This window comes from Salvia splendens, chromosome 3, assembly GCF_004379255.2.
Source record: "Salvia splendens isolate huo1 chromosome 3, SspV2, whole genome shotgun sequence".
NCBI lineage: Eukaryota > Viridiplantae > Streptophyta > Magnoliopsida > Lamiales > Lamiaceae > Salvia > Salvia splendens.
In genome coordinates, this window is record NC_056034.1 from 44,528,456 (window position 1) to 44,584,053 (window position 55,598).

A 55,598-nucleotide genomic window follows, 5' to 3' on the forward strand; every position below is an offset into this window, starting at 1 on the left:
TCCTTGATTGGCCATAAAGGAGAAAATGGACCACCTTACCTAGTATGAATCCATTATGTATATTTTTATAAAATACGTTTATGTATACCTGTATTTATACTCACAGGTATTGAAGTCAAATAAGTATTTTGACAGAGAGAGAGAGAGAAGACACGCACAAAACAGTGAGTTGTGCTACTAATTAAGTAGATATAGAGAGTAATTAACACTAACAAAAAGCTACTCATTCTCCTCAATTAAATGGCTTAGTATTTAATACAATGCGACAAATACGGCACAAAAAGAAATTAATAGAATCAAATCTTGGATCTCATGCTGTAAATAATAAATATCAACGCAATACAAAATAAAGAAGAGTAGCAATTGACTAATTGCTTCTTGGTAACACACATTTTTATACATTAATCTATTTCTAATATTATTGTTACAACCTCAGAAAAATACAAAAAAATCAACAGTAATCACTAGAGAAAAAGAGCCTATACCTCGAACACTACACTAATAATACGCTCCTCTAACACTAATCACAACTCTTGAACAGATTTATAACAAACAAAATTAGAAACATGCCACGTGTCGCTCATGGATTGAGCACTGCGATGCGAATGCTCTAATCCAAGAGGAAGAGGAAGAGGAAGAGGAAGAGGAAGAGGAGACGAGTAAAATGGTCAAAACTCTTGAAAGGGAAATTTCAAGGAAAAAAAGAAAAAAACACACACAATTAATGGAAAAAAAGATGGGGATTTTTTTTAATTAGCAATGATGATTCCATAAGAGACCTTGAAAATTTGCAGACATGAAATCATCAATCACCATTGAATGATGATCATCAGCTCCCAAGAGAAGCCCACAATCATCTAAGCTATGTATCAATGGCGGATTGATGTAGAAATCCCATTCACACAGCCGCGGCAGCTCCACGATCTCCCCGAGGAGGTCTGCGGCCTCCTCGGGCGACGCGGCGTCCTCTTCGGAAAAGGACGAGGAGGACGTCGTCGTCGTGGCGGGCGACGCCGCGGCCGCTGCCTCGCCGCCGCCCAGATGGAGCATCTGGGCGGCCTTGGCGGCCGCCTCCTGCACGTCCCGCGGCGAGCAGGTCGCGGGGCGGGGCAGGAGGGCGGAAATCGCGGGGAAGTTGAGGATGGCGCCGCCGCCCTTGATGGCCAGGGCGGCCACGTCGTGGGCGCGCGCCGCCATCTCGGCGGTGGCGAAGGTCCCGAGCCAGATCCTCGACTTCTTCTTCGGCTCGCGGATCTCCGACACCCACTTCCCCCACGCCCGCATTCGCACTCCTCTGTATACCGGATGAGCGCTGCCGCTTCCTCCGCTGCTGCTTTTGCTTCTCTTTTGGGCGGCGCCGCCGTCTTTGGCGGCATCGCGGGGCCTCTTTAGGTGGTTTTTGGGGGTGGAGGAGCCGCTGCACTCGGACTCTGAGTTATGCAGCTCAGCCATGGAAGGCATGGTAATGATCACAATGAAGGTTTAGATTTAGAGCTACTATATATACACCTATATATATAAGTGTGTGTGATGTGTGGTGAAGGGAGTGTTGGAATTTATATGGGTTTATTTTTCTCTTTTTGGTTGTGTGCGTGTGTGTACAGTGTGTGTATCGTTTGGTGGGAGGGAGATGGGTGCCGCTAAGTGACGACAAAGATAGTTTAATTGGTAAGACGCTTCTTCTCTCGTTCCTTAACCGCAAGTACAAGTGAAAAGTCACAAGGGGCTCGAGCCCCAAATAAACTATGAGAGATGGTGCAAAGGCATTTTAATTGGTAAAACGTTTCATATGTCATTAACAACGCGTACAAATAAAAGTCGCAAGGGGCTCGAGCCCCCACAAGATTAATTTTCTAATTTTTCTTATAATTATTGTGCAAAATCATAGGGAAATTTTATTTTCAACATCCATCATTACGGAAATTGGAAATTGAATTTAGACTGTGCGTTCGAATCGATACGATTACAGGTTACAGGGTAAATGGGGAAGTATTATTGTATTAATTTTAAAAACAAGAATGCGGCAGGCAGCAAGCTGTTTATCTTTTTCATTTTTTTTCTTTTATGTTTTCCGCTTTTTAGATTTTATTTATATTTTTTGATTTTATTCAGTGGTGTTGAATATGAGAATATATGGAGGCCCAACTCCACCGACCGAGGGTTTGAAGTTTGAACAACCACCATTTATTAATGACATTCACAGAATCAAAATGCACAATTATTGAATATTTCTATAAGGTTTTTATATTTTACTTATATTTATTTGAAGATGGAAGTTAATTTGCACAGATCTCAATTTCAATTCTAGATATGTAATTTTGCCGCATTATTATATGTATGATTATTAATTCATTTGCATTTCAGATACATGGTGAATCGCAACTTAATTGTTAAAAACATTTCATTTTCTAACTAATAAGTAATCAATCCCAGTCATTATAGGTTTATAGCTATGTCGTAAATGGAGAATTATTAGCAACCAATTTTTTGAAAAAACAAAAAATACAATTCCTAGTTATCGTTTGCTTACAATAGCGGATTTAGAAAATTGAACACGTAGAGTCGAACATAAGAAAAAAAATTATCGAAAAACATACACGATGTAGTGTCTGTCATTGACAATGGGGCGGACAAAGCATAAAAGTGAACCCCAACTATGGATTTGGTCAACCCTCGAAGGGATAAGATATATCTGTCGTATTGTAGAATCGACGCCAGCTCTAAATGCAGAATTTAATTGAATTTTCCTACTCTTAAGAGCCAGCAGTGAATTTGCTCTCAAAATCCACCTGATCTGTCATTGATGGGATTGTGACAAGTTAATTAAAAAGGTGGTTTTGAATTAAGGGCTAAATTGTTAGTACATTAGTAACTAGTAAGTCTAAATCACTAAATGTCTAAACCAACGAACCTCAACAATGAATTATAATTAAATTAATATTAACGGCGTATAGCCATAGCCAGCTGGTTTTATGCACAGCAGCACAAGTACATAGGTATGAATTTTGCATTATCTATCTTTTTATCTCAATTATTTTTCCAAATTAGTAGCTTCGAGGAACTTGTGTGGTTATTTAATTATTTGTTGTATACGATTAATTAAAATAGTGGGATCCTTTTGAAATATTTAAAAAGGGAAAAAAGAAAAGTCGGAAATCCGGTGCTCAAAAATAATTGTGGGACATGTAACACTATTGTATGAGTAAAAGCTTTTGTATGTAGGTGTATAACCTTAAATCAGAGCTTAGGGCATTGAAAGAAGGGCTCATACCATTTTACAATGACCTTCATTAGGATGAAAATATTTTAATTACTTTTATTCGCTGACCATCATTTATTAATAATTTAATAGTCTGACCTAAATTGATGGTTCTTAAAAAAAAATTATGTCAATGTGTATATGTTAAATTATGTCCCCCAGTATATGTTAGGTTCTCCAAATTCTATCTGAGTGACTTTATTAATATGATTCCTGTTGTTTGGGTATGTTATATATTAATGAGCTCAATAAGATAAAGAAATAAAACTATTGTCAGTGTACATGGTAGATATTAATGACTACCAATTAATTAAATTGCAGACCAAGCAGATCTATCACATTTAAGGGTTTAGGAATTGATGATAATCCAATTTAATTACCACACAATAAAACTTTATTACTCTACCTGCTCACTGTGTTTCTCTCAACCCTTAATTATCTGTACAATTTTGATGGCAATGTTATAGTGTCACAACTATGGCGTAGGTTATATATTTAATACATTGAGGGATCCGTCATTAGGGCGTCATTAACCCGGCCCGGTTTTAGGCCCCAAGTCTCATCCACGTCATCATTCCCCAAATTTGAGTCTCAGGCCCCAACTGCTCTAACCCCACAGGTCACAATCCGGGCCGCAACTAATAATTGACATTATTCACAACTTCAACGTATTTGACTCGTAAATGCAATACGTTGAACAATTCAAACCGGGAAAATAAATTGTTCATTCGAAAAAAGAAATTACAAATCCTAGAAAAAAAAATACAAATGCCAAAAAACTAAAAATTATAACATAAAAATGCAAAAAAAACTAAAATTATAACATAAAAATGCAAAAAAATGCAAAAAAATTAAAAATTAGAAAATTGGATCCGCCGCCCCTCTTCTTCATCTTCCGCCCCTCTTCTTCATCTTCCTCCCTCTTCTTCCTCTTCCAAATGCAAAAGAAATCAGAAAATTGGGCTCCATCTCCCTCTTCTTCCTCTTCCTCCCTCTTCTCCCTCTTCCAATTTTTGGCAAAAATTGCAGCTCCGTCACCGCCCTGAACCATCCAACACGAGCCCTGGGACCCCGGGACCGTCCCCAGGCCGCAAATCCTCCCCCTCCAACGCGCGTCTCGGGCTAGGACTTGCTATTTGCTGCCCGGCCCCTTGCGTTAATGATGCTCTTAGGATTCTAAACTATTTAATTTGTTTTGAAATTATAATTTTATTTTTCAAAGTCATGATATTTACAATTTTTCCTTAAGACTTGGAGTTGCTATGACCACTTTTCTATGGTAGTTGAGAATGATGGATAATGCGAAGAAGCGGGCTTCCATTTTGCTTATGTTTTATTGTTATTATGTAGTGATTTTGAATAGTCTGTGATGGTTGGGCGAATTTTTGATGGTAGTAAATGCAAGTAATGAATATAGATCACGACACAAGGAATTACGTGGTTCGATTTACTGAGGTAAATCTACGTCCACGGGAAGAAAGGAGGGCAAGATTGTATTGCTTGATCTGGTTTACCAGCTTACAAATACAGACTTGCTATATGATATTTTTGATGTCTAGAGACCTCCTTCTCTATCTGGTCTAAGTTCTATTTATACATTGAACTAAGATCGTGGCTTGCATCACCACTAACTAGGTCGTGGCTTGCATCACCACTAACTAGGTAGTGGATGTCGTGGAGGTCATGAGATCCTGCATGGGTCCACTATCTCTTTGTTTGGTCCGCTATCCTGCATGAGATCCTGCATGAGTTGACACCACTAAATAGATCGTGTAGTGGAGGTCGTGGAGGTTCTGCATGAGTCCACTATCTCCCAGTTCGGTCGAATACTGAGACCGAACTTCTGAACTATTGCCGAGCAGCTTTTGCCGATCTGAGAGTAGAGCTTGATTGGTCGGCTTTTACCGAGCTGTAGGCTGGGGCCGAACTCTTTGGTAATGCCGAACTGATTGGTCGGCTTTTACCGAGCTGTAGGCTGGGGCCGAACTCTTTGGTATTGCCGAGCTGATACTCTTCCTTGGGCTTTGGGCTGATGGGCCGTCACTGCTATTGGGCTTGTTTAGTACGTACCCCATCAGTCTGTTTGTTTTTGTGTATAGGTTAGTTTCGTTATATTTGTTTTGAATTGATTTTGTACTATTTTATACTCGCCATTTCATGAACGAGCATTTCTACAACGCTGAGAAAAAAAGTCATGATTTGTTTAGGAGTGTTATCAAGTATGATAAGTCACTTAAGTAACAAATAATATATATATATAGAGAGAGTTGTGATCAATGTCGAACCAATTTTAAAGACCGAACTAGAGACCAAATCTGGGCCATTAGATCTAGTTTTTTTGATAAGATGTGCTGCTGTGTAAATTTTTCGGTCTTCATTACAAGCGCATTTTACTTCATTGTATAGGTTTATTACTTCATTCCGTACGTAATACTTTGAAACTACAACATGTTTTTACTTTCTTCCAGTATGTTTTGAAATGATTCAACATATGTTTCATTTGAATTCATTGATCTGAGTTTTTACTTTATTTACATTAAAAAATGCAATTTATTCAAGTGCGTTGATTACTTCATTCAGAAACGTTATTACTTCATTGGATAAGGTTTTTACTTCATTCCAGTAGGACTTTCAATGCTTTTACACATACTTCATTCCAATAATTTATTACATCATCCCATGTGTTTATTACACCATATCAGCGTTGTGGCGGTGGTGATAGAAATTGTAGAGAGAAAGAACGGCACGAGACGGCGAAACCGCATTTACGTCAATAGAAATCTCATTTCACTTCATGTTAATGGTAAATAGCATCACATTCCATTAACTCATTTAACTCTCATTTTATTATAAACTAGTATATAAAATTAACACTCACACTCTACTTATTTTTTCAACTCACAATTCTTAAAATTTGTACTAGGAAAAGTAAGCCTCGTAAAACTGGTCGAATAGGGCATCAAACTTGATTCATAAGCAGTAAATTTTATTCATAACATTTATTATTTTCATTTATAAATTATGAGTGTATAATAAAGAAAATCCCATGCATGCAAATTTGTCGCGATTAGATTGGTGAATTAACTCCATCCACAAATATGCTTGCAAGCATCTTGGCGGGGTTGGGGCCGAATAACTCCCACAGGCCACACTCACATTCACAACAACACTATATAACGCGGATTCAGGTGCGATCAAGGTCGACCCACCTCACAGTCAGCCCACAAGGGCGGAAAAACTCCATCAAAATCAACGTTTGCAGTTGTTGTTGACCCCACAGTGCGATACCCTTCATTTTCATTCACCGTATGCTATTTATTTTGCTAGCGACGACTACCGCACTGTCTCTGCCTCTCTATGCCGATGTTGACCTTCTCCAATGTGTCCGACTTAGAAATATTGTGTGTTTGAGAGAGAGAGAGGGAGGGGCGTTAATTTCAATATATACAGTAGGCCTATTTAATTGAAATCTTCGTCGTATTTCATACTTATTAAATGTTGGAGTATATTTAATTTTAATTTTTCCGTTCCAAGTATTTGAATTGGAGGCTTTTGTTAGGTGCTATGAAACTGAGTTCAAAGTGATTGAAGAGCAAAATCTAATGGAAGAGAGTATGTGTTTGTCTACTTTAGTTAGTATATACTGTTTTTGCAACTTATTAATTATTCATAATTGATGTGCTCGAAATAGCAATATATACCTAAGTTGTTTGAACAATTGGAGAAACTATGTGCCACCTAAGCTAAAAAAACCAACCAATTAAGCTACAAGATTAATTTTTTGAGATTTTTTGCATGAGTGCGTGACTCAGTAAATAATTAAATTACTAGATTACATAAAGTGATATATGAATATTTAACTCTTGTAGGTACCATTAAAAAATAGGATGTGAATGATCATTTGTATGAGAAAGTGTTTGCATGATTGTTAAATATTCGTTATCCTAACTAAAAAAGGGATGAAACTGAGTTATCCTTTGAAGTGGAGCTTTAGTGATTTCCACTAATATTTAAGTCAAAATTTTGGTTTAAAAGGGTAAGGAAAGTATAAAGGATTCCCTATGTCTAGATATATAGTTTGAGAATTTTGCACTGCGATTCCATTGTTACCCCTCAATCATTGGAACCTTTATGAATATAAAGAAAAATTGTTTGTTGGAATTTTAATATGTTGTCTTTGATAAGTTGATTGATATGAAGTGGAGAAATCATCTTCAAAGTGACAATGTTACAGAGAATCGTTTGTTTCTCGATCGCTTTGCATGTATTGTTGTTAGGAATGAGATAATATTGGCATAAACTGCTAATTTGGCCATTTTTTGGCTTTTGCCTTTTGTACTACACCAAAGTATATTGAGTTATGGGATCACTTTGTAATTGAGTAACAGAATAGAGCAATTGTGTAATCGAGACAAACAGAAACGTAAAGAGACACAGAATCTACGTGGTTCACCAACATTGTGTTAGCTACGTCCATGGGCAGAAACGGAGTTTGTTATGACAGAATAGAGCAATTGTGTAATCGAGACAATTGATTTATTCTGTCACAACAATAACCTTTATCATAACTTCAAATTCCCCTATAGCCAAATATAAAGAAATCATGCAAAACAATATTTAATTTGCACAATAATCTCATAATTAACATATATAGTCGTCAAACAATTATATTCGATGACATTATAATTTTCCCACATCTTTATAAGGAAAAACCCCCAATTTAAACACCATTCTAACTCCCTAAGCCTTGAATAAATTTTATACTTGAAAAAATTAATCAAATTAAACTTGATAATCATATGTTAAACTCGCCCCAATTTACTAAATGTAGGCTTATTTAATTTTCACTATTGTTGAGAATTTGCACACTTTTCACATTTCCCACAATAATTAGGGGTAAAAGAGGAAAATTTCCCAACTTTGTAAGTGTACAATTTTAGTCACACGGGGTAGGAGCTCTGCCTCAATCCTTTGAAGTTTTGGTTCACTTCCTGTTCTTCGTCGGCCAATGATACGAGCATTATTTAGTTAGTTAAATTAGAGATTTGCGTATCTTTTCCATATCTTTGTTTATTTGCGTATCTTTTCCATATCTTTGTTTTCTTGTTAAGTAAGTTAGTTATTAGCATTATAAATAGGAGTTATTGTAATCATTTGAGAAAATCAATCAAGAATATCAATATTATCATTCATTCTCTTCTCCAAGTAAGAAAACCGTCGTGCTCGACGGGCACTCGCCCGCGACAAACATTTATCGATCGACGATAACTTACTTAACAAGAAAACAAAGATATGGAAAAGATACGCAAATAAACAAAGATGTGGAAAAGATACGCAAATCTCTAATTTAACTAACTAAATAATGCTCGTATCAACTCCCCCACGGTTGAAATTCACCTTGTCCTCAAGGTGTGAACTACGACACAATGAAGAGAGTCGAAAACATCAGAAACAAAATCTGGTGCTGTGCGCGGAACATCTTCCGTCGGGCAGCGGCGCAACTTCGGTTCGAGATGGTGGGAAGGCATAACTAGTTGCTGTGCGCGGGTGGATTCTCGTCGGACAGCGACGTAGCTATGATTCGATCGGTGTGGCTAGTTGTTGTGCGCGGTGGATTCCTGTCGGGCAGCGACATAGCTGTGATTCGATCGGCGTGTTGGAAGGTGAGATCGCGATGAAAGCACCAAATTTGATAGGATAAACCTCCTATCGGGCTGATCGGCGTCCGTAGATCGGCGATCGATAAATGTTTGTCGCGGCCAAGTGCCCGTCGAGCACGACGGTTTTCTCACTTGGAGAAGAGAATGAACGATAATATTGATATTCTTGATTGATTTTCTCAAATGATTACAATAACTCCTATTTATAATGCTAATAACTAACTTATTTAACAAGAAAACAAAGATATGGAAAAGATACGCAAATAAACAAAGATGTGGAAAAGATACGCAAATCTCTAATTTAACTAACTAAATAATGCTCGTATCAGCCAACCACTGTCAGTAACGATCGTCTGTATTCCGATGCCGAGAAAAATCTTCTTCACTGTGTCCAACTTCACGAATTATATATGCTCAATCATGAAGTACATGGTAGCAATTAATAATGCAAAATATCTGCACAACGATCACTGATATGATGGTTGGTAAAATGTTGGGTACAGTATATTAATGGTGATGATAATTGGGGGAGGGAATGGCCATGTATTTGTATGGTTGATATTTTTATAATGTGATCGAATATTTAAAGAAGGCAGCTCATTTTAATTAATGTTGCTCCCAACATCCGTATAATAAAAAGGGACCCAACCCCTTCTGAACCGTAACTCACTTCTCTCGAATCACTTAGCAACTTCGACATGTCCCATTTCGATCTTAACTAGCTGCAATGGGCCCCACTCATTAACTCTACTTATTTTACTAGTGTTAATTAAGAAATAACTAATCTACTATCACATTAGTCGTTATATAATTTCTCATCATAGTAGTACGTGTATATATCATGTCTATTGTGGCGGACGCAGAATTTTATTTTAACATGGGTTACGTATATTTGAAAATTCGAGCTTGAAATTTTGAGAGATTTATTTCATATGTTTTGCTCTGATGATATGAACTTTTGCACAACGATTCGTACAAAATACTGAAAATCCGACAATGTTTTGTTTAGTTTGATGAATGGGGTTGGTGGGCGTGTGTTGATAGTGCTGATTATTTGCTTTAATGTTCTTGCGTTAGTCACGAATTACTTCTATTATGCAGGGGCGAAGCTAGAAAATTGTACGAGAGGGGAAAAAATATAAATATATACAAATAAATAAATAAACATAAATCAATAAAGATAATAAAATATACTTCCTCCGTTACAATTAAGTTGAGTCACTTCTTTTCTACACTCATTTAAAAAAATTGTAATAAATCGCAACAGCCATTTCCACTTAATTCATTTTTCTTTTGTATTCCATAACTTTCTTCTCATTTTCCTCTACAAGTTCCAAAGCAAAAGAGACTCATGTTTGGCTTTTCAATACTCAAATGACTTTTGGTTTTCTCTCAAAAAATAACTAAGTTTTATGAAATACATTTAAAGTACATATTTGACTTCGTTTTTTTTCAAATGGGACAACAAAGGTTTTCTATTAAAATATTAGAGGGGGAAAGTTAATAATAACACACATATTATATTATGATAATATATTATATATATCAATGTATAAATGAAAATTTGAGGTGGGGGCAATTTGCACATTGTAATGGTGTTGGACATAACGATGCGATACATAATCAATTTATGATTAGTTAAATCTCTAACTAATCAGTCCCATGCGATACATAATCAATTTATATGTTTATTTTTAATATTCATGATTACTTCCATGATTTTTTCCTAAGATAGTTCATATTAGTTTATGGTATTCTTTATAATATTAATTAATTTTAATATATTAGATATTGTAAGCACCTTCCGGGCCCATTGAATTTTTAATTTATAAAATCAGATCTATTTTATTTATATCTAATAAGTTAAACAGACTAAAATAATTCTAGGTTTTAATTTTGTGCAACTTGAAATATGATGATCCCATAATTATTTATGAAGTGTAATGAATTATAACGGTAATAAAATTGGTAGTCAGCACCCATTATATTTTAGTATAAAACAGTATTTTTTTTATCCAAAAAACAATTCCTTTCAATCTGCAAGTACCCGAACAAAATCTTTGGAAGTTAATTCTATCAGTGTGCTGTTATTATTTAATACATGTATTTAATGAATATCTTTTGTAATGCCAAAATTACCCTTTTTCATCACATTATTTTATTTTTGCAAGCACGAAAATAAGAAACTTGAATATGTTACATGTGTAAGAATTGTGGAGTACATAGTAGTTGTCACAACGGCTTTGACATAATGATTCCACAAAGGTACTCAGATAGTCAGACCTGATTTTATTATTATCATCTTATTGTTTGGTTATTATTTTGGTCGACATCGATCATACAAAAATTTACGTACACCTCTCCTGGACAAACTGATTTTCATTAATTTTTCATTTCATTTTGTCGGGAGAATAAGAAAATGAGAGATTAAATTTGAAATTAATAACAAAAATTTAGATTATATATTAAGATTTTTTTCGATTATATAAGTGCATAGCTAAATGCGGCGAGCATAATAACAAAAACGATTAATTGAAATCAACATATAAACCTAAATATGACATATTTAAATCTCACAAAGCATAAAAATAGTTACTATAGATTAAAATATTTAGATGCAATGCTTGGTTAGTATTCCCTCCGTCCTGCAATAGGAGTCCTATTTAGTTATGACGCGAGTTCTAAGAAAAGTAGATTGAATAAGTTAGTGGAATATTGGTCCAACTTATATAGTATATTAGTTGTATAATAAAATGTGAGTGTAATAAGTTGGTGGAATGTGAGGCCTACTTACCATTTATGGTAAAAGTAAAATATGATTATTATTGTGGGACAGACCGAAATGACAAAACATGACTTATTGTGAGACGGAGGGAGTACTTTCTTTCTTAAGAGCATCTCCAGTGGGCGGACATCCCACTAGGACATCCACTAGGACATCCCAAAAACACCTCCTGCCACGTCACTAGGACTTCCCATCCCACTGCCACGTCACTAGGACATCCCCTCCTATGTCCGCCCTTCCCACTAGGACATCCCGCAATAAAAAAAATCACAATAATTTAATTACGTAAAAATGGAAATATAATTTTGACACGGAATACGGGAAAGCAAAATACGGGCAAAAATACATATTCATAAAACATAAAAAAAACATAGTTAGAAAAAAAAGCAAAATACATAGTCATTCAAAAAAAGAAAAATACATAATCCAATGGGCCCGGCTCACTCCGCGCTGTCCTCGTCGCCCGTGCCGCCCCCGTCACCCGTGCCGTCACCCGTGCCGTCACCGTCGCCCGTGCCGCCCCCTCCGCTAAGCTCGGCGCCATCATCTCCAATGGGGGGCATCCCCAAATCGCGCCGACATCCATCGATGACATCCTTCAGCATCCTCTTGTACAGCGGATCGGTCGTGCTATGCCACCTATGCATGGTCCGGACCAAGCTTGTCGTTAACTGCGCGCGGGCGAGGCGGTCGATATCTTCTTGGGGAGCAGGGGCCTCCGATTCAACCTCGAACGACCCGCTACCGCTGCTGGTTCCCCTAGCCCTCCGTTGCGCAGCCTTTTGCCCAACCGGGCGACGACGACGGCGAGAGTCTGATAGCGGTAGCGGGGACACTTCATCGGCTTCCGGGAGCTCGTGCGAACCAGCACTGCTGTTGTATTCACCGGAAGCGTTGATCTTCGTCCGCTTCGCCCAGCCCGATTCGACTCCCCCACAAAACTTTGGGGAATCCTTCACCACGAGAAAGGCCTCCCACTGGTCGAATTGTTTGAATTTCAAGGCTCTGTCAGGGTACTGAGAAAAGGCACGGTTCCGGACATCCTCCTCGGACATACCGCTGCTTGCCTGGCGGAGGTTGTTTTGGTAGAGGCCAGCAAATCGACTAAGCTTAGGCCTCAACCGCTCCCACTGTTTCCGGCACTGTTCGGGAAGGCGACGCTTCGCACTAGCCGGTTTGTGTGTGTGGTAGGCTTCAGCGATCCGATGCCATAGTCTGTCAATATGCTGGTTGGCACCGACATAGGGATCCTCGACAATTGCAATCCAAGCCTTCGCAAGCGCGACGTTTTCCCACTGGCTCCAGATCGTCCTCTTTCCCGTCTCCTCATCCTCCTCCTCTGCCACCGTTCGTGAGGAAGACCCTGGGGCTTTCCCCTTGCCCTTGCCACGTCCCTTCCCCCTGCCCCCGCTCATATCATCGGGCGTCTGCCTGACTGGAGATATCCCCAACTCCTCAAAAGAGAAAGTGTCTATGCCGGTGAACTGAGTATCCGGAACATAAGTGGAAGGGGTATCAGTAGACTGCATATCCACAACCGGCCGATAGACATCGTCCGCTAGTGGTTCAGGGCCCCTGCCACCACCTCCCACATGCATCATCCCCGGCATCATCCCCGGCATCATCCCCGCCATCATCCCACCCATCTGTCCCATCATATTTGGGGTCATGCCCCCCATCCCCATCCCCGGCATCATCATATTTGGGGTCATGCCCCCCATCCCGGCTGCCCTGGGCATCATACCACCCATACCGCCCATCTGTCCCATCCAATTGTACATATAAGGGGACATCATCCCACCCATCCCACCCATCTGTCCCATTCCCGGTACTGTTGTCGCATTTCCGCTGGCGTTTCCCTCCAGGTCGATGGGAAACGCCGGAGTCTGCGACTCGCTCGTGGCCGGGGAGTTCCTATCGTTCTCCATTAAAAGTAGAAATGAAATTTGTAGTAAAAGAAGAGAGAAACTTGTTAACAACAAGTGGTGCAAATGAAATGAAGTTCAACGAGCCGTATAGTTTAAAAAAAATAAAAAAATTTCGGACGTCCGAGCGGGACGTCCGACTCTTGCCACAGTGGCGGACGTCCGCCCGCCCGTCGCAGGGACGTCCGAGGACACCCGACGTCCTCACGGGACGTCCGTATCCGACCCCAAACGCCACAATGGCGGACGTCCGGGTCGCCCGTCGCGACGTCCGACCGGATGTCCGACCGGACGTCCGCCACTGGAGATGCTCTAAGTATGAAAATGGATAGATCAAGAAATAGAAAGTGATTCATTGTTAGCACAATATACATATGTTGTGAACATATTTAGAAAACAAAGTGGATAAAGTTGTTGAAATTGCACTAATTTCCAATAGGCGTTATGAACCACGTTTTACTGAATATACAAATATTAATGACAATTATAAATCACACAAAGACTATATTTACTTTTCTCAATGTATCCTTCTTTAACACATACCAAAACACTAGGACTTGTTATCAACTCATAACAATGAAATCAACTGTAAATCCCAAAATGTCGAAATCATGCTGAATACATGTTTGAACTAAATTATTTGACAATGATGTAGCACTATGAACAGCCACTGTTTGTCATAGAAGTACAATTTTTTGTCCCAAAAATTAATCTCTAGTTCTGTTTGGTAATTGATGAAATAAATTTATGTTTGTCCGAATTGGGTAGTGATATTTTTTACTGCCTTTTTAGGGGTAGAGAAAAAAATTACTTTGGTCTTCTTTGCTTAAGTTTGGCTCGGGTTGTTGAACTATTCGATTACATGTAACTTTTTGTAACTAATATATAATTTTCGATAATTCTATGTAACAAAAACAAATTCACTCATAGACGAGTATCCATTCAACTCAAAGGTAAGATTTAATTCTTAAAATATAAGAATACACAATAATCGTTATCGTTTTAAAATTTTGTATCAAAACATTTATATCAAGCGTTACATTAAAATATAAAAAAGTGAGAATTACTAGTATAACTTTCAAATATTGAATTAAAATAAAGTTTCATATACTCTTCAAAAATATCTTATTGTACACTAATTTTCTAAAGTTTAGAAAAAAAAATACAATAACGCGTTCTAACGCATTTATTCTCGAGTTAACCATATGGAGCTAGGACCATTTTCAGACAAACCCAATCGGGTTGTGAGCTACAAAATTTAGGGTCATTTGGTTGGGATTATTTCGATATTAATCTTATAGATTGTGGATATATTCTTGTTAGCTTGTAGATTACGTGCTGAACTGACATCCTAAATCCGCGATGAGACTGTAGCTTGCACTTCACTATCGAACCATACAATATGACAGATAGATATTACACAAAATCAAACATACGAAGTGGGTAATAATTTGAATTGGATATCTTGATGTAGCCATTTTACTTGTGGCTTTTGTGTAAATTAGAAAGCTATAGACCATAGTCATTTAATGACTGGGGCCAATGGGCCAACTATTATAGTACTACTGGGCTTGACTATTGTGCTATTTATGGCCCATCAAATTCTATGACAGTACAACTTTGGCCCAAGTAATCCAAATTGCACAATTTAAATTTCTCCATAATGATTATGATCATAGGCATAGCTGTTGGGATGGCGACTGTTCTCTAAGAACATCGGCAACACGGTGTTAGGAGCGCGTTCCGTTGGAACGAGATGGCGGCAAGCCGTATTGCAAAGAGAGGTGGCATGAGGCGGGGCCGTATATTAAGGGAAAGATCATGAGTCGCTTTGATTGATTTGTATATAGACAGTTGTGTTGATTTAAATGTAAAATGAATGGCTAACTTAGTAGTAGGAGTTGCTTTGATCGATAGCCGAAAGTAGTGACTCAATGCTCCCTTCCCTTCCTCTCATGCCATTTTCATTTTCTTTTGGTTTGTTTCATTTTTCTTCTATTCGTTTTTTACTTCTCATTAGGCCATCCACAATGGGGCGGACGATAGCGCGCCCGATACTATCGTCCACCACTGTGGCTCCGCGGACGACGGATGATGCGTCGTCCGCGCCCGACGCTTAGTCCGCGGACGATAGGGCATCGTCCGCGTCATCATCCGCCCACCGTGGGAGGCGCGGACGATGCAACGCATTTTTGTTTTTTTTTTAATTTTTTAAATTCGAAATTTGTCTATTTAAACCTCGATTGTCATTCCATTTTTCATACGAACATTTCTCGCATCAGTTCTCTCATCTCTCGCATCTCTCCAAATCTCACAAGCCAAAATGAACCACGACGCCGACCGGAGTTCCTCGGCGGACGGTAGTCCGACCTTGACTCGAGCCTTAAATGCAGCCGTGCACGACGCAATGGCGGAATGCTTAGCCATAATTCAACGCGAGGAGGAGGCGGCGGCGGAGCAAATCCCCAGGCCTATTCGACGTCGGAAGTATGTCCGACGCGATCACGCCGCAGCTCACGAACGTCTATTTGCAGACTATTTTGCCAAGCAACCACGGTGGGACCCGACTGTTTTCCGCGGTCGGTTTAGAATGCCACGTTACCTTTTTCTCAGCATTGTCCAGACGTTGCAGTCACGTGATGAATACTTCCAGTATCGGGAAGATGGCATCGGCAGACCCGGGTTTACGCTGTTGCAAAAGTGCAAAGTTGCACTCAGGCAGTTGGCCTACGGTACCAGCACTGACATTTTCGACGAGTACCTCCACGTCAGGGATACAACAGGCCGCGAGTACCTGAAGAGATTTTGTAGGGGAGTTGTCGAAGCCTACAACGACACATATTTGCGAAAGCCGACGGCTGTAGATTGCCAGGGCCTAATGAGAATGCACGAGACGGCGCACGACTTTCTTGGGATGCTAGGGAGCATCGACTGTATGCACTGGGAGTGGAAGATTGTTCGGCGGCGTGGAGAGGCCAATTTACTAGTGGATACAAGGGCAGCCACCCGACGATGATCCTCGAAGCCGTCGCTGACTATCGGTTCTGGATCTGGCATGCTTACTTTGGTGTAGCCGAGTCGAACAATGACATCAATGTCCTCAACTCATCCACCCTCTTCACCGAGCAATACAACGGCAATGGCCCGGCCATTGAGTTCACTGCCAACAGGCGCCAATACCACATGGGGTACTACTTGGTCGATGGCATACACCCACGGTGGCCTATTTTTCTGAAGACGATCAGCTGCCCAATTGGTGATAAGAGAGTTTTCTTTGCGCAAAAGCAGGAGGCGGCGCGCAAGGATGTGGACCGGACATTTGGTGTGCTCCAATCTCGATGGGCAATAGTGAAAGGGCAGGGGCGTCTCTGGTTCAAGAAAATCCTCGCCGATGTCATGTATGCGTGCATAATCTTGCACAGCATGATAGTCGAACATGAAGGTGGGAGCATCACTGATTGGACCGATGACGAAATTGCATCCAACTCCTCCAGCACGGCGACCGCGCCCCCCACTCGAGGATTACCGACGAGCTTCAATGAGGTTCTATCTAGACATGCCTCAATGCGCAACCAACACGACCATGCGCACCTCATGAATGACATGATTGAAGAAGTATGGGCCCGTAACCGTCGTAGCTGAGTTTGCATTTTTTTTGTAATCCGTATTGTAATGTATTAATTTTGTAAATGAAATGAAGGTTTTCCCAATTTTTGTAGTTATTTAAATATTCAAATAGAAGGAAATGCTTAGGGCGCGTCTTAGGGCGCCCCACTGCAGGTGGAAGAGCAGGAGGATGAAATGCTGACGTGGCGGTGCATAGGGCGAGCTTTAGGGCGTGCCTTAGTGCGCCCTGCTGTGGATGGCCTCAGTATATGAATTTAACCGGGATATGAATCAAACTAAATTCAATATTTTAATTGAGTTAATTTTGAATGTCAATTTAATTATGAATTGAATTTTAAATCTTAACATATCTAATTTAAATATGAATTTAATTACTATATATAACTATACACAACTGTAAGGTAGCATATTTAATCAAAGGGCAAATTTTGCCTATCAAATTATCTATGTCTAATTAAATAAAGTAACATTTAATTTGTTTCATCACAAGGTTTCTTATATAGATCATGAGCGGTATCCGAAAATCGAATATCAAACCATACAGATTAAAATTTGAAATTCAGTGTGGCTCGATTTAATTTTCAAAAACCATACCTAAATTAGAATATAATTTATAGTAGTGTTACTATTTAATTATATATTTATTTAAATTTCGTTCAATAGATTTTAGAATGGTTTAGATTTTAGAATGGTTTTCATATGGCACCCAAATGTTACAAGCCTACGTTCAAATAATTTGCAAGTTGAAAGCCCATCAACAACAACAATAATAATGATTATTAAAGTGTAAATAGTAGTAGTACATAAAATTGATTTTGCGCACAGATCTAAAATTTGGGAGTGAACTAAATGATTATTGTAATTCTTTCATAAATTTAATATCATCAAACTAGAATATGGTACTACTATACTTTATAATCAAACTTTTACCATATCATCAAAATGAATTTGGATGTAAATTTAAATATAAATCCACAACATAAATTGGTAATAAAATAAATGCGAGATAATTAAAAAAAAGGGAAGAAAAGGCGCTTGAATCTGATTGCAGGCGGTTTCCCGCCAGTTTTCTCCCCCAATTTAGGCTTCCGCCCTCTCTCTCTCTCCATCTCCGCCGTCTTCTCTCCCCCACCGTTAAAACGAAATCCGCCGCAGTCAAAAGCATTTCCGATGGCCGAGACTCAGCAAATGAAGAAGTTCAAGACTCCATCTAAAGGAACCCCAAGAGCAAAGCATCCAATTTCTCTAGACCACCACATTGCGCCGCAAACCCCACAATCCGCAACACCCAGTGCAATCAATCTCCGCCGCTCCCACCGCCTCACCGCCGCCACTCCGGAGCATCGCCCCGCGCTATCCAGCTTTAATACTCCCAAATCCGCCGCAAAAGCTAGGAAAATCTGTGAGAATCCGCCCTCAGTTTTACCGACCGAGATCTCAATCAACCCTGCGTCTCCGCCGCCCGTTGAATCTCGGAAAAAGAGGAAATTTCAGGAAAAATCGGCAGTGAAGAGAAAGGATTCGAGGAATGTGAAATGTAAACGTGCAGCTGATGGAAAAGCCAAGAAGAAGGTGTATTACAAGAAAGTGGTGTATGACGGCGGCGAGTTTTCGGCAGGGGACGACGTGTACGTGAAGAGGAGATCGGATGCTAGCTCGGACGATGAAGATCCGGAGGTGGAGGAGTGCAGAGTGTGCTTTAAGCCTGCGGGGAGGCGAGTTTTGATCGAGTGTGATGATTGCTTGAATGGCTTTCATTTGAAGTGCCTGAAACCCCCACTCAAGGCAGTTCCTGATGGGGATTGGGTTTGTTGTTATTGCGTGGCGAGGAAAAATGGAGAAGTGATGGAATTTCCTGAGCCACAGGCAGGGAAGAAGAGGGCCAGGACTGCCAGGGAGAAGTTGCTTTCAAGTGATTTATGGGCTGCTCGTATAGAGAGGTTTGTGCTGTCGAAATTTTGGGGATTCTTATTTTTTTCTACCAAATTTTCAATTTGTGTTATGTGATTTCGTTTGTATCTCTGAAGTTTATGGAAGGAAGTTGATGGTACTTATTGGTTTCGAGCTCGGTGGTACATTATTCCAGAGGAGACTGCTGTGGGGAGACAGCCTCATAATTTGAGGAGGGAGCTCTATAGGACCAATGATTTTGCTGATGTTGAGGTGAGTTTTATCATCTCTTCTCTATAACAGGATTAGGTTGCCTGTAATTCTATTAAGTTGCAATGATTGATAAATGTTCCAAGTCGTTATTCAACTCGATATATGTTCGTTGAGTTTACTTAGTTCATAGGAGTGGTTTTGTCCTCTTAGAAGGGAGTTAGCTTTGATGAACTGTAATGCTTTATTGTAGGTGGTGAACTCCTTTTCTTGAAATAGGAATATCCTGAAACACAAAGGTTTATGTTTTCCTGTGGCATAAATCTCCAATTTACTCTTCTAATAAGGTATTTTTATTTTCTTGTTAGATGGAGTCAATCATTAGGCACTGCTTTGTAATGAGGCCAAGGGAGTTTGCTAATGCTGCCGATGGAGGAGATGATGTGTTTCTCTGTGAATATGAATATGAAGTGCAGTGGCATAGCTTCAAGCGCATTGCAGAGATTGACAATAATGAAAATGTAAGTTTGGTGTGGACTCCATCCAAGTGGATTCTGTATTCTCTTAGAATTTATACGTTCTTATTTTACTCGCAGGATGGTGAAAGAGTTGTTGATAATGATGCTGATTGGAATTCTTGTGATGAGTTTGACTCTGGATCTGATTTTGACTCAGAAGAAGAAGCGGCGTACGAGGATGAAAAGAGAAACAGACTGTCTCAATCATCTTCACTCCGTCCAGTAGCAGCGGTATGCTGACTTCAACTTCGCTGTCCCACATATCTCCATGTTTGTGTATTACATAACCGACCATTGGATCTGGTTTCCTTATACAGAACTCGCGCAAGGGACAAATATTTGGGCTGCAAAAGATTGGGGCAAAGAAAATACCAGAAAATTTAAGAAGTCGTAAGCAGACTGATTTGGAAAAGGCTAAGTCTACGCTTCTGCTTGCAACACTGCCCAAGTCTCTACCTTGTCGCGATAGGTATGTATTGATTGGTAAGGTATTTGAGTATTGATTATTGCCATACTTTTGGTATAATCATACATACTTCATGCAGGGAAATGAATGAGATAACCACATTTATCAAAGGTGCTATATGTGATGAGCAATGCCTGGGAAGATGCTTGTATGTTCATGGTGTCCCTGGAACCGGAAAGGTAAAACATTTTTGCATTATATTATAAGACAAACAATTCTTAAAACCAATTAGCCATCTAAACTTTTTTAAATGGGTCTGTGTAACTTGCTTGTTTTCTGCACCACACTGCAGACAATGAGTGTGCTTGCTGTGATGAGGAATCTGAAGTCTGAGGTTGATGCGGGAAGCATTAGGCCTTACTGCTTTGTAGAGATTAATGGTCTTAAACTGGCTTCACCAGAAAATATATACAGTGTAGGATGCATTATAACTTCTTTACTTTTGCACTTTCTTTTGGTGTTCCCACCTTTTGTTAACTTATTGAGGTAATTATTTCCAGGTAATCTATGAGGGACTAACTGGGCATAGAGTTGGTTGGAAAAAGGCACTCAATTTGCTGAATGCTCGATTTTCTGATGAAAATAAGTGTAGGAAAGATACAAGGCCTTGCATTCTTCTCATTGACGAACTTGATCTTCTAGTAACCCGGAATCAAGCTGTACGTTGTGCATATATGTGATAAAATCCATCTGCTCTTAGATTCAACGTTTTTTAATGGAAATTTCCATCTGCAGGTCCTATACAATATTCTTGATTGGCCTACAAGGCCAAATTCAAAACTGATTGTGATAGGTAAGAAATGTTTCTGCCATCAATAAGTTTTGCAAAGTTGCTAACATGTTGACCTGATTTTGTTGCTTTTTTTGTTAAAAAATAAAAAATTTAGGGATAGCAAACACTATGGATCTTCCAGAGAAGTTGCTGCCTCGCATTTCTAGTCGTATGGGAATACAGAGGCTTTGTTTTGGTCCATATAACTTTCAGCAACTTCAAGAAATAATTTCCAGCCGCCTGAAAGGAATTGATGCTTTTGAAAAAGTTGCAATTGAATTTGCGTCAAGGAAGGTTTGTAGTTTGCTGTATCTGACATTTATGACTTAAACCAGAATGTTTTGTTTTTTTTTGTGTGTGGAATTCATACTGTACTTGACCTTAGGTGGCTGCTGTATCTGGAGATGCTCGTCGTGCACTAGAGATATGTAGGCGAGCTGCAGAGGTAGCAGATTATCGCTCCAAAAAAACTGCACTTTCTAGCTCAGACGCTTCAGGCAAAACTTTTCTCTGACATTTATTTCTGTGTTCGTTAGTTTCTGCAGAATATTAAATTCTTTGATTGAAACTAATATTTTAATTTTCATGCATTTAAAAAAGGAACTGACATAAAAAACGGAATCAGAAGTTTAGGTAGGTAAGATACCAATAGAATAGGACAGCTTGTATCACCCAACACTGCAGAAGGTTAAACTCAAAATGGTTAGGGTCTGTAACTTTGACATGATGTTTCAGATTAACTGGTTCCTCCTTCACTCCTTCGACCAAATTTCATTTCACAAATACCATAGTTGACTGTACACTCTCTAGCACGGATTTTCATTTGCCACTATTAAAGACCATAAGACTTGAGTACCCCTGTTGTGGTTTGAAAAGGATTTATCCATAAAATAACATTACTTCTGTTGTTTTTGGTGAAAGAAGTGAGTACATCTTAACACAGTCTACTTGCTTCCCATGCTATCTCTGCACTGCCCTAGCACAGCCGTGTTATAGATCTTTTGTTGGTGGCTAGATAGGATGCATTCAGCCGTTTTAAGAAGGTGACTTAAGAAGGTAACATATCTGGTTTGCAGGGAAAGTTATGGCTGGTATGGCGGATGTTGAAGCAGCTATTAAGGAAATGTTCCAGGCTCCTCATATTCAGGTGAGTAGAATAACATTTGCTCTCTTATGATTACATCAATGAAATATAAATAAGCAATAAAAAAAGTTAATAATTTTCTATTTCCTGTTTCATTTTTCCACCACCAGGTGATAAGAAGTTGTTCTAAACTAAGCAAAATCTTCTTGGCTGCTATGGTGTACGAACTTTATAAAACAGGAATGGGAGAAACAACCTTTGAAAAGGTATTTCAACTCTGCTTAAAAGCTTCAATTTGGTACACAAGTCTTGATAATGACATCTGCCCACTGTTGTCCGATATGCTTCCCGAGTCAAAATGCTAGCAGATACATAAAGACACCAGATCAATTTGCCTTTACAAGTCTAGTGCTTTAGATCCTCTAGTATTTATAAATGGCCTAGTAATCAAGATCATCTTCCCATATATTGTGTATATTAACTAACTGAAAGAAAACTACACATATTGCCAGTTTATTAAATTAAAAATGCAATGTTAGTTCTCAATCTTTTTGACACCAATGAGTAATGGCATGTTCCTTCCATCACTACAGTTAGCAATGGCGGTCTCTAGCTTCTGTGCTAACAATGGAGAAACCTTTCCAGGATATGATACACTCCTGAAAGTCGGGTATGAAGTTATATAATCTTTTAGTATTGCAGCAAACAGTTTAAGAAGTTGGCCGCTTCATTATTTTTCTTATGTTTATGTGGAAGAAACTAAGAAAAGATCAATTCTGTAATATATAACAACAGTGGAGGCATCTTTTATCTACAATCACTTGCCTCATTTGTGATGTGATGAGAAATAAAAATATGCCTTGTACGAGTAATATGCAAACAAAAAACAAGATTTCTGGAAACAATATTTTGTTTTTAAGAACTTGTATGTGCACATACGACACTAACTAAAACCAGAGACCACACAGGACATGATCATGTTCATTTCTGAGTTATCTGTGTTTTGACTGGCAGATGTAAACTCGGGGAGTGCAGACTATTATTATGCGAGCCTGGCACACGGCACAAACTGCAGAAATTGCAACTGAACTATCCCAAGTGAGTACTTCCAAAAACAAATCCAAGCTTTGGTAGTCTATCTGTTTGTTTTTTACGTCAATGGATTATTTGTTTACCTTTCCGCTTGTTTGGCAGTGATGATGTTACATTTGCACTGAAAGACAGCAAGGACCTACCTTGGTTGGAAAAGTATATCTGAATATTGGAGATCCAAATGAGATCATCCATTCTTGATTTATATTTATATGTTTACACATTTCTTAAATTTGTGATGTTGTATACATTTGTAAACTGAGAATTATTTTTATTTATTGAAACATCTGTTGTATGTTATACTTTTCTTTGAAATGAAGTGTGATGATATATGGATTATATGAACCTAAAACATCACTTGATTTGCTGAAGGTACTTACGTTTTACAAGTTGATGTCTCTTTAGATTCTTATACTTCAATTTTTTGAGAACATGTACATTTGATTACTATTGTAGTTTCAATATGTTATGTCTAAAGATTGACTTATGTTTTATTACCTAATTTGGTGATGGAATGTTGAGTCAGTTTGTTAGATTCTTGGATTAATTATAGTGTAATTTAGGTGGATTACTTTTTACTTATACCCTCAAATTATAACACACCTTATATGAAAGTGTATTGCTATGTTATGATTCTATACAAAATTTATAGGAGTATATATACATTATAAAACATCGAGGTTCGCGTTGAAGATGTGCTCTTTATAACTTGGAGTCAAAATGAAAAAAATAACGCAAGCAAGATGTATATTATCCAAGAGACGATGATCATTATTAAACAAAAAACGATGCATTATTACTCGGTATCTCACATTGTGAAAGTGAGCAAACACCATAGAACAGACCCCGTCAACATGCACAAAACGCACCATCGGTAACCACGCATCACTAGCTAATCCACCAAAAGTTTTGGGTGGAAAAATGTGAGAATTGTTTTTGGCGGGAAAGTGGCAAAACTGCAATTTGTCCTATTTTTTTTGGCTGGAGCCCTCATTCAGTTTTCATTTCATTTGCCCATTTCGAAGCTCTGGTTTAAAGTAGCTGTGTTGAGCAATTTCCGATAGTTGATTGCAAGGAATTGTAACTCACGGTTAGTATTCTTCACCCTTCAGCCTTATATATACTATTTTTAATTTAAACCTCGATATCGTTTTCTCCCTTTCAAACAGCTGCTGTAGGTCCACAATTCGCGTGTTGTTAGGATTGGATTTTCTGAAACTGCAGCGTCTTCAGGTGAATTAGTGGATTTGTTGTTTGCCGTTAAGCATAAAACTTAAAATTCCCTTTCTACTGTTTTGTAATTTTTCACAAATTTGGGTATCTACTGTTCAAAAAACGCAAAAATGGGGGATTTGGGATGTGTTTTGGTGTATGGTTGGTGGTAATTTTAACTGGAAAAATGGGTTTTCCAGTATGGTTGGAGTTGCCCTTAGCTTCGGTTGAAGAACAAGTTTTTGTTTGCCTGATTCTAGAAAATTAAGGTATGGATGGAAGTCTTAAAGACTTAAACCATACATAGGGTTATTGAATTGAACTAGGGACATTCGCGGAATTGGATCAATTTATTTGATAATTTTAGTTAAGCCGATCATCAAAGCCAGTGAAAGTTGTTAATTTCTGAAATGGGCTGTTATGTGTAGGTTTTCACGATAGGACATGACAAATGCTTGCCATTTCAACTTATTTAAGGCTATGTAAGTTCGACCACTTCCAATTTGCTCCGTTCTATACTAGTTAGTCTAGTGGTTGCAAGTTGTTTGTTGAAATGCATTGACGGGCGGCGCACGTGTATTCAGATTTTCCATACTTGTTTGTGCTTGATTTTTCATGAGAATGATAAATAATATGCCAATTTCCAACTCAAGGTTATACACTACTGATTTTAAAGATGAAGCATTTGAACTTGTTTAAACTACATGGATGTTATAGCACATCTACTTTTGAAATTTTGGTTGTATTAGTCTGTGGGGGGGTTAATAAGCTACTTCCGAAATATCAGAGTTTTATTTCAATATCTGATGTATATTTTTTGGGATAAAAGTATTTACATTAAATGGTATATCATATCTTCCAGAGGTTTGGCAAGAGGAGCATCAGTGCGACAGTCACTAAGTTCTTGTGGCACTACTGTGTATTTGTCTAAGTGCTCGTTAAGAAAGATTCACATGGAAGGCAGTAAAAAGAGTGATTCAAGGGGTGCATTAATTGTTCTAGAAGGTCTGGATCGTTGTGGAAAGACCTCACAGTGCAGTAGATTGCTATCTTCCCTGGAAAAGTCAGGCCATGCAGTTGAATCATGGAGATTTCCTGATAGAAACACGGGTGTAGGACAAATGATATCATCTTATCTAGCCAACGATTCTCATTTGGACGATCGTGCAATCCATCTACTCTTCAGTGCAAATCGCTGGGAGAAGAGGTTAGCTTCTACTTGTTTTTTTCAAGGTCAATTGGTTCTCACAGTACTTGTATCGGGGAATAGATTCTGAAATTTCTTGAAGTGTGTGTCAGGTTTCTATTATTAAGATGAATAGAAATTTGTTATGTACGCAAAACTTGTTCAGAAAAACTAAAAAATGAATCACAAAACTTTTCTTTATATCTAGCTGAACTCCAACATATGTGATGTTTCCTATGAGGTTGTAAACTTACTCCACGACTTTTTGGCCTTAGATCACTGATGGAGTCAAAGCTGAGGAGTGGAACCACACTTATTGTTGACCGTTATTCTTTTTCTGGGGTTGCTTTCTCATCTGCCAAAGGACTTGATATGGACTGGTGCAAGGTGGTATTCTATATAATGCATATTTATTGTGATTGCCAAAATCATTATGAGACTACGTGTGTTTCAAAACTCATTTAACTTGAATGTCATATATCTTTGCAGGCTCCAGAGATAGGATTACTAGCTCCAGATCTAGTTGTATACCTTGAAATATCACCAGAGGTAGAGTTTTCACATTTGAAATAGCACCAGTTTATTATATAATCTAAGTTTGCTGTTTCAAGATTGACTTGAGCTTACTTGAAAATTCTTAGCAAGCTGCTGAAAGAGGAGGCTATGGAGGTGAGAGGTATGAGAAGCTCGAGTTTCAGAAAAGAGTGGCTGAATCATACAAGACACTGCGTGATGCCACATGGAAGGTAGCACGTTTTCCTTTTGATTATCAATACACTTTATTTTTTTTATGCATATGTTACTCTAGAACGATGGGTTGTTAAAGAAATTTTAGGTATGCCTGATCAAATCATACACAATTCCTGCTATAGATAAACTTTATGTCAGAAACCAAATTCGGAACTGACACAGTTAAATTAAAGAACACTCTTGGTCCTTATGTAGTATTGATGTGTCTTGCATTTTTGCTTGTGAACATTGAAAAACACGTAGGAATATGCTGTCAATTCTACTCCTATTACAATTAAATGATGTTAGGATGTTGATTAATTAAGGTTCAATATTGTCTCCTTCATTATAGATAATCGATGCTACCCTCCCAATCGAAGATGTTGAGAAACAACTGAGAGAGACTGTTATGGAATGTGTTCTGACATGCGGAGAAGGGAAGCCTCTCTCAGAGCTGTGGCCAAAATAGATGTTTATGCAGTTTTGTGGAGTTGAATTTATATAACATATAGGCTTGGATTTTGGCTTGAATGTATGATTACTTGATATCACTCTGTTTTATTTTTACACAGGTATATCATTAGTTTAATGTAACACAAAAGATTATCTTGAGTGTATGTGATGGTTCTTATGAGTGTGATTTTACATTCCTAATGAAGGATAATTCAAGAAAACCAGATTTATCTTTTCTTTTAATTTGAAGGCACAAAACGACGTAATTTGTGGTATATATTATTTTCTAAAAATTACAGTGATAGTCCACAGACCATGTAAATATTCTTATTTATTTATTTATTTATTTATTTATTTATGAATCAATAAATTTTATAACTAAAAGAAATTTACACCCAATACAGCCAACTAGCCGAGGCTAGCGAGCCAGGGAGGGGGAAGTAACACAATACAAGTGAACTTGGGCATACCTAAGGGCTTGTACTAAGCCAGATTACAATAGCAAATCTGAGAAACCATAGTTTAAGTAGTGGATCCTAGCCAGCCTAATGGCTTAGACAAACGTCCTTGCCATGTATTTTACACGGAAACATAGGCATACCCATGTGGGATAGTCCGGGTCTATCCCGAAACCACAAACAAAGACCCTACAGCGGTGGAGGGCGGGCCTCATTAAAACCTCTTGGGGCAAAACCCAAATGGGAAAAATCCCCAAGAGGAAAAAGAGTACCCTGATTGAGGAAAAATGGGGGAGGTGACTGTTTGAAGATACACTGAGGTTCTAGAGCCAAAGATGTCTTAGGGTGGCACACGACACTAGCCATGCCCGGAGACGTGATTGGCGTGGGCATGGTAAGAGGCATAGTTTATCGTTATTCTTAATCATTATACTGACAGGCTTGGAAAATTAGGGACCCAAATGCACGGGCGACTGAGATACTGAAGTTCCGAGCCGATGGGGTGCTCAGTTGGGATTTGTTCTCAGCCCCCGTGTAGGCAAGTGAGGCGCATAATAAGTGGTCCTAAAACAAAACCAAGCATCCATAAGCCCCGATGGATTTGGAAAAACTAGGGGCATTTGCGCATATGCGACCGGGATCATATAAAAGATGGAGCTATAGCTGGATGTTAACATCAACCAAGCATCCATAAACCCTAAACCATATAAATATTCTGAAAACTGGAATTAGATGTAGAACTTTTGATATTTTAAAATTTAAATAAATATTTCTCATAATTGAGGACATTTAAAATAAAATAACGGACATAGTTTAACTTTGAAATTGATATTGACTTTTTTTTTATTTATATATAATTTGTAAATTTTTTTGGGGCCACAAAAACATAAATATTAGAAAAATGATTGCTTTAACGCCATACTTATTGTAGGAGCAGGGGATGGTTTCCACTAAAAAGATGGAACTCGTGAAAGCTTGGACCACTCTGGTCGCCGACACTTCGCAAGCTTCACTCTTCTCACCACTGTTGCTTCTCTCTCTTCTTTTCACTGCGTGAGCTTCCGCCCCTCCATTCCCCACAATTTCACACCTTTTTTTCAAGTATAAACTCATGTTTCTGCTGCTTGTTTGAGCACAGTTAATGGCAGATAACTAAAGTTTCCCCCTCCCGAAATTGCTGATTTTGGGTTTTATTGTGTGATCAAGATTGAATTTTTATATGCCTGTGGGTTTTAATGTCCGGTTTGAGTCAGTTTCTCTTGCAATTTCTTAGCTTTAAGTGGTAATGGTAGCTGGAATTCACGAATTGAAGAGTTTAGTCCTTTCATTTAAGAGTTAGGGGCTATGATTGAGTAGAATTAGGGTGTTTTTCATGTGTAAAATGGATCGTTCTGTTAAAATTCAGTTGCTTGAGAAAAGGAAATGGGTGATCATTGTGGGAATGGTTGCTTTGACCCATTTGTTATGTCAATCTTTGATGCTTCCGTATGGGAACGCGCTGATGTCGATGCTGCCCAATGAAAAGAGTGAAAATGTTGTTGTTGTTACCCCGTCGCTTGAGGACTCTGCTGTTGAGAGTTTGATTGATGACAAGGTTCATGTTTCTGGTGTGTTGAATTTGGAAAATGAGCAGTCTCTGTTGGTTAGAGGAGTGAAGAGCACGGAAGGTTACAACACGCGTGTAAATGCCGAAGATGAGAAGGAGTCTAAGGAGAAGAATGGGAAAGAGAAGATGGATTCTGGTTTAGATGGCGATGGAACGGATGAAGATGTTGATTTTGTCGAGGATGAAGCCTTAGATGATGTGGATGTAGACTTAGAAGAGGGGTTTACAGTGGATAACAACACTCAGCTTGAAAAGGCAAGCTCTGGGGTTATGTTAGAGTCTAGAACTGGTGGGATTCAAGAGAAGGTCACGGACGGATCTGTTTTGCTAACTCCCGTTGTCTCTTTAGATAAACCTTTGTTGATTGGTTCTGTTGTTGGGGAAAAACCAGAATCGGGATCAAGAATTTCTGATGGTTCAGTTCTTCCTAACAACGGTTCCTCGGTGCCTAATAAGTCTGCTAAGAAGAAGATGAGATGTGACATGCCACCTAAAACTGTAACACCTATAGATGAGATGGAACATTTGTTAGTCCGCCATCGTGCTCGTTCACGTGCAATGGTATGTCATTCTCTTGATGTAAGTAGAGCTAATGTCTTTGATTTTCACTCCAGCTGATGTATGAACTTTTTTGTGTTTGGACTGTAGAGACCGAGATGGGCTTCTGATCGTGACCAGGAAATTTTAGCAGCGAAGACGAGGATTGAGAATGCTCCCTTCTTGAAGAATGACCGGGAATTGCATGCTCCTCTGTTTCGAAATATATCTATGTTCAAAAGGTTAGAACTTATAATTTTCAGTAAATTATCTGAAAGAGCATTTTGTTGCTTTTTTCCTCTTATAATGTGCACTATATACAATGCTTGTGTATGGGAAGCATTTTTCATAGGCTATTAAACTGAGAACGAAATCGAATGTTATAATTCGAATTAAGACAAGTATAGATGATAAAATGTTTAGTAGTAACGAATGCTGAAGATAAATAAATTTCTTCTTTTTTGCCACCTCTGTATTTCTACTATGTTTGTAAAATTGGTTTTGTAACTATCAGGAGTTACGAACTCATGGAACGCGTACTAAAGGTATATGTATACAAGGAAGGCGAAAAGCCCATCTTTCATCAACCAATACTGAAAGGACTGTATGCATCCGAAGGGTGGTTTATGAAACTAATGGAACGAAAGAATCGTTTTGTTGTGAAAGATCCTAGGAAGGCTCATCTGTTCTACATGCCATTCAGTTCACGGATGCTTGAACACACACTTTATGTGCGCAATTCCCACAACCGGACCAATTTACGACAGTATTTGAGGAATTATTCAGAAAAGATCGCAGCAAAGTATCGTTTCTGGAACAGAACTGGTGGAGCTGACCACTTTCTTGTTGCCTGCCATGACTGGGTAATGCTCTCTCTCTCTCCTTTATTTTTCCATAAACTCTTAAACGTTTTCTCTGTTTTCATTTGAAATTTTTTCTACATATTGTTGTACAGGCTCCATACGAGACGAGACACCATATGGAGCACTGCATGAAAGCCCTTTGCAATGCTGATGTAACAATGAGCTTCAAGATAGGACGTGACGTCTCCCTTCCAGAAACATATGTACGATCTGCCAGAAACCCGCTTAGAGATCTTGGAGGAAAGCCACCATCACAGAGACACATCCTCGCTTTCTATGCTGGGAGTCTGCACGGCTATCTTCGTCCGATCCTGCTCAAGTACTGGAAAGACAAGGATCCCGATATGAAAATACTCGGACAAATGCCACCCGGTGTCCCCAGCAAAATGAACTACATCGCTCAAATGAAAAGCAGCAAGTACTGCATCTGCCCAAAGGGATATGAAGTCAACAGCCCGAGGATAGTCGAAGCCATCTTTTATGAGTGTGTGCCGGTCATAATATCCGATAACTTTGTGCCTCCCTTCTTTGAGGTCTTCAACTGGGACGCGTTCTCAATGATTATTGCCGAGAAGGACGTCCCAAACTTGAAAGACATACTTGTCTCCATCCCTGAGAAGAAATATCTCGACATGCAACTCAATGTCCGGAGGGTTCAGAAGCACTTCCTGTGGCATGCTAGTCCCGTCAAGTACGACCTCTTCCACATGACCCTTCATTCAATCTGGTACAATCGAGTTTTTCAGATCAAGTCGAGGTAACAGCCTCTCTGCTCGCCTACGAATGTTGCAACAAGCGATCAAGGTACGCCTTCACTCGTCTTCTCTATGCTGCTCTGCAAATTGCAAGTGTAGGAATGTAATTTGTGTTAATATTGAGATGTGAACTTATAGAGTAGTATTTAGCCTTATGCAGCAAGTAGCTTTCTTGTATATAATCTATTGTGCTTGTTTTGTGTTGTACTATATAAATATGTAGTTTTGATGGCGGAGTGGAAACGTCTTACCAATTGAAGTGAATGTATCGTTTTAGAATTTTTTGAATTACGACTAACACACACCCACACTCACGCATTCGACGTGACTTGAACTCCTGACCTATCAGTTAGAGAGCTAGGAAGCGTCTCTACCTATTAGTTAGGTTTATCAATGGGATTTTCACCTATGAGGAATATGGAAGACCTCGCCATTAATACGTCTCATAAAACTAATGGCGGTTACGACCAACCGAAAGGTCAAAAGTCACTGACATTAAATCCAGCCTGAAGTCCTCCAGAATAAAAGCAAGAGCAATTCAGAGTGATCGAATACCACACTGAGAATGACAGGGCCAATGGATGAATTGGAAATTGAACTGGCGAAGATCATAGGACTGGACGAGCTGAAGGCGCATCTCCGGAAATTGGGCAAGGGCATGCTCTTGGACAAGAGCCGCCGTGCCATGGGAGTAAAGCTCGGCTGCAAAAACCTCCCACACATGGCGTTTCTGGGAAACCCCGGCACCGGCAAGACCACAGTTGCAAGAATCCTAGGTAAACTGCTCTACTCTGTAGGGTTTCTGTTTCACGCCAATGTAACCCAGGTTGAACCAACGGATTTGGTCAGCGAACGTTACCATGAAACCAGGCAAAAGACTGTAAAAAAGGTAGTGTATCTGTTTGTCTTTAATTATGGCAAGTCGATAAAAAAGCATTTTGACTTTGCGTAGACGGAACATCAACTGTAGATTCGAGATATAAGGGGTAAGATCTTGTTCATAGACGAAGCACACGTCCTATCCCCTTCAGACACTTCAGGAAGGTACATTGCATACGGGGAGGAAGCTTTGGATGAGATCATGTCAGCGGGCGAGGAAGGCACAGTCCTTGCGATCTTCGCTGGCTGCACGGAGCCTATGAAGGTTGCTTTCTCATCGAACAAAGGGTTCTGCCAATGGGTGGAGCACTTCTTCCAGTTCAATGATTATAGCTGCAGGGATCTTTCGGAGATGCTGATGTTGAAGATGAGCAAGCAGGATGAGAGAAGCCGGGTGTTCGGGCTGAGGCTCGGTTCTTGCTGCAGTGTTGAAGCTGTTGCTTCGCTTATAGAGAGGAAGACGAGCGAGGAGATGAGGAGTAGGATGAATGGGCGTTTGGTGGATCATATGCTCAACAATGGTAGGGATCATCTTGATTCGAGGCTCGGTTTTGAGGCCGAGGGTGATGAGCTTTTGATCATCACGTTGGCGGATTTGGAGGCCGGCCTTGATCAGTCTGTGCGGGTGCCGCGGTTGAATGCTATTAGGGAGACGAGGTCGTGTTGGAAAATCGAATTGTAATAAATGTTGAAAAGGAACAACTTGAATAACTTAAAAGAGACTACATTGCACTTGCTTCATTGATTCAAGACATTACATATGTCTAATTTTATTGAAGAATGTTAATTGCCACATATCGTACGTTTTGGTTAATGAAATGACAAATTACACAAGCCATAGTAATCAACTTGGGGGATAGTTTACTCCTTTGTTGATAATAAGATATTCCAATTTGGACTTCATACTCGTCTTGTACATTCTACTTTTTTTTTATCAACATCATGTAATTGAGAGAAATAATTAACCAAAATTAAAGTTATATGTAAAAATTAATTATTAACGCATGAAGGATACATCTCATTACTCATTCTCATTACTCTATAAAACTAATATGGAGTATTATAAAAGTAGGACACACATGCTACTAACTTTTTCGATAAATTTGTATTGATAGGCGTTGTTTATGATGTGTTTATGATGCATGTTTGTATAGTGACATGACATGCCTCCTATGCTTGACATTCACAATTCTTCTCGCTATCTCCAATTAATCAATAGATCGATCAAGTTACTCACACATTTATTAGTTGTTACCCGAAGCCACAGTCCCTCCACCAATTTGTCCAACAATAAAATCTTTATACTATAAGCAAAGAAAATCTTGAAAATAAGAAAAAATAAAACTTAAATAGAGAGAAAATAAACTAAAAGAAAACATCATAAAATGGTAAAAGAAAAGAATATTGAAGCGATTAATATTGGTCAACAATTTTTCAATACTAATTCCAATTAATTAAGAAAAGAATAAATACCAAACAACTTAACAAATTTCAAAAAACCCTAATTAAAGAAATCAAATTAATTATTTATAAACATCTGAACTCTAACAAATGGCTCATTCATCTCTTTCCTTGTTGTTTAATTTCGTAAGCCCATGAAAGGACTTGAGTCATTCAGAGATACGCTATAATAATATGTTACTTAACACTCCACCTTTTGAGGGATTAGCAGTAGGTTTTCAATATATAGTAGATTGTTTTGCTTAATATTTTTACTTCACAAAACTTATTCTTGGCGGCTAGGATTAGTAGGAGAGAGAGAGAGAGAGTTGATGATATTTTTTCTTCACAAAACTTGGAGAAAGAATTGAATCTTCGTCGACTTTGAATTTCTGGTGACATTTTAATTTATCTAATTAATTATATTATGTTTTTGTTATTTGATTTCAATGCGTTTTACTTCAATAGCTCAGTGTTTTAGATTTGTGCATAATGAATCGCTTAGTTCAATTCATAATCTATAAAATCGAATTGTTTGCTTAATTGATTCATTTTGATCTTGATTTGTTTTCAAGTACAAAGATAATTTAGTTTGCTTGATCAGATTTATTGATGGGTAATTTTTTTTTCTTCTAAGTTGAGTTTCTCCAGTTCTTAATATTGGAACTTTAAATTATTTAGTTCTGGCGACGTTACAGATTTTCATGGTCTTGTTACCAAAAACGGAAAAGTAGACTAATTTTTATAGGTATATCAAAATTAAAAAAATTGAACCATTAGTTATGGAAAGAAATAAAATGTTGATATGGATTATGGACTTCTAATCCTAATTTCTGTTCATTTGCATACGTTCATTAAAGGCTAAAGAGAAATCGAATGGACGAGATGAAAAGGAAGATGGATGATTTCGATTTGGAGCTATCGACGATAGTAGGGTTAGAGGAGCTCAAGGTGCAGCTTCGAAAATGGACCAAGGGCACGATCATGGACGAGAAGCGCCGCGCCATATGTGTAGACCTTGGCCGAAGAAAACTCCCCCACATGGCGTTTCTAGGAAACCCCGGCACAGGCAAGACTACCGTTGCAAGGATCCTAGGAAAAATGCTCTCTTCTATAGGGATTCTGTCTTCCGACAAAGTAATCGAGGTGCAACGAACGGATTTGGTCGGCCAATATGTCGGCGAAACTGGCCCAAAAACTAGGAAGAAGGTAATATACCTCAACCATTCTTTTTTAATCTGTCTCACTAAAAATATCGCATTCATATTTTTCTAAAGAATACTAAACCATAATCAATACATTCAACTATCATCATTTTTAATCTGTTCCACTAAAAATATTGCATTTGTATATTTTTTAAAGAAAACTAAACCATCATTATTAATATTTTATTTACCATGTTCTCTCTATTAATACAATCTAATTATATTTTGTTGCTTTACTTAATACACTAAACAACGTCTCCTAAAATTGTACTTACTAGATTAGGGAGGCAAAGGGCGGGATTTTGTTCGTAGACGAAGCATACCGTCTAGCACCAATAACTTCGGGCCAGCACACTGAATACGGCGTGGAGGCTTTGGAGGAGATAATGTCAGCTATGGAGGATGATGATCTCCTCGTGATCTTTGCGGGCTACTCGGAGCCCATGAAGCGCGTCTTCTCTTCCAACGAGGGCTTCTGCAGGCGCGTGGCGTGCTACTTCCAGTTCGACAATTTCAGCTGCAGGGAGCTCGCGGAGATGCTACTGATCAAGATGAGCAAGCAGGGAAAGAGGAGCCGGATGTCCGGGTTTAAGCTCGGCTCATGCTGCAGCGTTGAGTCGGTTGCTTCGGTTATAGAGAGGAGGACGAGCGAGAAGGTGAGGAATAGGATTAATGGGAGTTTGGTGGATCATATGCTTAACAATGCGAAAGATAATCTCGACTTGAGGCTCGATTTTGAGGCCAGTGGCGACGAGCTATTCACCATCACGCTGCCGGATTTGGAGACCGGTCTCGACCAGTTGGCGCGGTTGGACCTTGACTAGAGAGACGAGGCCAATTAGGTTGTTGCATTTTTTAAACTTTGTTTCGGAAATATTTAAAGTAATTTGTGTATCGACGCTAATGATATGCTATTGGTCACGTACCACTAGCGAATACGACGTTGGGTATTTTTGGACTAAATTTCTTACCTCCTCGATACATGAGAAGTGTATCGAGAAGGAGTTCGGGCATTACTAAACATGAGACTCTAGAGCAGATTCAATTGTCAAAAAATGGAACTAAAGAAAAAAACTCAGTTTTTTCTTTTATTTGTAGTATTTTTTTTTCTACGATGTAAGTTGGATTAAATTATTGGTTAGTGGTCACCAATTACCTACAATTTGCACATATATAAATCAGATATTGACTTCTATAATGGGGGTGGGCAAAGTCTAGGCTGTAAAACTTGTACTAATAATAAAATGAAAGTTGACATTTTGCCATAGGAGAAGTATTGACCCAAACCCACAGATCCAAAGGCCTTATTAATTATTCTCCTAAATATTTTCTCTTAATATCTTGCTATTTTTTGATATACAAGTAATAAAGCATGAGGATTCAGGACAAGAATAAGGCTAAGACAAAGCCATCTTCCGCCGCCGGTGGTGGAGGAAATACGAATCCCACGCCGGCTCCGGTTGTTAGCATTCATGCTTGCGTGGAGTCCGGAGATCTCACCGGCGTGCAGAGGCTACTCACCCAAGATCCTTCTTCTCTAAACCAAAGGAGCATTTTTGTAAGTTTTTTCTTTTTTCTACTCACTCCCTCTCTATTTATTATTGTATTTGTATACCAATTTGAGACATACAACCATGATTCATGTTGAGAGAGTAAATTCTCTTATATAAGTGATGTAATTAATAATGAAATTTTAGGAAGATGGAATCATGTGTGGTAGAGAAAAATAAAGGATCAATTTAAAGTAAAAGAGATGAAGAGAGCAGTCCACGTGTTCGAGTCCAATGTGATGACGGTGATGACAAGGCACGAGTGATTCTGTTCAAATATTAACATATCTACAAACTTTTGAGACATTCACATGTTAGTTGTATTATAAATTAGATTAACTTAAATAACTACTGAGTGACTCCTCTTATCACCAAATTGTTTACGAACTATACTTAGCCCCGTACAATCTAAAATGTACTACATTCTTGTATTTGGATCGTACATAATCCCCTCTTATCAGCAATAGATTTTGTGATGAGTAATTTTGTTTGATGCAGTTGATTCAAACGCCATTACACGTTGCCGCTGGTCACAATAGAATTGATATACTCAAGTATTTGTTGGAGTGGAAAGGATCAGTGACACTTGAGTTAGAAGCCAAGAATGTCGTACGTTTATGATCAAACCTTATCCCCTTGTCTTAAAACAAAAAGATTTTAATGTACATCGTTTGATTCTTACGTTTCTGCACCTCAGTACGGAGAGACCCCTTTGCACGAGGCAGCCAAGAATGGATTCAATGACGCTGTCGCGACACTTCTTCAACACGGAGCCAACATCGAAGCCAGAACCAATGTACATCACCTACCTCATCAAATTTGGCTGATAATTCATAAAATTTGGTCAAATTCAGGTTCATCCCATGACCGAAAATAATGAAATTTGGATTCTGCAGTTATCCAACCTAGAAAAATTTCGGTCGCCTACATATGTGTAATACTATTATTGATGCTTTTCTACCAAACGATGTCATATTCTGTATGATTAGACCAAATACTTTACTCTAGGTAGCTGCGAACAAATCAAAATTTCATGACTTTTCGCATTGTTTTTCAAAGTTGCAGGACATACCAGAATTTGACTAAAATTCATGTTTTTATGCCCCCTATATGTTTATGACTAACCGGTGAATTTGTCGGAATCAGAACTCGATGACTCCGTTGCATCTCACGGTTGGTTATGCGCTGACGTCCGGCGACAACTCGGTTGTCAAGACGCTGTATGAATACAATGCTGATTTCTCAGCAGAAGATGATGTATGTTATCTTTTTATTCATACATGATGTTTCTTTCATTACATGAATCATCAATGTTAGGGTTTTTGTGGGCAGGAAGGGATGATTCCATTCAACTACCTTCCATCCGGAGTCGAAAACGATGAACTGAGGCTACTCTGCCAAATTGTGGAAGAGCCAAAGGACTATGAGGAGTGTGGAATGAAGGGGAAGATGGATGAATTCAACCTCGAGCTATCGAAGATTGTAGGGTTAGACGAGCTGAAGGCGCAGCTTCGAAAATGGGCTAAAGGGATGCTCTTGGACGAGAAGCGTCGCGCTATGGGCGTAGACCTCGGGCCGAGGAAAGCCCCTCATATGGCTTTCCTCGGGAACCCCGGCACAGGCAAGACTACAGTTGCAAGAATCCTAGGAAAACTACTCTGCTCTTTGGGGGTTCTGTCTTCGGACAAAGTAACCGAGGTGCAACGATCAGATTTGGTCGGGGAATTTCTCGGCCAAACCGGTCCCAAGACGAGGACAAAGGTATTTGTCTGTTTACACTTTACATCGATTTGGTAATGATTCAGTTGTCGGTACATAACTTGGATAACTCTCTATTCTAATATGGTATCAGAGCATGCATAGGTCTATTGTGATATTAGAATACTACATATGATGCTCTAAATCTTGTGGATTTGTTACAAGGAAAATCACACGAAAAACATGAATTCTAGTTTGTTTACATCGACTTGGTAATGATTATGTTGTCGGTACATAACTTGGATAACTCTCATTTCTTATATAGTGTCAGAGCATACATATAGGTCGATTGTGATATAGCATAGTACAAACATATGATGCTCTAAATCTTGTGGATTTGTTAAAAGGAAAATCACACGAAAAATCATGAATTATAGTCAAATTATGGTCTGTTCTGCAGGGATGTATTCAGATTCATAAGCTAGTGTTCAAAATCAAAACACTTATAGTCCATTGGATCTTGTGATCTAACAGTTAGATTAATGTCATGTGTCATCTAATAATGTAGATTATTAGTCTAATAATGTAACTTAGCTAATAATGTACTATTTTAGTAAAATAGTGTATCATTTTAGTCTAATAATGTAGCTCGGCTAATAATGTATCATCTTAGGCTAATAATGTAACTTATCACAACCATCTAATCAAAGAATCCAAAGGCTGTGATTTGTGCTATGTCTGATACTAAAGAGCTGTGAGGACCCTAATACACCTCTGTTCTGCAACTTTAAAAATCAATTGAAAAATTTATTAAAGTTTACCATGGTCAGAATTTGGGTTCTAAATCTTTATATTTAGAATCTTAGTAGTTGACAACACACTTAACACCTACTAAGACACGTCATCAATTTGAGAAACATACGCTCCGAATTAACAATATACTATTATAGTACATGTGACCAACCTGAATATTTTACCGTGTGATAATTGAATTTTTTTAATTTAACATGCCAGAGGCAGACCAGAATTAGACCAAATTTCATGATTTTTTCTATCAATTTGTAGATCGAAGAGGCGATGGGTGGGATATTATTTGTGGACGAGGCATACCGCCTAACCCCCACGGACTCCGGAAACTCCATCGAATACGGCGTGGAAGCTCTTGAAGAGATCATGTCAGTGCTGGAGGACGGCGAGCTCCTCGTGATCTTCGCGGGCTACACGGAGCCCATGAGGCGCGTCTTCTCGTCCAACGCGGGCTTCTGCAGGCGCGTAACGCACTTCTTCCAGTTCGATGATTTCAGCTGCAGGGAGCTCGCGGAGATGGTGATGATCAAGATGAGCAAGCGGGACGAGAGGAGCCGGCTGTTCGGGTTTAGGCTCGGATCCTGCTGCGGCGTTGAAGCGGTTGCTTCGGTTATAGAGAGGAGGACGAGCGAGGCGATGAGGAGTAGGATGAATGGGGGTTTGGTGGATCATATGCTCAATAATGCGAGGGAGAGTCTTGATTGTAGGCTTAGTTTTGAGGCCAAAGGTGATGAGCTTTTGACAATAAAGTTGGGTGATTTAGAAGCTGGTCTTGACCATTTGGTAAGGCGGTTGAATCTTGATGAGGTTAAGGTTTAATTAGAGAGAAGGTGAATGTTGGTGAATCTTTTATCTTGATTTAGACAAGTATAGATCAACTCCATGTATGTGTGTGTTATGTGAGCAACATTCGACTTTATTTTGTGTTGTTTCATTTCTATAAATATAACGTGTAATGTTATTTATTCTATTTTGTACATTTAGTTTGCATGATTCCAAGATTTTTAAAATCATTAGTCACGTAATTAATTTTTAATAATTTTAATGAAAATGAATAGTAGATTTTGTTTTTCATTCATTTATCCGAAGTTATATATTTTTTCTCTTCGTATATACTCTATGTACTTATTAATCAAGTGCAAACTCTAAATATTATACAAACTCCAAACTATGATCTGGACCATTAAAAAATATCAATATATTACAATATAGCAGCAACAGAAAATATTAACACAATGTCAACGGTTGACACTGTGTTTGACATTCGGTTGATATTGTGTTGACTTCAAAATCTTGAAATTTTACACTGTGTTGACGTTGCGTTCACAATGTGTTGAAAAGTTTGGAGTTTGTAAAATATATGATTTTGCATTTTATCACTGCCCACTCTATGTAATAGAAGATCAAATAACACATTTTTGAATTAACTTAATAAACCAATCTAAATTAATGTCCATAAGATCTACAATTGTTATATAGGAAATACGTGCATTGTCGAGTCTCATTTTCATATATAGAACATCAATGTAACCAATATTAATTATGACATAGGGTTTAATAAAAACGCAAATTGAGCTATGAAACTAATATACTGACATGCATATATATCGAACATATTACATAACTACATAGAAAAGTTGGGGTCCTATCAATATAAATATTTATGTACGTTAAGATTTCGAGGCTGCGAATTTAAGTGACGTGAAATCTATTCTCTTTATAAATTAGGATCGTCTCAACTCCACCACTATAGCTCCTCATTTGGAGAATATAATTGGTGAATTTGGATATGATGTAAAGTTGCAATTGAACGAGTCAGCTAATTAAATTAAAAAAAATCAAACCTCTAAATGTATTTTAATTTGTTTCTAATAAGCTTTTCCACGAAAATAATTAGAGTCAATTCACATACATCATCATCGTTATTTTATTTTTTAAATTACTCGTAATAAATGAAGAGGTATGAAGTAGAATACGACCACTTATTTTTTGGTTAAGTCGGGACGCCAACCATTCCAACTTTTTCTTTTCTTTTTTCAAGTCAAAATTTGGAATTAAATATATGAGAAAATTAGTTATACCCATTTCCTAGGCAAATTAATTATTAAATTCAAAATAAACAAATCATATAAATATAAATGAAAAGAATCTTATTACTACTAATATTTTTGACTTTTTCAACTTAATTTGAATAATTTATTTATTTAGTAATACTAGTGAAGAAGCATTTTCAAATATAGTTTTCAAAAAAATTAAATACGAGACACGGAAACTAGAATCAATATAATTTGCATTAACACCTGCCAATAATTAGGTAATACTAATATTAGCTAACATGGACAAGACGTGTTCTTATTGAATTATTTTGAGCATTTATTTTGTTGACAAAAGTGTTCAAGAGAATAGATAATAAGGATTAGGTTCAAATTTCGCATCATTTCATCACGATTAGGAATATTAACACGCAACTTTTTGGACAGCAAGCTATATTTATTTATTGAATAGTTGAATATTTGTTCTTACTCTTAGTTTATCTTCTCTTTCATATTAAATCATCAACAAGAACAACATACACTCGCTCAAGTCTCAACGCCGTCGAGGACGATGAGCAACATACTTTTTTTATTCATTTTTTCCCACTTACTCATTCACAATTTTTATTACTATAAAATTATATAATTGTGAGATTCACTCAATTAACTATTTCAATTAACATTTTGTCAAACTTGTGCCGAAAAAAGTAAAGTCTTATTTGTGGCCAGAGTGAGTATGTTTGAATAGTAGTACTAGAACGTAATTAGTTCAGTTTATATAAAAAATTTTCTGCATATTTCATAAATCTAAAAAGTACTAATACTGCTGTACTACTTTATAATAAGCTATAACATGACCAAATAACACTATTTTACGAAAATTTATGTTAATATATTTGGAGGGGCCACAGCACCCCTTTCGTTGACTTTTTCATGTAAAAAATGGTAAGTCAGAAACAAACAGTAAAACAAAAAGAACACATCCTAAGAAATATTTTCAAGCTGAGAGAGACAAAGAATATTGATTTACATAAATTATGATCACCTGAATTGTTGAGAGTGTGGAGATGATCTTGTCTCTCTACTTGCAAACCACTGCACTGTTTTTGTGGCAATCGGTAGCCAAACCCTTCTCCTCCTCTCCTCCCTCACATTCACTTCTTCATGGAATCTTGGATGAACCACGATTTCGGACATGGATCTCTTTTCATCAGGATTTCGCGAGCCCGATTCAAACCCTAATTTCCTCTCCTTGTCCTCCTCCGAGGAGGAGTTGAGGAGCATGATGTCGGAGGAGCTCACGTTGCTCCACCGGCTCTTCAGCACCACTATCTTGTGGTTCAATCTATGCATCATGCTCTCCGGCATCGCCTCCTCCTCCTCCTCCTCCTCCTCAATGCAGAATCTGGAGGATCCTTGGCGGCTCTCCTCTCTCTCCACGTAGAGCTCGAGATTGGAATCCGGCGGATTCTGCAGATCGTCGGCGGTGACGTGGCGGCGGCAGAGGGGGCAGGTGGAGTTTTTCTCGAGCCACTGGTCGATGCAGGCGATGTGGAAGGCGTGGTTGCACTTGGGGAGGAGGCGGAGGACGTCTGCGTCGTCGAATTTGGCGAGGCACACGGCGCATTCGAGGCCGGCACGGGAGCCGAGGAGGGAGGAGAAGCGGAAGAAGGGGAGGGAGGAGATGAGGGATTTGTCGAGGCCGGGGGCGGAGAGGGGGAGGGTGGCGGCGACGGCGGCGGTGGTGGAGGGGCGGTGGCAGAGCTTGGCGTAGAGGAGGAGGAAGAGGGTGAGGGAGAACATGACGGTGAGCATGGAGATGACGACGGCGAGGCTGGGTTTGAAGTTGCTGATGGCGTCGGAAGTGGATCGGTGGTGGGCGGTGTCGGAGGGGGTTTGGGCGTTGGTTCGGAGGAAGACGAAGAAGATGAAGATGAAGAGGAAGAGGAATGGTGAGATCTTCATGGTTTATGACAATAGTTATCTTGTGTGGAGAAGAATCCAAATTTGGGAATTTGACAATGGTTAACATTTTATAATATGGCTACTCAAAGAATATATATATGTATTCATTTCCTTTTTGTATCTTTTGTTCTTTGTTCTTTTTAATCTCAGCCCCACTATTTTGTCATCCGACGGTTAGATTGGTGCCACATGTCATTTAATAATACAGATTTTCAGTTGAATAATGCACACCGACTAATAATGCACCATTATAGTGTAATAATGCAGATCATCTGAACCGTTGATGAATGAGATCTAACGGCCCATATTAAGAAGAATAAAGGATCTAAGGGATGAATAGGAGAATAACGCTCCCTATATATATATATATATATATATATATATATATATATATATATATATATATATTTGGTTAGTAAGTATGAATAAATTGTTATCCATAGTATTAGTCTCAGTATTGTAAGTGTTATTTACATGTCACTAAATATCTTATTTTATTATTTTGAGATTTTTGTCACTATATATTCTATCCATTTCATTTTTATTGTATTTTGTGACTATTGTCATATCCCATTAACTCATTTTATTACTATCTCCGTCTGCCATTAATTGACACATTTTGATTTGGTGCGAATTTTAAGAAATGTAATGGAGAGTGAGTTGAAAATGTTAGTGGAATATGGGTTCAATCTACTTTATAAATTAATTTTATAATAAAATGTGAGTGAAAATAAGTTAATGAAATGTGGAGTTCATTATCAAAAGTAGTAAGTAAGTAGGATAAGTATTGACAGATGAACCAAAAAGGAAAATAACGACTTGTAATGGTGGACGGGAAGAGTAATATTTAGTTATAAATTAAAAACGAGATTCATACTCTATACTTTTTCCATCTTCATTTTCTTGCATTTCTTAAAAGTCATGGTAATACATGTATCCATATGTTTTTTAGTTACTACATTTATCCATATGCTCCCTTATATGCATTTTTTGAACTAATATATCTTGTGCATTAGTATTACCAATATCAACATTATTCACTTTTGAATTAGACACAACTTTTTTTTTTGTTTCCCAAAGTATCTCTCATATTCGACGGCTAGACGACTAATTACTCATTCCAAAAGTTAGCGTACTAAATGATTTGCTCCATTCACATGGACAGGAGATCGAACTACCATGCCAACCCTGTTGATGAGATACACCTTGTTGTTTAAAACTTAAACTTGTAACAAAAAAATTGGTAATCTCATTCATTTATATTTAGTGAACTCTTCTAATCTTTTTTTATATGCATCACTAAGTGAGCAAAAAAACTAATTATGATAGGTATAATACGTAACTTCATACAACACTCGTAGTTTTTGTAGATGTGGTGAAGCAAACCATATCCCATATCGGAGAATGAACAAGAGTTGCAAGCATATAAATGGGCTATCCCAACTCCATTAGTATGAGGCCTTTTGGGGAGTACCCTAAGAGCAAAACCGTGAGGGCTTTTGCCCAAAGCGGACAATATGTGGTGACCTGGTGACCATGTAACATGGGGCACAGACATGTGGTCTTGGTCTGGTGGTCTTGGTTTGAGGGGAGGATTGTGGTGAAGCAAACCATATCCCACATCGGAGAATGAACAAGAGTTGCAAGCATATAAATGGGCTTCACCAACTCCATTAGTATGAGGCCTTTTGGGGAGTACCCCAAGAGCAAAACCGTGAGGGCTTTGCCCATAGCGGACAATATCATACTAATGTGGAGTTCGGGTGTGCACCACCGATACCCAACAGTGGTATCAGAGCTCTGGTTCAGGGGCTGGGCCTGTGTGGCTCGGGGTTCGGTGGGTTGCGCTTGCAAGTTCTCCGATGTCTCTCCGTGAGCTCGACCAAGACTTGTGGTGACCTGGTGACCTGTAACATGGGGGCACAGACATGTGGTCTTGGTCTGGTGGTCTTGGTTTCAGGGGAGGTTTGTGGTGTAGCAAACCATATCCCACATCGGAGAATGAACAAGAGTTGCAACCATATAAATGAGCTACCCCAACTCCATTAGTATGAGGCCTTTTGGGGAGTACCCCAAGAGCAAAACCGTGAGGGCTTTGCCCAAAGCGGACAATATCATACTAATGTGGAGTTCGAGTGTGCACCACCGATACCCAACAGTGGTATCAGAGCCCTGGTTCAGGGGCTGGGCCTGTGTGGCTCGGGGTTCGGTGGGTTGCGCTTGCAAGTTCTCCGATGTGGTGTGTGAGCTCGACCAAGACCTGTGGTGACCTGTAACATGGGGCACAAACATGTGGTCTTGGTCTGGTGGTCTTGGTTTGAGGGGAGGATTGTGGTGAAGCAAACCATATCCCACATCGGAGAATGAACAAGAGTTGCAAGCATATAAATGGGCTATCCCAACTCCATTAGTATGAGGCCTTTTGGGGAGTACCCCAAAAGCAAAACCGTGAGGGCTTTTGCCCAAAGCGGACAATATCATACTAATGTAGAGTTCGGGTGTGCACCACCGATACCCAACAGTAGAGTTATCAACGATTGACAATGCTAAACATGCTATAATTTGGAGTTAAGGGGAGGAAAATAAACACAATATATGATCATTCAACTTCATTTCACTTATTAATTCATTCCAAATCATTGCAAAAATTAAAACAAGTTCTTTTTTGCAGAGTACATTAACTACTCCATCGAGCTCGCTTATGAATATTGACATTTGCCAAATGCTGCAAGAAAGAAAAAACAAATTAAACCTAGTAGTGCAGGTATATTAAATACTATGAATAAAAAAATTGAATAAAAAACTTACAAGGATCATAGATAGAAAATATGCCAACGGCTTTGTCACACTGGCCGTTACGACGATAGATTAGATTGAGAATGTATGAGGCATGATTCTGCAATGTATTTGGTTCATAGCACTAACCGCCTGGCCTTATCTCTTTGCAGTCGACTAGCTGACTACACGCGGTGTTCAAAAAAAGCTTGCATCTGCTGGTCTCTTGCGCCCGGTGCCACCACACACCATTGCTTGCTCTGTATTAGCATTATTTCATCACATTTCTATTAAAATATAATTTCTTGGTTATCGAATAAACTGAAAAGACCTGGTGAATTCCGGCATGAGAAATGGCGGAGGACACACACGAAACGACAAGCCCTAGTTGAAACATGGCAGTGAACAAAGAAAGCTTCATCTTTCGAGTGGATGTGTTGTTGTGAGGGTTTGATTCAATTTGTTTTAAGTTTTGGTGTTGATTGAAGTTGAGAATTGATAGGGTTGCCTTACTTGCTTTTATATATGGATTTGATTTAACATCAAAAAGAGCCTTTGCTTTCATTTATGGATTTGAATCGATATTAAATTGTAGTGTAAGGTACTTATATATGGAATTAATTTCAAACGATATACAATTACTTTATTTTCTCTCTTACTCTATATGCGAGTGCAAGAATTCTAATGCGGGTCGGCTTGGGGCGATGCGTACATGTGCTTGGAGTGTAGGAATCAAAACGGGGATGTTTATTAACGTTATTACCAGCATTAACATTATTCACATTTAAATTGATACAACTTTTAACAAAAAAATGTTAATGTCATCTTTTTAGGTTTAGTGAACTGCTCTATTGATCCTTTTTGTTTTTGTTTCTTAGTAATAAAAAATGACTTCAAAACAATTAAATCCAGTAGTTAGGAAATCTTTGGATCCATATTTAACTATTTCGTAAAAAAATAATGGTCAACCACGTTGAGTTAAATATGTATCAATACATATTATCTAAAATCAAAAGCTAATATACTTAAAATGTGTAGGACCAAATAGGAAAAAAGAATCGTATTTATTGAGATAAGAGAGTACAATATTTTCTTGAATTAAGTAAAGAAACATAAAGTTTTTAGACCAAGACTTTTCCGCCACGCATAATGCACGACTATGCAGAGTGATTAATTAGAATTTTAATAAGCGTTATTAAGTTTTAATGGAACAAATTAATTATAATATTAATTGCATAATCTAATGTAGCTTGTAGAATGTTGTAGAGCATACAAGAAATCGACTAATGTTGTTAATACGACATGTATTGGCTACATGAATTTTATTATACTCCCTTGGATTTTGTTGCTAATATACATTGATTTTGTAGTGATTATTTTCTTTAGTGATCAGCAATTGACAATGTTAAACATGGTAAGATTTGGAATTCAGGGGAAGAAAATCAACATGATAAATGATAATTCAATCTCATTTCACTTATTCATCTCTTTCTATTATTGCTAAAACTAAAAATAAGCTCTTCCTCCCATGTGCAAAAGCAAAGTACGTCGAGCTCACTTATGGATATTGACATCTGCCAAATGCTGCAACAAAAAAAATCCAATTAAACTAAGTACTCTAGAAATTAAAAAAATAAAAATAAAAAACTTACAAGGATCATCGATAGAAAATATGCCAACGGCTGTGTCACACTGGCCGAAACGGCGATAGCTTAGATTGAGAATGAATGATGCGTGATTCGCCAATGTATTCGGTTGATAGCACGAACCGCCTGGCCTTATTGCTTTGCAGTCCACTAGCTGACTGCACGCGGTGTTCAAAAAAGCTTGCAGCTTCTGGTCACTTGCGCCCGGTGCCACCACGCACCATTGCTTGCTCTACATTATTATTTCATCGCATTTCGTTAAATATAATTTCTTCATCGTGATTTACATAATTAATTAGCAAAATGTAAAGACCTGGTAAGTTCCGGCATTAGAAATGGCGGGGGACTCTGCAGCGACGACGCATGAAATGACAAACCCTAGTTGAAATATGGCAATGAACAAAGAAAGCTTCATTTTGGAGTGTGGATGTGTTGTTTTGTGGCTTTGAATGGATTTGATTTGTTTTGAGTTTTGGTGAGGATTGGATTGGGTTTTATAGCCTTTACTAAGAGTTTGATTTTGTTGGAAAATATGGGCTTAATTGTCACATTAAGTTGAGTTTACTATTGTGAAACGGTTGAAATTAATATGAACCGTCACTTTCCTTTCATCGATTATTTCTTAATGAATTGGTTTTGATTGGTTTTAAATTATGTGTAACGTGTTTACTATAATATTGAAGGTAGAGAAATTTTTTGAAGATTTGTTTGCTCAAATCCATATATTAAAGGCAAGTGAGGATACTTATTATCAACTTCAACGACTTCACAATTGGTAAACTCAAAAACCACATTTTCCAACAAAATCAAGCTTTTATTGTGCATGATTTGATAATAAGATAAATAAAAAGTAATAAAACTCAATCAATTCCCACAAAAACTTAATAAAACAAATTGAATCAAAACTACAAAACAACACATCCACTCCAAAGATGAATCTTAATTTCTTTGTTCATTGACATGTTTCAACTAGTGCTTCTTATTTCATGTATAGCTGCAGAATACCCCACTAACTATTTCTGATACCATATTCATTAGGTCTTTTTAATTTGCAACTTGCAAGTTAGTTGATAACTGGGTATCTAAATCATGATTAACTAAATTAAGAAATTATATTTAATGAAATGTTATGAAATAATAATGCAGAAGAAATTATATCTACGAATATTGTACTCCACATGAAGTTAAATATTATGCCTATCATAGTTAGTTTTTTTGCTCGAACTTACACCCCCTTAAAACATAATATGAGAAAAGATACAAAAACAAAAAAGATTGGAAGAGTTCGCTAAATCTAAAACAGCGACATTAACAATATTTTGTTACAAGTTCAAGTTTTAAAGAACAATGTTGACATTGGTAGTAATAGATGATAGTATTTGATGGAGTACGTACTAAACAAGCCCAACAGCAGTAAAGCCCATCAGCCTAAAGCCCAAGAAAGAGTATCAGTTCGGCATGACTAAAGAGTATCAGTCCGGCATGACTAAAGAGTTCAGTTCGGCACAACCAAAGAGTTCGGCCCCAGCCTACAGCTCGGTAAAAGCCAACCAATCAAACTCTGCTCTCAGGTCGGCATCAAGCTCTACTCTCAGATCGGCAAAAGCTGCTCGGCAATAATTCAGCAGTTCGGTCTCAGTATTCGACCGAACTAGGAGATAGTGGACTCATGCAGGATTTCCACCTCCACTACACCCACGATCTATTTAGTGGTGTCAAGCAGTCATTAACTCATGCAGGATAGTGGACCCATGCAAGATCGCCACGATCTCCACGACATCCACTACCTAGTAAATGGCTGCATGCCACGATCTTGGTTCAATGTATAAATAGAACCTAGATCAGATAGATAGGGTTAAGTTCTAAAAGCTCTCTAGAGATAAAATAGCATATAGCAAGTCTGTGTTGTAAGCTGTAATCCCAGATCAAGCAATACAATCTTGCCCTCCCTTCTTCCCGTGGACGTAGATTTACTTCAGTAAATCGAACCACGTAATTCTCTGTGTCGTGATCTGTATCTTCCTGCATTCACTAACATCAGAAATTCGCGGATTCATCAAATGTATAAATAGAACCTAGATCAGATAGATAGGGTTAAGTTCTAAAAGCTCTCTAGAGATAAAATAGCATATAGCAAGTCTGTGTTGTAAGCTGTAATCCCAGATCAAGCAATACAATCTTGCCCTCCCTTCTTCCCGTGGACGTAGATTTACTTCAGTAAATCGAACCACGTAATTCTCTGTGTCGTGATCTGTATCTTCCTGCATTCACTAACATCAGAAATTCGCGGATTCATCAGTATTATATTTGAGTAGGGCTGGCAAATCGTGCGGATTGGGTCGTTATCGGGTCAACCTGATAATGACCCAACCCAATAAGGCCTAACCTGAACCCGACCTGTTAAGGAAACTGTAAATCCGAACACGAACCCGACCTGTTACCTTCAAATCCGAACACGACCCGCACCCGACACGAACCCGTTATCGACACGATAGAATATGGGTTGACACGACACGATAACAACCCGAACCTGATATTACACGATTAAACCTTAATTTTAATCTAATTTACACAATTAAAATTCATTTTATACTATTTAAACCTAATTTATAAGAAATTAAAAAATTAAAGTAATATATATATTTTTAAATAATAATAAAAATAATAATATTATTTCTTAATGGGTTACCCGTATCCGACCCGCATCCGACCCGAACCCAACCCGAAATTATCGGGTTCTTAATGGGTCAACCCGATAAGGACACGGATCCAATAAGACTTGACCCAAACCCAATAATTTCGTGCGGATTCGTGTCGGATTATCGTGTCGTGTCGAAAATTGCCAGCCCTATATTTGAGTGAGAAAAACAAATAAGAGGAGAGGAGATAGAAACTTAGGTTGTGTTTGGGAATATGGAATTAGGGTTATGAAATTGGAATTGGAGACGACCGTATTTATATATAATGCTAACTCTTCTAATGCCTATAAATGAAAATCACCGTATTTATTTATAGGCATTAGAAGAGTTGGTATTGTTGGAAAAATAGTTAGTGATGCCATCAAAATTGCTATCAATAACATCCGTGTGACGATCATGCATCCTAACACCAAGGACTATTATTTTTATTTCTTTCATTTATCCAATGTTATCAATGATTTGAAATTTTAACATATTTTTCTAAAAATTTTAATAAGTGAATTTCACAATGAAATTTATTGCAGATGATTTATATGTGAGTTGTAAATTATATTCCCTGTCTTCTAAAAATAAAAAACTTTTGAAATGATACGAGATGTAATGTAAAATTGGTAAAGTAAGAGAGATAAAATAAAAGTGTATTAGTAGAAAATGAGTCTCTCACTTTATTATAGAGAAAGAAATTTTCTAAAATAAAAAACTTTTATTTTCAAGGGACGAATTGAAAAAAAAAGAGTTTCTATTTTCGGGTGAAGGAGGAAGTACTACTTATAAGGGTATCCACAGTGGTGATAACCCAGTAATAGCCCAGCCACAAACTCCTCCTGCCACATCATCAATACTAAAAATCCTCCTGCCACATCAGAAATAGCCCAGCCATAGCCTAGCCATATCATAAATAGCCCAGCCACATCAATAGCCACATCACTAATAACACAATATACGGAATTTAATTTACGAGACATATACGGGAAATATTAATAATACTATTTTAATTTTAAAAAAAGTACAATAAATTAAAAAAGTACAATAAATTTAAAAAGTACTAAAATTTTAAAAAAGTACATTAATAATAAAAATTACATTAAAAAAAGTACATTTTACAAAATTACATAAATAAAAAAAACTAACTCCGAGCAGTCCTCCGCGCCCATAACTCTTCAATTAAATCCTTTTGGAGTCGAATATGAGCTTCCGTTTGGCGCATGTCGGCATGTGCTTGGAGGAGGCCGGCTTCATCGTGAGGTACCCCACTCCGTGCGTTGGGGACGGCCACGCCGTGGCTTGGACCGGCTTCATTATCGTCGTTGGCCCAATCCGTCAGTTGTACACCTTCATCTTCGACAATCATGTTGTGCATGATAATACAGACGTACATTATATCAGCAATGCAGTCGACGTGAAAATGAAGTGCAAATCGCGTATATATACTGTCTCGAAAATTTAAAAAAAAAAAAAAAAAACCTCTGAGCGATGCGCTGGGCGATCCCGACGCTGCAATGGCGCCGAGCGGATCGCCCAGCGCCCGTCGACCGCCTAGCGCTAGGCGATTTTTAATTCCGAAAAACCGCTCGGCGGTTTTCGGAAGCTGCAATGGTTCGCCTAGCGCCGGCGCTCGGCTAGGCGGTGCGCTAGACGCCATTGTGGATAGCCTAAAGAGAAAATAATAACTTTTATCCTTTTCTTTTTGCAAAATGAACTATACTAGTAATAAAATAATAACAATACTTTAAAATAAAAGATCATCATTACTCTTTCTCTAACTCTCTCTGAGCTAGATACACAAAACATGGCGAGGATAGTTCCCATGGCATCATCAATTAAACCCTCCCTCACCTCTTTGAAATTCTCTGCTACTTCTCGCTTCGCGCTTCCTCGATCCGCCCCCAATTTATGCCGCAGGCTCTCATCCTTGCACCTATCCAGTGGTATGTTTCCTCAATTCTCCACCCCTAATTTTTACGATTTCTTTTTATCACCGATTATCGCGTAATTACGAGACTCATATGTGCTCCGAATTTATATGAATAACTATGTGTTGGACTCGATAGTGATGATAATGTGTACAGTGAAGATAGTGTGTTTTGTTTGGTGTGATTGCTGAATTTGAAGGACTAGTTTCGGATAGGAATGTGATTGCTGTTGATAAGGAAACAATATTGGTCGGGTTATGTGTAGAAACGATTATTGTCGTGTTTAGGAGAGAAAAAAGAATGAGCTAGTTTATAGTAGTAGTTAGGTAGCTAGTGTAGTGAGGGAACAATTTGAAGTCATGCTTTTTCCTTTTTTTTGGTTGCTAAATTGGCAGAAGTTTTGCTTTTAGTGGTCTTGTTTGTCATAATCAATGAAATTCCGTTATCCATGCCATGAATTCTAGGGTTACTTCATCTAGATTTATTAGAATTACATTCAACTTTGTTTGTTGCACATAATACCAGTATGCTATCCGGATAGAGTTTGTAGATTTTCAGTTGTTTGGAGTAAATGCGGAGGGGGTGGTTATGCGAACTCGAACTGAGTGAATGATATTATTTGAAAGAGAAAATTTTAAGCATGATATCTATCTTGGTTTAATTCTGCTGTGTTGGTGGCTGGAAAAAAAGTACTCAACTCACGATCTGTATATTTGTCCAGTAATTCCGCAGCTGCAACCTTTTGGGCTTAGAACATCTAAGCTGTTCAAAGAAGATGTACGTAGCAGATCAGTAACCGTTGCAGGAAATGCTACTCAAGCTAGCAGCACAGCTACAACACATGGAAATGTATTGGAGTGGGTTAAACAGGACAAGAGAAGAATGCTCCATGTTGTTTACCGTGTGGGGGACATGGACAGGACCATAAAGTATATTTGTTTTATGTCGCATTTAATAGGGTGTTCTTCTTGGCTTTCTGGTTCCGTAACGAGAGATTTTTTTTGTATATTTACATGTTGGCCACAGATTTTACACAGAGTGTCTTGGGATGAAACTGCTGCGAAAGCGAGATATACCAGAAGAAAGATACACCAATGCATTTCTCGGATATGGGCCTGAAGATTCTCACTTTGTGATTGAACTCACTTACAGTAAGAAATTGCCAGTATTTCTGAATTAGTCTTCTACTGACATCAGAACTACTTGTCTGGATATAAAATCTTTGAACTTAGGATCCATACAGACTGATGCTGTTATATATTGTTCGCATTGTCTGCTAATATTTTATCCGTTGATGTTTTCAGACTATGGGGTTGACAAATATGATATTGGCAGTGGTTTTGGCCATTTTGGGATTGCAGTGGAGGATGTAAGCTTTCACACAATTTATCTAACCATGCTGCATATTAATTTGGAATTAATCTATATTTTTAGCACCTCATTCTTGATGAAAGTAGAACCATGTATCTGTTTCCATTTATTTTATCTTTTAAACTATCAAAACTGTCATAGAAGTTAACTTCTTTTTGTCCAAAGCAGATTCAATGTCGATGACGGTTTTGTTCTCTTGAGAATTCTCATAGATATTCTAAATTTCACCGTGTCTCTTCTTTTCATAGTTATCAAGAATTCCTATTTACTAGCATTTGGTGTGCAGGTATCAAAAACTGTAGATTTGATAAAAGCCAAAGGGGGTAAAGTATCACGAGAACCTGGGCCCGTCAAAGGTGGCAATACAGTGATAGCATTTATAGAAGATCCCGATGGCTACAAGTTTGAACTTTTGGAGAGAGGTCCCACACCCGAGCCATTATGTCAAGTTATGCTTAGAGTAGGAGATCTTGATCGTGCTATTGAATTTTATGAGAAGGTTTGGATGTTATGTCTTTTCTTGCAATGCAAATTCATGAATTCTTGATTGAGATGCCAGTGTTTCATTTTGGTGGACATCTCTGCAAAAAATTTAATTTCGGGCCACTATTGTATAGGCTTATGGCATGGAGCTTCTTCGCAAGAAGGACAACCCTGAATACAAGGTAAAATTGTGTTTCTGGTTAGATCTAGCTGGTGGTATATACTACAATACTGAATCATGTCACATCAGTTTCCATCTTAAAAACCTGCTCTTAGACAATGAAATGTACTCAGTAGAGTTTGTCGTCTTTTCAGTATACAATTGCGATGCTGGGGTATGGTTCTGAAGATAAAAATGCTGTGATGGAGTTGACATACAATTATGGTGTCACTGAATATGACAAAGGCAATGCTTATGCCCAGGTTCTTTCTTCCTCTGATTCTTGATCTTCTGCTATAACTTAATATAAGTAAAAAAGGCAACATTGTAACATCTGAGTGATTATATCTATCTTGCAGATAGCAATAGGGACAGATGATGTTTACAATACTGCTGAAGCAGTTAAGCTATGCGGAGGTAAAGTTACCAGAGAACCCGGCCCTTTGCCTGGTATCAACACAAAGATTACTGCATGCCTGGATCCTGATGGCTGGAAGACGGTATTGTCCTTAGCACGTAGAGTTTATCTATCTTTTAGATGAATTATGTGCAAGTATTTCAACCGACTTAAGTAGTTATAACGATCCTGTGAATCTTTGCAGGTTTTCGTTGATAACATTGATTTCCTCAAGGAGCTGGAGTGAGCTACTCGTACACCAAACTTTACTTTCCAAGTTCTTTGGCTCAAAATGATGTGTTATGGTAAAACATTATTAGGTTCAGTTTTGTAGATTAAGCAGCTTCTCGGGCTATAGTATAGTATCAAATAAATTAAAAAAACCCATATTTGATGCATTCTAGTTCATTTCTCTGTCCATCATTAGAATATATTGTTAGCAAATTGCTGAATAATTGGCCATATATTTAGGTGATTCAGTCACACACTCACAATTTTTTGTTCTTTCTAGTAAATTTAGACTGGTGTATAGTTCATTTACCTTGAATGAGCTTCCCTTATTTTAAGGATTAGAGGCTTCTTGAAGTGGTGATGATCTATTGTAAAGCATGTGTGGGATTTGTGAGTTTTGTAGGAACAAGAAAGTTTCAATGTGGCCAAAAGTTTAAATTCCTCGTATACATGTTTTTGGGCTAAGAGCATTCACAACGCCTTCCCACGGTTCCATCACGGGGACGAGATGGGGGGTGGGGATGCGTTGCAAGTGTCCCGTCCACCCATGCGTGAACAGATGTTTTTTTGAAAAAGAATTGTAGAAATGAAAAGTAAAATAATTTCTTGATATGTAAAATCTGAACTACTTTTAATAAAAATTAGTGAATTCCCAATATTCTGTTTCAAATTTGGGGTATATTAATGGTTCCATTTCCATGCATAATCATTGTTATCCCAACATTAATATACACATAACAATCAAACAAGCCATAGACTATCATCTCTTACAATTCTCGAATATGGCCAAAATAGATCATTAGAAAGGCACAAAGCAACACAACAAAGCAACACAAGTAACAATATAAACTCACGAGTATATGAAATAAAATTCTATAGAAATAAATATAAAATAAAATTCTTAATAAGCAACATATTCAACCCTCATATTCTCCATTACCAAGGATTTGAGCGAAACTAAATTCGGACTATGAATAACTAAGTTGGAACTATCGTGATTCCTCTCATTCTTGATCACTTGAATAGCTTTAGTTGTGTTCGAGTAGTAAAATAGTCGAGCAGATTCATGCATGGCGAGTAAGATCTCCCCATCTTCGAATGCTTTAACGAGATAAAGCGTATCATGGTAGAGATTTATGCTTTCTATAAAACCGTCTATAGCTTCATCATCCAAAATAACATCATGTATATCATAACGTATATTAAGTTTGAAAGCGTTATACTCCCTCCGTCCAAGATAATTTATCCAATTTTTCTAT

The 55,598-nt window shown here is 38.2% G+C and overlaps 9 protein-coding genes and 1 non-coding gene across 13 annotated transcripts; 8 read left to right on the forward strand and 2 right to left on the reverse strand.

Moving 5' to 3' along the window:
• Positions 1-347: 347 nt before the first annotated feature.
• LOC121796368 (ethylene-responsive transcription factor ERF039-like) lies at positions 348-1,545 on the reverse strand. Its single transcript, XM_042195228.1, has one exon. It carries the CDS (start codon positions 1,459-1,461, stop codon positions 754-756), a length of 708 nt encoding a protein of 235 aa, XP_042051162.1. The 5' UTR covers positions 1,462-1,545; the 3' UTR covers positions 348-753.
• Positions 1,546-18,296: 16,751 nt separating this feature from the next.
• On the forward strand, positions 18,297-23,633 carry LOC121796301 (origin of replication complex subunit 1A-like). Its single transcript, XM_042195130.1, has 16 exons — positions 18,297-19,196; positions 19,284-19,419; positions 19,725-19,877; positions 19,953-20,105; positions 20,192-20,343; positions 20,420-20,519; positions 20,633-20,755; positions 20,841-20,999; positions 21,076-21,133; positions 21,228-21,406; positions 21,498-21,609; positions 22,189-22,259; positions 22,367-22,462; positions 22,790-22,866; positions 23,211-23,294; positions 23,391-23,633. The coding sequence occupies exons 1-16, from the start codon at positions 18,427-18,429 to the stop codon at positions 23,452-23,454; spliced, it is 2,487 nt and encodes an 828-aa protein (XP_042051064.1). The 5' UTR covers positions 18,297-18,426; the 3' UTR covers positions 23,455-23,633.
• LOC121797489 lies at positions 19,785-19,862 on the forward strand. Its single transcript, XR_006049855.1, has one exon. It is a non-coding gene; the product is annotated as a small nucleolar RNA snoR28 (small nucleolar RNA).
• A 459-nt stretch (positions 23,634-24,092) lies between the features above and the next one.
• Positions 24,093-27,089, forward strand: LOC121796364 (thymidylate kinase-like). Of its 4 annotated transcripts, XM_042195219.1 has the most exons (8): positions 24,093-24,378; positions 24,458-24,521; positions 24,929-24,982; positions 25,363-25,707; positions 25,962-26,073; positions 26,176-26,235; positions 26,328-26,432; positions 26,768-27,089. In XM_042195219.1, the coding sequence occupies exons 3-8, from the start codon at positions 24,945-24,947 to the stop codon at positions 26,882-26,884; spliced, it is 777 nt and encodes a 258-aa protein (XP_042051153.1). In that variant the 5' UTR covers positions 24,093-24,378; positions 24,458-24,521; positions 24,929-24,944; the 3' UTR covers positions 26,885-27,089. The 4 variants fall into 4 exon arrangements, with proteins under 4 accessions (XP_042051153.1, XP_042051154.1, XP_042051155.1 ...); XM_042195220.1 differs by lacking the exon at positions 24,458-24,521; XM_042195221.1 differs by lacking the exon at positions 24,929-24,982 and having other exon boundaries at positions 24,095-24,378.
• A 1,149-nt stretch (positions 27,090-28,238) lies between these two features.
• LOC121796311 (probable glycosyltransferase At5g03795) lies at positions 28,239-31,351 on the forward strand. The gene is made up of 4 exons (XM_042195140.1): positions 28,239-29,493; positions 29,581-29,711; positions 29,984-30,332; positions 30,425-31,351. The coding sequence occupies exons 1-4, from the start codon at positions 28,699-28,701 to the stop codon at positions 31,091-31,093; spliced, it is 1,944 nt and encodes a 647-aa protein (XP_042051074.1). The 5' UTR covers positions 28,239-28,698; the 3' UTR covers positions 31,094-31,351.
• A 144-nt stretch (positions 31,352-31,495) lies between these two features.
• LOC121796353 (protein CfxQ homolog) lies at positions 31,496-32,761 on the forward strand. Its single transcript, XM_042195204.1, has 2 exons — positions 31,496-31,976; positions 32,058-32,761. Exons 1-2 carry the CDS (start codon positions 31,653-31,655, stop codon positions 32,646-32,648), a joined length of 915 nt encoding a protein of 304 aa, XP_042051138.1. The 5' UTR covers positions 31,496-31,652; the 3' UTR covers positions 32,649-32,761.
• A 963-nt stretch (positions 32,762-33,724) lies between these two features.
• LOC121796357 (protein CfxQ homolog) lies at positions 33,725-35,614 on the forward strand. The gene is made up of 3 exons (XM_042195208.1): positions 33,725-33,801; positions 34,267-34,615; positions 34,890-35,614. Exons 2-3 carry the CDS (start codon positions 34,283-34,285, stop codon positions 35,433-35,435), a joined length of 879 nt encoding a protein of 292 aa, XP_042051142.1. The 5' UTR covers positions 33,725-33,801; positions 34,267-34,282; the 3' UTR covers positions 35,436-35,614.
• A 321-nt stretch (positions 35,615-35,935) lies between these two features.
• LOC121796326 (protein CfxQ homolog) lies at positions 35,936-39,659 on the forward strand. Its single transcript, XM_042195167.1, has 6 exons — positions 35,936-36,169; positions 36,660-36,770; positions 36,859-36,957; positions 37,308-37,418; positions 37,494-37,922; positions 38,925-39,659. The coding sequence occupies exons 1-6, from the start codon at positions 35,984-35,986 to the stop codon at positions 39,483-39,485; spliced, it is 1,497 nt and encodes a 498-aa protein (XP_042051101.1). The 5' UTR covers positions 35,936-35,983; the 3' UTR covers positions 39,486-39,659.
• A 1,917-nt stretch (positions 39,660-41,576) lies between these two features.
• LOC121796352 (E3 ubiquitin-protein ligase ATL42-like) lies at positions 41,577-42,703 on the reverse strand. The gene has a single exon (XM_042195203.1). The coding sequence runs from the start codon at positions 42,662-42,664 to the stop codon at positions 41,741-41,743; it is 924 nt and encodes a 307-aa protein (XP_042051137.1). The 5' UTR covers positions 42,665-42,703; the 3' UTR covers positions 41,577-41,740.
• An 8,823-nt stretch (positions 42,704-51,526) lies between these two features.
• On the forward strand, positions 51,527-54,680 carry LOC121796348 (probable lactoylglutathione lyase, chloroplastic). Its single transcript, XM_042195198.1, has 9 exons — positions 51,527-51,712; positions 52,419-52,626; positions 52,724-52,848; positions 53,002-53,066; positions 53,355-53,567; positions 53,686-53,733; positions 53,867-53,974; positions 54,071-54,211; positions 54,314-54,680. The coding sequence occupies exons 1-9, from the start codon at positions 51,574-51,576 to the stop codon at positions 54,353-54,355; spliced, it is 1,089 nt and encodes a 362-aa protein (XP_042051132.1). The 5' UTR covers positions 51,527-51,573; the 3' UTR covers positions 54,356-54,680.
• The last annotated feature ends 918 nt before the right edge of the window (positions 54,681-55,598 follow it).

Coding starts and splice junctions, on each gene's coding strand:
- LOC121796368 (XM_042195228.1), bottom strand. CDS start 1,461: ATGCCTTCCATGGCTGAGCTGCATAACTCAGAGTCCGAGTGCAGCGGC.
- LOC121796301 (XM_042195130.1), top strand. CDS start 18,427: ATGGCCGAGACTCAGCAAATGAAGAAGTTCAAGACTCCATCTAAAGGA. Junction 19,878..19,952: donor AGATTGACAATAATGAAAAT/GTAAGTTTGGTG, acceptor TTTTACTCGCAG/GATGGTGAAAGAGTTGTTGA. Junction 21,000..21,075: donor TAGTAACCCGGAATCAAGCT/GTACGTTGTGCA, acceptor TTCCATCTGCAG/GTCCTATACAATATTCTTGA.
- LOC121796364 (XM_042195219.1), top strand. CDS start 24,945: ATGACAAATGCTTGCCATTTCAACTTATTTAAGGCTAT. Junction 25,708..25,961: donor GCAAATCGCTGGGAGAAGAG/GTTAGCTTCTAC, acceptor TTTTGGCCTTAG/ATCACTGATGGAGTCAAAGC. Junction 26,074..26,175: donor TTGATATGGACTGGTGCAAG/GTGGTATTCTAT, acceptor ATATCTTTGCAG/GCTCCAGAGATAGGATTACT.
- LOC121796311 (XM_042195140.1), top strand. CDS start 28,699: ATGTGTAAAATGGATCGTTCTGTTAAAATTCAGTTGCTTGAGAAAAGG. Junction 29,712..29,983: donor AATATATCTATGTTCAAAAG/GTTAGAACTTAT, acceptor TGTAACTATCAG/GAGTTACGAACTCATGGAAC. Junction 30,333..30,424: donor TTGTTGCCTGCCATGACTGG/GTAATGCTCTCT, acceptor ATTGTTGTACAG/GCTCCATACGAGACGAGACA.
- LOC121796353 (XM_042195204.1), top strand. CDS start 31,653: ATGACAGGGCCAATGGATGAATTGGAAATTGAACTGGCGAAGATCATA. Junction 31,977..32,057: donor GGCAAAAGACTGTAAAAAAG/GTAGTGTATCTG, acceptor CATCAACTGTAG/ATTCGAGATATAAGGGGTAA.
- LOC121796357 (XM_042195208.1), top strand. CDS start 34,283: ATGGACGAGATGAAAAGGAAGATGGATGATTTCGATTTGGAGCTATCG. Junction 34,616..34,889: donor GCCCAAAAACTAGGAAGAAG/GTAATATACCTC, acceptor TGTACTTACTAG/ATTAGGGAGGCAAAGGGCGG.
- LOC121796326 (XM_042195167.1), top strand. CDS start 35,984: ATGAGGATTCAGGACAAGAATAAGGCTAAGACAAAGCCATCTTCCGCC. Junction 36,170..36,659: donor TAAACCAAAGGAGCATTTTT/GTAAGTTTTTTC, acceptor TGTTTGATGCAG/TTGATTCAAACGCCATTACA. Junction 36,771..36,858: donor AGTTAGAAGCCAAGAATGTC/GTACGTTTATGA, acceptor TCTGCACCTCAG/TACGGAGAGACCCCTTTGCA.
- LOC121796352 (XM_042195203.1), bottom strand. CDS start 42,664: ATGAAGATCTCACCATTCCTCTTCCTCTTCATCTTCATCTTCTTCGTC.
- LOC121796348 (XM_042195198.1), top strand. CDS start 51,574: ATGGCGAGGATAGTTCCCATGGCATCATCAATTAAACCCTCCCTCACC. Junction 53,734..53,866: donor AGGACAACCCTGAATACAAG/GTAAAATTGTGT, acceptor TCGTCTTTTCAG/TATACAATTGCGATGCTGGG. Junction 54,212..54,313: donor ATCCTGATGGCTGGAAGACG/GTATTGTCCTTA, acceptor GAATCTTTGCAG/GTTTTCGTTGATAACATTGA.